The sequence below is a fragment of the Chelonia mydas genome, chromosome 4 (genome assembly GCF_015237465.2).
Source record: "Chelonia mydas isolate rCheMyd1 chromosome 4, rCheMyd1.pri.v2, whole genome shotgun sequence".
In the NCBI taxonomy this organism is placed as follows: domain Eukaryota; kingdom Metazoa; phylum Chordata; order Testudines; family Cheloniidae; genus Chelonia; species Chelonia mydas.
This window is the reverse complement of record NC_057852.1, coordinates 127,963,484-128,034,754: the sequence shown is the minus strand read 5'-3', so window position 1 is coordinate 128,034,754 and position 71,271 is coordinate 127,963,484. Positions and strand designations below refer to the sequence as shown.

Genomic DNA, 71,271 nt, shown 5'->3' with positions numbered 1-71,271 from the left:
GTGTCAGGGCTGAATGAAATTGAAATGGGGATGGACACATCGTAGTTCAAGCAGAGGCGCTGGAAGACTTTTTACAGTGGGGGTGCTGAAAGCCAGGGGTCCCCAAATGTTTTACTTCACACCCACCTCTACCCCTGTCTGTGCCCCCTCTCCCCAGAGCTGGGGCCAAGACCAGGCCATGGCTCCGGGGGGTGGGGAGGATGTGGACAGGGGTAAAGGGGCTGAGGCTGGGACCACAGCTGGGATGGGAGCAGAACTCTGGGCGCGGGTCCTGCAGCCGGGACTCCGGGTGCGGGGCCAGGAACAGAGCCCCAGGCATGGGGCCGGCAGCCAGGACCCCACACAAAACCTGCACCCCTAGTTCCCACGCCTATGAGTGCAAGACTAGAGCAGGCTTTAACCATGGTTTCAGAAATCTGTCCTAGTCTGCACTTGAAGTTCGACTGATTCACTAGGATTTGTACCTGTCACAATTTAAAACACTATCTGTCAGATCCTGGTGTTTGTACATGGCCCTTTCTCAGGCAGAAAAGGCTTGGGCCATTGGCTTCATTTGGCCCAGCTCTGCTGTCTCACTGGGATCTGCTCATTGGGTAATGAAGCCAAATCTCCCAGGGAGTGGCACACGCATGCAAGGTCCCTGAGTGCAGGATGTTGTAAATGGATCTCAAATTGACTGAGAGGCTCGTTAAAACTCCTGCGGCCTGGCAAAGCCCTGGTGACTCAAAATCCACATTTTGTCCTCCACCCACGCGCAGAAGTGGGTGGGAGTTTGGTGTCAGAATCAGAAGCCGGGCCTGGTCAAACACCATAGGTCCTGGAATACTAGTCTTTCCAGCAAGAGTGAGTGATAAATTACACCCAGGAGACAGCCTGTTTCTGATAACAATCTACCAACAACACATGCAGGCAGGGCTGCAACCTCTTGCTTCAGAGTCCGTTTGCAGGATCCTCTCTCACAAAGGAGACAGCCATGCATAAATGTTAGCAGCATTTCTTATCTACCAAGCACTCTTGGTGTTCTCACCCCTGCTCAGTGCAACATGGCCCCTGCCCAGAGGGGCTCATTACTTGAATTACGCAGAGGGCCAGATGCCCTGAAGCTGGCTGGAGGAGGTGAAATGGGTCCTGGTTATGAGTGGGTGGGATCGAACCTGAGACCTCTGAAGCTAAATCCATGAGCCTCTACTGCGTGAGCTAAAAACCATGCAGCTCTTAGCTAAGGCTGTAGAGCAGACTCATTAATCTCTCTGTAAGTGGTCTCGGTCCCACGAGATGGGACAGAACACAAACAAAGGCACCCGTGAGAAAAGCAGGTTCTCTGGCTATTGTTTTGTGCAGGTTTGTGTGTGTGAGAGAAACAGAAGAAAGACCAGAGAAGCTGAGAGAGAAGGCAGCAAGGAAGCAACAGACAAAGCCTGAACAAGAACTGGGAGCAAGGCCTTGAGAAAAGCCGAGAGAGACCGAGCTTTTGGGGCTGAGAGCTGGCTGAAAGAGGCTTGGAGCTGTGAGAAAAACAGCTGGTTCCCGTGATTTGATTCGTCCTGTGTTCAGGGAAACAGGACTTTGTACATAAATAGGACTGCGTCAAAGATACCTGCCCCCATCATCAATTTCCTCTTGTAACTGGAACAGCCTGCAAGAGTCCAGGTTTTTAACTAACTGCTTGGGTCAAAAGGGCTAACACAAAGTTTACCCCAGCAGATGCTAACTGGATTAATATAGCCCAGACAATGCCGCTCAGACACACGCTGTGATAAATCAGCTGAACAAAGAAAGGTCTTGTCGCAGACAGTGAAGAGTTATGGATTTCTTTAGCAGGTCATCCCTGAAAGGCTTAATGGAAGCTGTGAGGTTTAAGGAGGGGTTCAGATGAAGCGAATTTGGTCAGTAGGGCTGGTTGGAAAATGGGGTTGTTTTCTGTGGAAATGTGTGACTTTTCATTGAAAAATTGAAAATTTTTGGCTGAAAATCACAAAATTGGGGGTTTTGGTTTTTTGATTTTCGGACAAAAAAAATTAGAGGGAAGCAAAAACTTACTGCAGAAATGTACATTGAGTCAACCCTTCAATTTTCCATAGAGAAAAGTTTTGATAGAAAATTTTTCCTAGCCCTAATGGTCATCTAGTAAACAAGGAGACTCTTCTCAGCGTAAGGAGCAACAGGGGTGAGAATGGAAGATGGAAAAAGCAGAGAGTAATTAGGCTGGTGGCTTAGGGAGAATGACAGAAATCCTCAGGGGCCATAGGAAGGGATGAGATCAGAGATGGAGTAAGGAGCAGAGCTGGGCAGAGCTCTAAGGGTGACAAATGGAAGCCTGGACTTGATGCACAAACCAGGCAGAGACCAGCCGAGGGAGGATGATTCCAAGCAGCGAGGAGGATTTTCACAGCAGCATTTTGGATGGACGGATCATGCAACAGTTCAGCATGGAGGTTGCTGCTCATCTCACAAATTATGCAGCTTTTTAGAGAGACTAATATGCAGGTCTGGCAGTGGAAGGGGGCAGGGGGCAGGGAGAGAAGGGGGAGTCTACAGATGGCTCGTTGCTGTTTCTTTCCCCTTGCATTTATGGTAGCACATGGCATTATCACCTCCGCTGCCATCACTGATTTAGTGGCAACTAGCTCTTTTGTTCATAAGCTCAGCCTGGATATGGAGACAAAGGCCAGTGATCAAGCTTGGATCTGAAACAAAGTTTTTCCAAGTTTGGATCTGGGGTGTTGGTTCAGACTCATCTGTATCTTCGTTGACCTATTGGAGGATGGTCACGGCTTTTTAATGCTATTGTGAGATCCAGGGATAACCCTGGATTGCAACACAGGTTGCAGTTACACTGCTGCTGCCAAACATTACAACCGGGTGTGTAGCTGTTGGACCATAGCCATTGCTCTTTGTGCCAATATGTTGGGAAGAAGAAATGAAAATCCCAGCGTCTCACACAGCACCACATTCAGGTGTCAAAATATCTTCCCAGCTGCCCTACTCTCTCTAACGTCTTTCCAGAGCTCTAGTCCAGGGGTTCTCAAACTTCATTGCACTGCGAACCCCTTCTGGCAACAAAAATTACTGCATGACCCCAGAGGGGACTGGAGCCTGAGCCCACCCGAGCCCTGCCGCCCCGGGTGGGGGGGGCCAAAGCCAAAGCCTGAACCCCACCACCCTGGGTGGGAGGGGCCAAAGCTGAAGCCAAAGGGCTTCAGCCCCAGGTCGGGGGCCTGTAGCCTGAGACTCGCTGCTCAGGGCCGAAGCCAAAGCCAGAGCCCTGCCACCCAGGGCTGAAGCCCTTGGGTTTCGGCCCCGGGCAGTGGGACTCAGGCTTCAGCTTTGGTTCCGGGCGGTGGGGCTCGGGCTTTGGCCCCAGGCCCCAGCAAGTCTAAAGCCAGCCCTGGTGACCCCATTAAAATGGGCTCATGACCCACTTTAGGGTCCTGATCTGCAGTTTGAGAACCACTGCTCTAGCTGGTTTGAATCATTTGGTTTTTTTCTCTGACAATCAGCAGGCAAGATCTCTCTGCACTTTTTTTCATTTCTTTGGTTTTACAGATGCTGCTTTGTATTTTGTTACATCTGTAATTCTGTGTCTTTATCAAAAATAACCTACCCCCACTTTATCAAAAATAACCTACCCCCACCTAAACCTAGGTCAGCAGCTGAGGGCAGTTTATCACTGACCATTGCTCAGTCATATGTTAATGTTTGAGCAAGGCCATAAAAGAATTACATCATATTACCTCTGACCAACTTTCAAGGCAATGAATCTTTATAAAGCCCAAGTGCTGGTTATTGACAAGCTACATTCTCTCCTGACAGGGCCACAGAGAACATCTCCATCATGAGCTTCAATGGAAAGTTTGAACTCCAGTCCCATGAAAATTTTGAGCCTTTCATGAAAGCCCTTGGTAAGTATCAGATAAATGTAACTATGTTTAGTGTGTGTTGCCTCTGTCTGTATGTAGTGTCCAACATTGGTTAAAATTAGTCTATTGCTTGCAGGCATTCAGGATTTAGATGAAAATAATTTTAATGTCTAATATTGAATGTTACTGTCCTTAATTTTTATACATTAATATGTTTTAAAAATACATAATAGTGTACATGTGATCTTGTGCATTCATGAAAAGAACACATAATAGAATGAGTCTCTCTCTATGATTGATATGTAGGAAACACTGCATAAAATTCTCTGCCCTGTATTATGCAGGAGATCAGTCTAAAATACCATAATGGTCCCTTCTGCCCTAAGAGTCTGCGGGCCAGATCCTCCTCTACAGCAGACCGGTGTGAATTTCCCCCTAAGTCAGTGGAGGTATGCCAATTTACACTGGCTGAGGAGCTGGTCCTAGGAATCTATTAAATGAATCTCTGTTGATTTTGCCTTGACTCTGCTAATCTGTCACTGTGTTCGTTTTGTATGGAAGCTCTGATTCAATTGCTTGCCAAGAACTAGGTAAAATGGGCCACTTATTTAGGTGCCTGAAGGTAGATTTAGGTGCCTACTTTTAGACACTAAAGTTTGAAAAATTTTGGCTTACATTTTCAATCACTTTCTAACAAGGGATAGTATTTTCTCCAGTCTCATTAGGTATTCATCAGTGATTTGCTGTATCATTTCTTCCATGTATTGTGATATTCTTTTTACCTTTCATATGTACAATTGGCTTCAGGATTTTGAGGGATCCCAACCAGGATATTCTTGGGGTCCCTATTCATCCCACATCTCCCACAAAAATTCCTGTCTTCTCCTCTCCTCCATCCACTTTCTTCTGCGTGATCTTTTCTTTCCCCTTAGATTTTCAAGGTGGGGGCGGGGATGGCATTTCTTCCTCTTTCTAACCAGCCATGTAGGACAGGGGACAAAGCCTTGGGTTGGAGACTTTCCCCAGACTCGACTATGAATGACATTGTTCATTGCACTCAAACAGCAGCCAACCGCATGGTCCTATGTTAATGTAGGAAGTGTCCCTCAGAGTGTGTACCAGTCAAGGAGCCCTCTCAGCTGTGGATTTAACAGCCCTGAAAGCTGGCTTTGTTTGTGTGGCTTCCCCATCTGCCCCGGAAATAGCGCTTCTCAGAACGCTCACTAAGCCTAGGCTTTTATTTTTGGCCAGGTCTTTCTGATGAATTGATCGAAAAGGGCAAGGACCTCAAGAGCATCTCAGAAATTGTGCAGAATGGCAAAAAGTTCAAGGTCACCGTGACAACTGGCAGCAAAGTGCTGACCAATGAGTTCACTATTGGAGAGGAGGCCGAGCTGGAGACCCCCACTGGAGAGAAGGTCAAGGTAGGTGCCTGGTCCTCCCTTCGTGTAGGGATGTGGGTTGCTGAGCATCTCCTGTGGGGTGCTGAGCGCCCTGAGAGTGCTCAGTCCCTTGGAAGGGGCCTTCCACACCTTGCAGGATCCTGCCCTGACGCCGCGTCCCAGCTACACTATCCTACAGAAACGGCTGAACTGACATTGCCCCCAGTACACGGCAGTTGATTTCTAGTGGACTTGTAGCACTTTCCTTCCTTTTCATCTAACCCAGACGTGCCCCAGATTTGCTCAACTAATAGCCACACCATCAGCTTGCCCACAGATCCGCAAGATGCATCAAAGCCCATAACTGCTGCTGGGCTACATTCTCTGCTCGTGTAAACGGGGGCAGCTCTTCTAACTTCAGTGGGATTGCACCCATTTACACTGGCAAAGAATTTGGCCCCTTGTGTGTAATAGGGATGAGTGGCCCTCAACGATTAGAGCTCCCAGCATACACATGGATCAAAGTGGAGCACTGCACGCTGGGACCTGTAATTGCTGTGGCTTGAGTCCCAGGTAGTAAAGTTTAGGTTGCCATGGATTGTATTGTGTAACTTCATGGATTGATCTTGGCTCACAGCTTGGCCATGTGTGATTTATTGTAGTGGAGGGGAAGTAAAGTTCCACACGGTAGCCGAGGGAAGCATTGCACAATGGAGAGGACGTCTGGCCACTTGGGGGCCATGCCTTGCTCTGCTTTAGACAGGACGTCAGCAAGTCTCTTACGCAGCCCGTGGCAGTGAGCCTCTGAGCCCAGGTCACCACACTCAGGCTCACTGGGCTCAGTCACGCCAAAGTGCTAAAACCAGCTGTGTAGACGTTGCAGCTCGGGCTGGTGCTCAGGCTCTGAAACCTAGGGATGGGTTGGGCTTTAGAACCCAAACTGCAGCTTAAGGGCGCCATCTACCACGGCTATTTTTAGCTCTGTGGCATGAGCCCGAGTCTGTCGTCCTGGGTGCGGCGCTCACTGCCGCGGGCTGCCATTGGCTGTGTGTCAGCAAAGTTTCAAAAGTGACCTCGAATGTTGGGTGCCTCTGTTTCTAGTGCCCTATTTTAGAGCCCCAGGGCTTAATTCTCAGAGGTGCTAAGCACTTTCCATTGACTTCGGTTGGATGTGTGGCTGCTCACTGTTACTAGATTCCTACTTAAACACATCACTTGGCACCTCTGAGAATCAGGCCTTGGAGTTCTAAAGTTAGATGCCCAAAACTATAGGCCGCCCCTGAAAATGCGGGCGGTAGCCTCTCTTTGCCTCAGTTTCCCCATGTAACATGTTCGAGAGCCACAGATGAACAATTCTGTAAAAGTGCTAAATACTGTTCTTTCAGACTAGCCAGCTGAATCAGGTTTGACTTCATGTGGTCTGTTGCATTACAAAAGAGACATGGAGTTCTGTTTTATTTTTAAAAAAGGGGATGATGAAATGTGGGAGGAGATGTACAGTCATAAAACAAAAACCTTCCCTCTTAAAGAAGGAATATGCACAGGCTCTTTGGCAGCTCTGACTGCTCCTTCCTCTGCCCTTGTTTGCATTTGGTGGGTGATTGTGGAATTGGGGTTCATAGCTCTTAAAACTGGATGGTTCCTGTTCCTGGAAGGAAAGGGACAGATCCAGTGGTTCACTTAAAACCCCAGTATTGGCAAATCCTGCCCCTCACCTTCTTTATCTCATCAGCAGGTAGCTTTCTAGATCTTCTGAAGACTGGAGGAATTTCTCTGTCACCTGAAATAGCACTGCAAGGCTACACACCTAGAGGTCACTGATATCCCACACGTGTTGCACTAGGGATAGCATCATGAACTTCTGGAGCAAACCACAGGCCACCAGCACTTGAGCTAAAGGAGAATTCTCTGCAAGTGTGGCTATAAAAGTTTTACCTTCTATATAACAGCCACTAGGGAGCATGTAGGTCGATACTATTTGTATTATCATACTGCCTAGGAGCCGCGGCCATGGACCAGGACCCCACTGTGCTAGGCACTATACAAACGTGGAACAAAAGGTCATTCCCTGTCCCAAAGAGTACAAATCTAAGGAGGTAGACAGATAAATAATGTTTTCCTATTGAAGGGGTTTACTTGTGTAATTTCAGTTAGCAGTGATGTTAAACCACTTAGGACTTGTCTACACGGGGACACCTGGGAAAGTTAGTCTGAAGGAACTAAAGGTGTGAATTTGAAATGGATTAATTACACCGCATTAAACCCCCATGTGAACACCCTCATTCAAATGATAGTGGCCTTAACTTGATTTAGTTTACTTCCAAAGTGAATTAAACTAAATGGAATTAAGGCCACTTTTAATTCTGAATAACAGCATCCACACAGGGATTTAATGTGATTTAACTAATCCACTTCAAATTCACACCTTTAGTTAATTTGGAGTCTTACACTTGCCTAATGTATCTAGTAATTAGACACGTGAGAGTGCAAATTGGTCTTTATTCCACAGGCAATAATGTTCATGTCTCTCTCTTCCCCCCCCCCACCCCCTCTCTTTCAGGCTGTTGTTCAAATGGAAGGTGACAATAAACTAGTCACGAACTTGAGCAAAATCAAATCTGTCACTGAAATAAAGGGAGACATAATCACCAATGTAAGTACATGAGGTTCTATATAACATTAGAAAAATGTCATCACTTACAGCATGAGACTACGGTGGGAGTTTCTAATGGAGACCAGCAAGGGCAAGTAGCTATCAGCATAGATTACTGACCCAAAGTACTGATTTATACATTGGGCCAGAACCTCCGCAGGTATCAATCGGCATAGTGCTACTGACTTCAGTCGAGCTATGCCGAATCACACCAGCTAAGGATCTGGCCTATTATGTAGTAATCTGTGAGAATTTTAAATATATCATGTACAAGCATGTGCGTAATTTGGCCTTTTGGTAATGACCAACATCTACCCCAGGTGTTTAAGTTTGGCTGGTCAATCAAGTGGCCATTTAAGGCCATTTTCAATGAGAACGTGCAGTACGCTACACGCTGTACACCCTTAATTATCCAATGAAAAGTGTTAATAATTAAGATTTCAGGTAAGTGAAGAATGTTTTCACTCTCATTATAGTAGAAGTTGTGGGGCATGACTCGGGGTCGGAAAAAAGGGAGGGTTAGCTGACTGGTTTCAAATAAGCAAGGTCACACTGGACACACACGTTTTAGAGTATTTATTAATATAGTTAAAGGATTAGCAGTGCAATTTAAATGAGATAAATTTCAATTTAAATGGTTGGACTTGGGCCGCACCCTGAAGTGTGGGTCTCTGGTCTGTGGGATCAGGGCCTTGATATGTGTGATATTTGCAGACTACTTTGAAGGGTTCATGTTTAGTTCATCCACCTGGAAACAGTCAGGGCACACCCTGACTGTTGTGTAGGAGCAATGCACACATTGCTCTATCCAAGGACAAGGACCAGATATGAACCATGGGAAGTCAATTAAAGGACAGTAACCGTGGGAAGCTTCCTTGGCCTGGGCTCAAGGCCTGAGAACTAGGATTGTAGTAGATAGAGGCTGGTAAATAAGAATATTAATCAAAGTCATATATTCCTTTGTTGTGTCTTTTTGCGGGGGAAGTATGTAATGCGCAGGGGGGAGAGATATAATAAAAGGGAAGGTGGAAGGCTGACAGGGGGCAGCCCATCTCAGCTGACCAGCTCGCTTGCTTGCAAAAGGCTGTGTTCCGTCTTGTCATTGAACCGCCACACTACTTCAGTGAAAGACTTAACACTTTGTGCTTTTTGTGTGGTTTTTAGGCAATGACTCTGGGAGACATCAGCTACACGCGAATCAGCAAGAGAATCTAGCTAGCCTGTGCATTTCCTATACTGTGTAAAGTGTGCCCAATAAAGTACAGTTTGTATTAAAGCCCCTTTGTTGTTATTAATTATTATGATTATTAGCATCCTCCTTGTCATTTGGCGGCAATGCTGTGATTCACAGACGCCTGTTGTAAGAGCTGTATTGGCCGTGGTTTCTATCCATTTTCCTAGTGAACAACTGTCCATATCACAAAAGCCACCACCACAATTGGCACAAACTGGCTAGCAAGTTCTACACGGAGGACACAGTATGAATGGGCTATAGAGACTGAATTACCCTCTGTTCCACAGAAGTGGTTCCTCCGGCTCCGCGTTGAGGCCCATTGCTGTGGCCCAGGCAGTATTTGTTCTGTTGCTAAACACAGTCATCACACTGTTGGTTCCTATTCAATTTGTGAGCCCCCAGAACCCCCAGACATGGCAGTACTACCACCTCGCCAGATAGTCCCATTTTGTAGCTGTGCAGCTGACTGATTTCCTTCCGAAGAATGTCTCTTTATTGAATTTTATCTGGTTGATTGCAGACCAATTCTCCCATTCATCTAGGTCATTTTGAATGTTAAGCCTGTCCTCCAAAGTGCTTGCAAAACCGCTCCCAGCTTAGGTGTCATCTACAGATTTTATAAGTGTCCTCCCCACGGCATCAGCCAAGCCATTAAGGAAAATATTGAATAATACCAGACCCAAGACAGACCTCCCTGTAGGACCTTCCTAGAGCCATCCTCCCAGTTTGATAGTGAACCACTGATAACTACTCTTTGACCATGTTTTTTTCAACCAGTTGTGCACCTACCTTAGAGTAATTTCCTCTAGACCTCACGGCCCTAGCTTGCTTATCAGAATGTCATGTGGGACTGTGTCAAAAGCCTTACTAAAATCAAGATATATCATGTCTGCTGTGCCCCCAACCCACTAGGCCAATAACCCTGTCAAAGGCGGCAGTTAGGCTGGTTTGGTATCATTTGATATGGACAAATCCATGTTGGCTATTACTTATCACGCTATTATCCTTTAGGTGCTTACAAACTGGTTGTTGAATAATTTGTTCCAGTATCTTTTCAGGTATCAAATGTCCCATTAAGATGATGTTTCCAAACATTTATACAGCTGAACACAGCTTCAGGAAGATGAAACCAATCACACACACACACCCTTCAACCTCACTGGGTTGTTAAAGGCCTGACCATCTTAATGTACACATCTTCCACAACCCTCTCCCCTCACTAGTCCTTTGCACCCACCAGCGGGGCATGCCCCATACTTCGGGAAACACTATGGTAGATCTTCATAATACAATCTTCCCTCTTCCTGCCTTACATGTGATGGGCGTTCAAACAGTGAACAGTTTTGGGATTTAAAGTGTCTCCTTTGGCCTCTGAGTTTACACCCATTGACATGAATTCAGCCATTCAGAACCATAGTTTCAAACTCTCTGCTGGAGAGTCCGGAATTTATTTTTAAACCTTAATTACCTTGCAGAGGAATTTTCTCCAATTTACTTGCAAGTGTCAGGTTGGGGATTCCCAGGGTTGGGGAAGGGGTCCAAGCCCCATGCACACACGAACCCTCCCTCCTAGGTGCATCAGAGTTAAGCTTCTGGGAAAAGTACCACACTTAATGATAGAACACCACCTTCCCTTATGCCAGGCAAACCCAGTAGCAAACCCAGGGGAAGACCTCTAAGTGGTGTTACAGACTGCTTTGCCCCCAGTATACCATAAAGAAACAGCCCAGGGACAGATCTCTGGCAGAGGTTCCACAGAGTCCCTTGCCCTGGTACACCATACAGCACACTGCCCCCAGACTTAGCTGGCATGCACCATGCACTCAGAACGGTGAGTCCTGCTGCATGGTCTCAGCTGTCCAGGTGGCTGTTTGGTGCCTGCCTGCCCCTTCTTCTGTGCTGCTGGTTCTGCTCCTCCTGGGACAGCTGCTCCTTCTTTCTTCTCCTCCTTCCAAATTTCCCGGGCTTGTGACCCTGCCTGCCCCTGCCCCAATCTCTTATTAGCTCAAACCCTCCCAGACGGCTGCCAGATAGGAGGGGTGACAAATCAGGATAGAGGGTGGGAGGTAATAGGCGCCTACATAAGATAGAGCCTCAAATACGAGGACTGTTCCCATAAAATCAGGACATCTGGTCATCCTAAGCGGCACACCCCCCAGCCAATCAGGTTTGGAGGGAGGGGCTCTACTCAGACAAGATTCATCTCTTCTCTGGTCCATCTTTTTGATTTCTAGTGTCCATTGTCAGCTCCTTTGTCTAACTGATTCATCTACTCCTGGCACTAGCTCACCGCAGCTGTCGCTATGATGACCCCCGCCCACAGAAGTTGGGTTGTTTTTTCCTCTCTTTCTTTTGTTCTATTCCTTCATAGACTACTTAGCGCTTTTAATCCTCAGCATCTTGTACAGATATTACCTGGCCAATCCTCAAGATTCCCTAATCCAGTTGTGAATATCATGTCCCGGGCACAGATAAAGCAGTGGTGAGTGATTTGACCAAGGCAGCAAACTGTGGTAGACCCAGGATTTGAACTCAGGAGTTCCTGGCCCCCAGTTTTGGGATCGGGGTATTAGTTCATGCCTCTAGCTCAAAGCTGTGCCTGATTCATCTTTCATATGTACCTTCAAACAAATGGAGAATCATTTCTTTCACCTCCCTTTTGCCATGGGGAAAAATCATGATGCATGTTTGATGAAATGTGAGTTTTTGCTGATTCTGCTGGTGGGCAGAATTTGTTCCCACAGCCCTAACAACAATACCAGTTGGGTTCAGAGAAATTCTTGTGATCTCCCATGCCAATTGAGACAGGTGCTTGTATCTGTCTGCCCATCAACATAAGAACACAAGAACGGTCATACTGGGTCAAACCAAAGGTCCATCTAGCCCAGTATCCTGTCTTCCAACAGTGGCCAATGCCAGGTGCCCCAGAGGGAATGAACAGAACAGGTAATCATCAAATGATCCATCCCCAGTCGCCCATTCCCAGCTTCTGGCAAACAGAGGCTAGGGACATCATCCTTACTCATCCTAATAGTCTTTGATGGACCTATCCCCCATGAACTTATCTAGCTCTTTTTTGAACCCTGTTATAGTCTTGGCCTTCACAACATCCTCTGGCAAAGAGTTCACAGGTTGACTGTGCATTGTGTGAAGAAATACTTCCTTTTTTTTTGTTTTAAACCTGCTGCTTATTAATTTCATTTGGTGACTTGTGTTATGAGAAGTAGCAAACAACACTTCCTTATTTACTTTCTCCACACCACTCATGATTTTATAGACTTCAATCATATCTCTCCTTCGTCATCTCTTTTCCAAACTGAACAGTCCCAGTCTTATTAATCTTTCCTCATACGGAAGCTGTTCCATACCCCTCACCATTTTTGTTGCCCTTTTCTGAACCTTTTCCAATTCCAACATATCTTTTTTGAGATGTGGCAACCACATCTGCATGCTGTATTCAAGATGTGGGTGTACCATGGAGGCAGAGCAATCTCTAGGGTATTGCAAAATGGGGCGACAGCCCTGGGTCCTGTGCTTTGGAGGGCCCCGCGCTTCGTGAGAAGGCTGGCGGGGAGGTGAGGCGGGGCACCAGCGGGTGAGGGGGTGCCCCTCTACCAACCTCCTCCTCCCCCCAGTGCCTCCTGCCCGCCAGCTGGCCCTGCCAATCAGCGCCTCCCACTCCCTCCCAGTGCTTACCACCGATCAGCTGTGTCGCGGTGTCTGGAGGCACGGGGGGGAGGAGGGAGGAGCCAGGGTGCAGCACGGTCAGGGGAGGGGGCGGAACTGGGCAGGGAAGAGGTAGGGCGGGGGCAGGAAGAGGTGGGGTGGGGGTGGGGCCTTGGGGGAAGGGGTGGGGTAGGGTCAGGGCCTGGACGGAGCCAGGGGGAGCACGCAGGAAACTCAGCGCCTATGTCCTGGGCCCCCTAGGGACGACCCTGCATGGAGGTATATAGAGGCAATATGATATTATTATCTATCCCTTTATCTATCTTATTATCTATCCCTTTCTTAATGATTCCCAACATTCTGTTCATCCAGCTATGTGGGGATAAAGAATGATGTGCAACGAGCAATCAGTGGAGACGTGTGCAGACAGAGACCCAGGTCATCAGCCAATGGCAGGCACTAAAGAAGCAGAAAAAGTTACCACGGTCAGTATAAAACTCGGAAGTAACACTGTCAGCTCGTCCAGTATGCTGAATACCGACTAGGTGTGATATCCAGGCCAGCAGAGGACAGTAGAACACAGGAACACAACCTAAACCATCCCATATGGATGGGCAGCTTTGGGCTAAAAGGAAACACTTAGGCATGCCCATTACAGTTGACCATGTGCTGAACAAGATGGTTTCCAAAGTGGTAAGTTGTCCCTCTACCTCTATCCAGTATTATGGCCCCAATATGAGTGTGGTTCTCAAACTTTTATACTGGTGACCCCTTTCACAGAGCAAGCCTCTGAGCGCGACCACCCCACCCCATATACATTAAAAACACTTTTTTTTATATTTAACACATTATAAATGCCGGAGGTGAAACAGGGTTTAGGATGGAGGCTGACAGCTTCCGACCCCTCATGTAATAACCTCTGTTAGGATATAGATATTCAGGCCTGTCTGTAAAGGCCTGTACTTTAAGAATTTAGGGGTATTCTTATCACTTGGCTAGTTCTAGAGGTATAAAAGAAAGAATCAAAATCACTGTCTGCTGGTGTAAGGGCCTTCTCTTACTGTGACAGTTTGAGGCCCGGTTCTTAGGCTAAGGCCTTTGGCTAAGCAGCAGAGGCAGCCATAAGCCAGGAAGCGACCGGTCACATCCTCACATTCCAAACTAGTCACATTGAAAGAAGGTGCTATTGGGCTGTTAGGAATACAATCCTGTCCTGAATACAATCCTGTCCTGATAATTCCTATCACCTCCAGAGAAAGGGAAGTGCCTAGAAAATGTAAAAGGAAACTTAGTTTGATAGCATCCTGTCTGGCAAGAACTCACTTATCAATAGCTGGGATGTGAAATCCTCACTTCTGTATTGTTTTGTCATTATAGTTCCCACTTTGCTCTTGTTTGTCTGTATAATCTCTGTCTGGTTCTGTGATTGTTTCTGTCTGCTGTATAATTAATTTTGCTGGGTGTAATCTAATTAAGATGGTGGGATATAATTGGTTAGCTAATCATGTTACAATATGTTAGGATTGGTTAGTTAAATTTCAGTAGAATGATTGGTTAAGGTATAGCTAAGAATATTACTATATAAATTAGGGGCAAACAGGAAGTAAGTTGGGATTCGAAAATAAGGAAAAGGAACTTGTATTTAAGCTTGCTGGAAGTTCACCCCAATAAACATCGAATTGTTTGCACCTTCAGACTTCGGGTATTGTTGCTCTCTGTTCATGCGAGAAGGACCAGGAAAGTGGGAGAGTGAAGGAATAAGCTCTCTAACAACCTCGCGACCCCCTGAGGGGTCACGACCTCCCAGTTTGAGAACCCCTGCGGTATAACTATATCTAGGGTGACCAGATGTCCCAATTTTATAGGTGCAGTCCCGACTTTTGGGTCTTTTTCTTATAGAGGCTCCTATTACTCCTCACCCCCGTCCCAATTTTTCACATTTGCTGTCCGGTCACCCAAACTATATCGCTTGGGGTGTGAAAAATCCACACCTAATGGGTGACGTAGTTATACTGACCTAAACCATGCAGAAAGCGCTGTGTTGACAGGAGAGCTTCTCCCACCAACAGAGCTACTGCTTCTTGCGGAGGTGGATTAACTATGCCGACAGGAGAGCTCTCTCCCGTCAGCTTAGAGCATCTTCACTAAAGTGCTACAGCCTCGCAGCTGCGCCAGGGCAGCATTTTAAGTGTAGACTTGCCCTGTGTTTCCCAGACCTGAAGAAGAGCTCTGTGTAACGCTTGAAAGCTTGTCTCTCTCACCAACAGAAGTTGGTCCAATAAAAGATATCACCTCACCCACCTTGTCTCCCTGAATAGTTTTATGACTTTTAATAACATCAGCAGCTGTGGACAATAGCAACAGGTCGGAAATTCTCATGCTTAAAGATGTAAAGTGTTCACTGTAGGGCTCAAGAAAGAATTTCACCCCCTGAATCCTCAGGGATTGGCCAGGCTGGAGTCCAGATTCCACACACACAATGGACTAATGTAAAGTGGGCCCTATGGGACAGATTCTCATCTGCATTACACCCATTTTAATTTAGAGTAACTGCAGCAAAGTCAATGGATAACATGAGATAAGAACCTGACCTTATTTCACTGGCCTATCCGGTCAGGAGTAATGAGAAACTTCTTGAATATGCCATTAATTTTATCTGCTACTCACCACTGAAGATTTGGAGAATTTGATTTCTGAAATACAGACAGACAGAAAACACCTTTTTGTTTAAAAATGCTGTTTCTAATGTATTTCCTTTTTAACATAAAACTGAAAGCCTTAGTGACATAACCTGCTAATGGCACTGTACAGAACCCAAACCAGTCCCAAGGATGATGTTAGCAGCATGGTCACGGTCTAGCATTCATTAACAGTGGATGAGAATTGTTTTGTAGGTGCATCTGTTGTATAGCCTGAGTTACAGGAAGTTTTAAAGAGACACTGTGTTAATACACACTGGGGCAAAGCTGGTTGTCAGATTGCTGTGCATCTTCCACAGCAGTGAAAATCAACAACACTTAACACCCTGCAAACATTATCTAATTGATCTTCCCAGCACTCCTGTGAGATGGGATTGGTATCCAGTTAGACTCCAGGAGTTCAGTCTGTTTAGCTTAATCAAGAGGAGGGTAAGTGGTGACTTGATCACAACCTATGAGTACCTGCATGGGCACTTCAATCTAGCAGACAAAGGTAGAACAAGGTTCACGGGCTGGAAGTTGAAGCTAGACAAATTCAGGCTAGACCAATGAGAGTAATTAACAGTTGGAACAAACAACCAAGGGTTTGGGATGGATTCTCCATAAGTGACAATTTTAAAATTAACACTGAACATTTTTCTAGGAGACATGATCTAATTCAAACAGGAATTAATTCAGGGGAATCCTCTGGCTTGTGCTATACAGGAGGTCAGATTAGATGAGCACAATGGTTCCTTTTGGCCTGGGAATCTATGAACCTACACTTTACAGATGGTGAACGAAAGAACATAAGAATGGCCATATTGGGTCAGTCCAATGTTCCATCTACCACAGTATCCTGTCTTCTGATAGTGGCCAATGCCAGGTGCTTCAGAGGGAATGACCAGAACAGGGCAATCATCAAGTGATTCATCCCCTGTTGCTCATTCCCAGCTTCTAGCACAGACTTAGGGACTCCCAGAGCATGGGGTTGCATTCCTGATTATCTTGGCTAATAGTCATTGATGGACCTATTCTCTATGAACTTATCCTCGTTTGAATCCAGTTATGGTTTTGGCCTGCACAACATCCCCTGGCAATGAGTTCCACAGGTTGACTGTGCGTTGTGTGAAGAATATTTCCTTTTGTTTGTTTTAAACCTGCTGCCTATTAAATGGTGGCACAGAAAGTCAAATACAAAGGTGAATCTAAACCGATGTAATCTACATTTCTTTCCAGCTTCACCAGAGTTCACATTTTTTTAGCTGAAATTTAGACTCAACTCTGAACTTGGCTAGAGAGAGTAACTGACTTTACCAAAGTCAATGACAGAGGCGAGATTGGAACACAGATGATGCTGGCTCCCTTGCCCATTACACTAGACCATATTCCTTACCACCAGATAAGTCCAAGCTGAACTTGACATTTCTTGAATCAAACCAAGTACGCACGAAAGATATTGGCAACGACATCCGTCATTCTCTTCCTAAAGGAATTGTCCTTCTACCCACTCCCCGCCCATCAGGGTTCAGTTCCTATGGCACATGAGCCTTAAAGCCACCACCTGGCTATATACTACATTAGATCCATCTGTGGTACTCACTGCAGGCCCCAGCTACACATGCCTCATAAATTAACTTACACACCAGGCTTAAGCATGGTTTAAATGCTCTTGTATTGAAACAGGGTAAGCACGACACAGTTTGGTCGGCCAGCATGAAGGGGTCCAAAGCACATTAGAACACCGATGTTGCTCCAGCCCAGGTTGGGACTGGGAACTAAAGGAAGTAGGAGCAGTGCGGAGGACAACTCCCCATCCTCCATTAACAGCAGACGGGAGTTCCCACACTGTGGCCGAGGGAAGCAGTGCTTCCCCGCCACACCCTGCCCCATTGGTTTGTGTGATGGAAGCTCCCAATTCTCTTTCAATCTGCTTTGGCCACTGGTTTGGACCAACACCAGAGCCCCATTTCTGATCACTGTCCTAACCTGCTTTAGAGACTAACCAATTTATCTGAGCATAAGCTTTCGTGAGCTACAGCTCAGCATCCGATGAAGTGAGCTGTAGCTCACGAAAGCTTATGCTCAAATAAATTGGTTAGTCTCTAAGGTGCCACAAGTACTCCTTTTCTTTTTGCGAATACAGACTAACACGGCTGTTACTCTGAAACCTAACCTGCTTTGACTTCATTCATGCTGAGATTTGAACCATTGTCTATGCACTTTTTACTTGGCAGGGCAATGTCAGCTGAGCCATTGTCACCCTAGTTTATACGGTCCTAATGGTACCTAAATTCTTCTACCGAAGGTAGGATCTCTAATTAATCTGCATACTGGTCACAGTACTGCCTAAAGTCTGCTCCATTCGGCAGGTTAGTTCCTACACTACAGAATCGTTTTTGAACTATAGAAAAATGACAGGAAAAGTGTCTTTACTTAAAACTTCCTCAGTGCTAAATCCTAATAGCTTTCTTCAGTTTTCACTCAATCCTCACACAGACAAGACTCCCTTTGGCTCAAACACTGTAGTCCATCCTCATTTTTACTGGGGTCTATCCCCATCCTCACTTGGGCAAGCACCTGCTGACTCCAGTGGAAGATTTGCTTGAGAAAGAACTGACTGAAAGTCTAAGTGAGGGACTTCAGGATTTGGCCTTATATGAAGAGAACTAGACCTAAAATGAATTATTGTGGAAGCGAAGCTATAATGACCTTTTTATTATTTGTGGAAACAAGATCTATTTCCTGTGAAATATTTCTTAGCTGGTGCCCTGAGCTCCTGGAAGAATACTTGTCTCAGGAGATATAAGTGTTCTTAATTAGATGGCATGGTGCTTATTACAAATAACCTCTTCAGATTTGGAAGAAAAGGGTGGATGTTCTACCAGATGTGCAGGAATACAGATAACTGGAAGCTTTGGGGTTACTGTTTCGTGTGGAAGAGGCCCGATGAAGCTTCATTGGTGGGCTCAGGCATAACTTGGATCTTCTGGTTTTTCAGGGCTGCTTCTCTCATTTTGTAATACATGAACTCGTTCTGTTGGAACATGCGCAGCTCCATCTCCGACTGGACACGCATGACCTGCAGGGATGAAGGGCAGGCCAAGTGGTGAAAACTCTACAATATCTCTCAAAGTAAAGAAATAAAGTACCTTCTAAGGTAGGATAGTGGCCTCCTGCTCCCCAGTTCTGTTAGATGGCTGAACATCGGTGCCATCTAATGAGTACTCAGTGGCCCATGTGACAAGGGAGGATGACATCAGTCCAGTTACATAACCTGTCCCTCATCCAGGAGGCCAAAGGCTGCCTAGACATAGAGACTCAGCTGCTCTCCCAAAGCCAGTCATGGTCCCTCCTAGACCAGGATGATTAGTGGTGAGGCAGTGTGGGGTAGATTGCACTGCCACTGTCTGCTGTGGTTCTTCTGCAGACAAATACAGGTTCCCATTCCCAAAGTTGTCAACCCAGAGTTCTTCATGAGCACAAATTCACGGCCAGTGCTAGATTACAGGGCTGCCTCTGTGCCTGCACAGGCAGAGAAGGGGTGCTAAGGATTCCCTTTACACCCTTCTGCAGACTAGCTGGCCTTAGATCCAGGCACACAAGGGTAAGTGGGTGCTGTAAGCCCACTGCTCTCCTCCTGGAGAAGCTCGGCAGGGAACAACAGGGAACGGGCAGAGCCTTGACTCCATCCTCCAATACACCAGACAACTGAGCTAAGTCAGTGCAGGCAGGAAGAAAGGAGGGCTGTAATTTGCTGCTTCTGTAGGCCAGCAACAAATTACTATCCCAGGAGCAAAGGGAGAGCATATGTAACCCACACACCTCCTGGGTGTGGGGTTCTGTCCCATTGAGTGGCACCAAGACCACTTAGAGAGAGAGATAAAATAAGCCTGCTCTACGGCCTTAGCTAAGGAGCCTATGGCTTTTAGCTCATGCAGTAGAGGTTCATGCACTAAGCTCCAGAGGTCCCAGGTTCAATCCTGCCCACCGAAGACTGGGGCCCATCAGCATTACAATGGAATGAAGTGGGTCCCTAAAGGACAATTCTTTTCCTGGGAGAGCACAGCAACGCACTGCCCCTTATTATGGGCTGAGGAAATAAAATGCACATTTGGCAGTGGCTTTAGCCGTATACTACTGGGGCAGTTGCATAAAGACCTATGCATGTCTCTCTCTCACACACACACACACACACACATATCCCTGACCTAGGAGTCACAGTGCCACCAGCCAAGTTCAGGTGAGGACAGAGCTGGCAGGAGAACATGTCACTTCTCCAAAGGCACAGCAAAGCTTACGTCCCGCTCTGTGGCTAATACAGAGGTGAGCAAAACAACTTCATTGGAAAAGGTCACATTTTTCAGTTTCTCAACGCTGCATTTGGAAGTGAAACACTTTGTTTTGAATTGACAATTTTTTACTTAAAAATGTCAACTTTTAGTCCAAATGTCTGTTAGATATGAACATTTTCGTTTCAAATCGACATTCCAAAATGAAACACTTCATTTCAAATCAACATCTTGTTTCAACATTTCCAATTTTTTATCGCTTTTCATTCCATGAAGGTTTTCAATACTGTATTTTGACTTATTCTCCCCATTTGGGATGAAAACCAATGTTAAAACGTTGGAATGTCCCAGAGGATAGGAATTCCATTTTCTAACCAGCTCCAGTATAATCTAATGGAAAACATATTAACATCACACTGCACGAAGCAAGCTTTATATGATCAGTTCCCAGCTTTTTAGGCATCTGCTTCTACCGTTTATTTAAATTTAACTTTTCATATACAATGACAACAAACCAGATTACACAGACACATGTCAAAGTAGGAACTGTCCAAGAGACGCTGGCCACCTACCTCCAGGTCTTTGGTGATTGGGTGGGTAGGTCCATGGGTCACCAGAAGAATAGCATAGGCTTTGCAGATCATGCCATGCCCTGCTTCAATGAGACTGGCATGCCAATGGGTCACCCCTGCCCGCATCACTGCCATCCCTAACTGCGCATTGTTGGGATGGTATATTTTCCTGGGAAAACATTGAGAAATTTCATTGTGAGGAGCGTCTAACTTTCCAAATGTAAATATTAGCTCAAAACACTGTTTACTGAGGGCCAGATTCTGTCATGCTTACTCACACTGAGTGGTACCTCAATCCATGAGTAGCCCCACTGAAAGCAGTCGAACTGCTGGAAGTGGGAGCTACTACACGGTGTGGCAGAACCTGGCTGGGCAGGAACAACATGCTGACAGGGTCTGATACAGGCTCCAAAGGTTTGTAACACCACATTCCATCGATATAACCGCAGTCAGGATCCGACGCTATGCCCCTAACATTGCAGTTCCAGCACAGTGAGCAATTGCTTGAAATTACATTTAAACCTAACGCTTAGCTCTTATGTAACATTTTTCATTTGTGGATCACAAAGCACTTTGCAAAGGAAGGAAAGTATCATTGTCCCCATTTTACAGATGGGGACTCTGACTCACAGCAAGGTGAAATGACTTTCCCCATGTCACCTAGCAGATCAGCGGCAGAGCCAGGACTTGAATGCAGGTTCTACTTCCAGGCTTATGACCCTTCCCCTGGACCACGCTGCCTCTCATCAGACAACAGTGGTCAAAGGCATTAAAATGAAACTGGACAAAATGGCAAACAACACACTCCTGGGAACAATTCTTCTTTGAAGGGAGGATGAATTAGGTGATGCAATAGGCCTTTTCCACTTCTAATGTCTATGATTTTAAAACCTGTGATTTCTAAGAATCTGTGCTCACTTTGTCATTTGAGCTACACTTAGCACGAGGGAGGAAAAACAGAAATTGGAGCGCCTTAGCCTGAACAGAATAAAACCCAATCCATAGCTTTCCTGGCTTTGCAGTAGAAACTTGGTTTACCCAGTAAAGAAGTAGCTACAAAGTGTGCAAAGGAAACAGCAATTTCCATCATATATGATTGGGCTGTCCAAAAGGAGATCACATTAAAATTATCACAACATGGGGGAAGCGCCTGGATAAGATGCTGCTGGGCTGCTAAGATGGAAGGAAATTCTAGACGGTTTGAGGCTCTTTCTAGACCAACTGGGTGTTTCTGGCCAATCACCTCTTGATGGCCAACTGTTGGAAGGAAGGCAAGCAGCTTCCAGGTGGAGATGCCCCAGCAAAGCAAGAGACTATTTCACAATAGAAAATGTCAACAGCCAAAACAAAGTTGAATATATATTATTTCCTAAATGCCTGTCCCCTACCCCCATCACTTGAGTCCTTTAAAATGGGACTGGGCCAAGCCAGCTGCAGGGTGTCAGGAGGAGATTCTCCCCCTCCTCCCCCAGTGTATTCTGGGAGGGTTTTTTTTTATCTTCTTCCTCTGAAGCTTCAGGGATGCCACGGGGGACACTGGGCGAGGTGGGCCAGGGCTCTGGGGTAGCATCAAGCATTTGCTCTCTCAGGTGCTTGGCTGACTGGTTCTTGCCGTCACGCACAGAGTCTAACTGATTACCATCTGTGTGGTCAGGAAGGAATTTTCTCCCAGGTTGGATTGGCAGGGACCTTGGGGATATTGTGCCTTCCTCTGCAGCTGGGGATGCAGGTGACTTGCCAGGATTATCTGGGTGTATCTCATTTAATTATTTCCCTGCCATGGTGGGGGCCTCGGGCATGGGTGCACCTCAGTCCCTCCTGTTCTCTGCCTGTCGCACATAATACTCTAGTCTTCCATGGGTTTCATTTACTTTGGTCTGACTTCAGCTGTTGGGTTTAGTGTGCGAGTCCTGGGTGGGTGTTGGTGGTCTGTGCCATACAGGAGGTCACACTGGATAATCTAGTGGTCCCTTCTGGGCTTAAACACTGACTCTGACACTCAGGAATAAACTGCAAGGAACAGTTACTAGCAGGAGCAAGGGCTAGATGTGACCTGAAGTGGTGCAAAGTAAAAGGGCAAGACAAAAATTTGCATTTGGGGACACCTGTGCAATCCACCAGCAGTTTTCTTATCACAGTAGCATCTCTTTACCAGTCAGAGATCACATTACAGGAGCACAGTGTGTTCTTTACATAATGATAGGTTTTCTCCATGTCTAATTTCTCTGACACCATCTAAGCAGCTCTGGGCAGCTTCTCAGACAAAAGAGATGGATTAATTAAACCTGTCCATTTGCCCTCTGAAGTTATATGTAGACAAATTGAAAAATGATCCTGTTTTGAAGCTTTCCATTCACAAAGTGAGCAAAACTCTCTCTCTCTCTCTTTGGTGATAAAAGCAGGGCCTGATTCTGAGCTCAGTTATATAGGTTTTACACCAGTGTTGCTCCACTGATCTTAGTGGACTTACTCCTGTTTTACACCATTGTAAAGTGAGAGCAGAGTCAGGTCCAGATTCTTTGTAGAAATGTCTTAATTAAATTATAGAGTCAAAAAGAGCCACCATGAAAATGGGTGATTTGATCACATACATGTAACCATCAACCATCCTCTTCGCATAGCCTGCTGCTTCCTCGAACATCTGGAGGTAGGAGAGCACTTCCGAAGCGATGCTCAGGATCCTGAGCAGGTAGATGTTAGTGTCTCCCAGCACAGGCTCTTGTTTCTTCAGACACTCACGACAGAGCTTCACAACCTAGGCACCCATGAAAGGCAAATGAGTTCAAGAGAATGTCACAGCACCACCTGCCCTAGAACTGCACATCCGCCATGACAGAGCGCTGTATCTTGTATGTTTCACGTTTATCCTATTTGCTCAATAGCTGCTCTCCAAAGAGAGTCGGTCATAAACAAGCGAGGAAAGTAAGAGTGAAGGGTGCAAATGTAACCCACTGGTGAGTGAGTCACAGGTTTCCCCTTTGTCCCCATCCGCAAAGGACATGAGATTATTGCAGCCTCACCTAGGGAGTCTTGGCTCTTAGTTCATGCTTTTAGTTCTGGAGATCCCTAGTGTGTTGGCAAAGATGGCTGCCATCACACAAACTTCCCCACCTCACTAAAGGGCATCAGCAGAGAGATGGGACCAGATTGACACCAGCTCTGAACCTCTCACATGCTGGTGAAGGGTGGATCCAGTGTCATCCCTGGAGGTTCAGGCTCATCCTCTATGAGATGGATCTGAGGGGAAGGACTGGATCTGATTCCCTTGGACTCTGGGGGAGTTTGGATCCAGCCCAGAACCCTTGTGACTTGGTCCCATCCCTATTTTATTGCCATGGAGAGAGAACAAGAGCACTCCAGCGAGATAGGCAGCCCCGGTGGAAGGATCACCCACTGCCAGGCTGTGGACAGAGAGGTGGAGGAGGCCAAGACGGGCAGAGGAGAATGAATGAGCCAGGGAGGAAGGAAATGAATACTGGTGAATTAATTTCAGTGTATTCATTCGTTGTCTGCCCCATAAACACTGACATCAGCAAACTGACCCGTCAGCTTGAGTGTGCAACTAGTGCCCCTGTCTGCAGGATTGTTTCATTAATACGACAACACAAAGGCTGACTGAGTCTGCCCGGTGGCTTGGTGAGATCAGCTGCCTGCTTCCTTCCCCTGAAGTTCCACAGCAACGAGAGACCAAAGACACCGGGACTTACTTCGTGGTAGACCCCCTCGGATCGGGCCTTGCTGATCTTCTCCAGGGTGTCCTTGGAGAACTGGAGAACTTCCTTCACTACGTCTTGGGAGGGCTGGGGACAGCATTGGAAAGCTATTGAAACGAATTCACTTCTGAAGTTACACCCGTGCTCCCCGGAATAGAACCAGCTGCCACACTGAGGTCCTGAAGCTTGCTACCATTGAACTCAATAGTAAAACTTCCACTGATTTCAACAGGAGCAGGATCAGCCCCTACCTGTACTAATCTACAGTGTCACTCAGTGCTGATACTGAATAGATATGACCTGATTGTGCTCTCACTGGGACGAGGGTGTAGCAGGGTAGGGGGACAGGAAGGGATCTGAGTGGTTTGGGTGGCTTGGTTTGGTTTGTTTGTTCCTGCAAAATGTCAGAAGTTAGTGACTGGCAATTGGGAGACTCTTGCAAACCTCACGGGGGAATGGAAGAGACTGAGCATGGGAGACAGAGAACAGGCCGCCCTCAGTGGGGTTCCATGGAGTCACCAGGTACTGCATGTGCACAGCATATGGCAGGATTGGGGCCATCGACTGAGACTTCCACAGAGTTCTACCAGGGAGGAATTTAACCCTTTATTTCATTTACATACTTGAAAAAATGTCAGCATTTGGGCCAAAACATGACTTCCCACCTGGCCTTAAAAGCTGGCCCCTTCCAGCTCTCCATGCTGGAATGACAGCTGCAAGCATTCCAAAACCACAAGTCAGGCCCCCAAAATATTGAGATTGTCATGAGATTTAAAAACTAATTAATGTTGGATTCTTTTTCTTTGCCTTCTGGTTTTTGAGTTTCTGGGGTTCCCACTTCTTTGCAATAAGAACATAAGAATGGCCATACTGGTCAGACCAAAGGTGCATCTAGCCCAGTATCCTGTCTTCTGACCGTGACCAATGCCAGGTGCCCTAGAGGGGATGAACAGAACAGGGAATCATCAAGTGATCCATTCCCTGTTGCTTATTCCCAGCTTCTAGCAGACAAAGGCTCGGGACACCATCCATGCCCATCCTGGCTAATAGCCATTGATGGACCTATCCTCCATTAACTTATCTAGCTCTTTTTTGAACCCTGTTATAGATTTGGCCTTCACAACATCCTCTGGCAAAGAGTTCCACAGGTTGACTGTGCGTTGTGTGAAGAAATACTTCCTTTTGTTTGTTTTAAACCTGCTACCTATTAGTTTCATTTGGTGACCCCTAGTTCTTGTGTTATTTACTCCTTCTCATAACACTTCCTTATTTACTTTCTCCACACCAGTCATGATTTTATAGACCTCTATCATATCCCCCCTTAGTCGTCTCTTTTCCAAGCTGAAAAGTGCTAGTCTTATTAATTTCTTCTCATATGGAAGCTGTTCCATACCCCTAATCATTTTTGTTGCCCTTTTCTGAACCTTTTCCAATTCCAACATATCTTTTTTGAGATGGGGCGACTACATCTGCACACATTATTCAAGACGTCGGTGTACCATGAATTTATATGGAGGCAATATAATATTTTCTGTCTTATTATTTATCCCTTTATTAAAGATTCCCAATATTCTGTTAGCTTTTTTTACTGCTGTTGCACATAGAGTGGATGTTTTCAGAGAAACTATCCACAATGACTCAAAGATCTCTTTTTTGAGTGGTAAAACAGCTAATTTAGACTCCATCATTTTATATGTACAGTTGGGATTATGTTTTCCAATGTGCATTATTTTGCATTTATCAACATTGAATTTCATCTGCCATTTTGTTGCCCAGTCACCCAGTTTTGAGAGATCCTTTTGTAGCTCTTCGCAGTCTGCCTGGGTCTTAACTATCTTGAGTAGTTTTGTACCATCTGAAAATTTTGCCACCTCACTGTTTACCCCTTTTCCCAGATCATTTATGAATATGTTGAATAGGACTGGGCCCAGTACAGGCCCCCTGGGGGACATGACTATTTACCTCTTTACATTCTGAAAACTGACCATTTATTCCTACCCTTTGTTTCCTATCTTTTAACCAGTTACCAGTCCATGAGAGGACCTTCCCTCTTATCCCATGACAGCTTACTCTGCTTAAGAGCCTTGTCAAAGATGGACCTTGTCAAAGGCTTTCTGAAAATCTAAGTACACTATATCCAATGGATCCCCCTTGTCCACATGCTTGTTGACCCCCTCAAAGAATTCTAGTAGATTGGTGAGGCATGATTTCCCTTTACAAAAACCATGTTGACTCTTCCCCAACAAACTATGTTCATCTATGTCTCTGACAATTTTGTACTTGATGATAGTTTCAACCAGTTTGCCTGGTACTGAAGTCAGGCTTACTGGCCTGTAATTGCTGGGATCACCTCTGGAGCTCGTTTTAAAAATTGGCGTCACATTAGCTATCCTCCAATCATTTGGTACAGAAGCTGATTTAAATGATAGGTTACAGACTACAGTTAGTAGTTCTGCAATTTCACATTTGAGTTCCTTCAGAACTCTTGGGTGAATACCATCTGGTCCTGGTGACTTATTACTGTTTAGTTTATCAATTTGTTCCAAAACCTCTTCTAATGACACCTCAATCTGGGACAGTTCCTCAGATCTGTCACCTAAAAAGAATGGCTCAGGTTTGGGAATCTCCCTCACATCCTCAGCCATGAAGACCGATATAAAGAATTCATTTAGTTTCTCCTCAATGGCCTTATCATCCCTGAGTGCTCCTTTAGCATCTCGTTCATCCACTGGCCCCACTGGTTGTTTAGCAGGCTTCCTGCGTCTGATGTACTTTAAAAAAAATTGCTATTACTTTTTGAGTCTTTAGCTAGCTGTTCTTCAAATTCTTTTTTGCCCTTCCTAATTATATTTTTACACTTCATTTCCCAGAGTTTATGCTCCTTTCTATTTTCCTCACTAGGATTTAACTTCCACTTTTTAAAGGATGCCTTTTTGCCTCTCACTGCTTCTTTTACTTTGTTGTTTAGCCACGGTGGCATTTTTTTGGTTCTCTTACTACGTTTTTTAATTTGGGGTATACATTTAAGTTGAGCCTCTATTATGGTGTCTTTAAAAAGTTTCCATGCACCTTGCAGGGATTTTACTTTTTGCACTGTATATTTTAATTTCTGTTTCACTTACTTCCTCATTTTTGTGTAGTCCCCCTTTCTGAAATTAAATGCTACAGTTTTCCCCACAACCACAAGGGCTAGAAATCTACTTTTTTTTTGTTTCTAAGGAAAGCTGAAGTTGTTTTATAATCACATGGTGCCCTGAGGTGGGGCTTCAAAAAAAACCAACCACCCTTTATTGTGAAATTCATAATAAAATTGACAACACTGTTATATGACCAAGAACTAAAGCAGTAATCCTGAGTTTGGACCTGAGGAATAGATTTTGATCCCTCCTGAAAGAGGAAGGGGTTTGGATTCAGTGCTCTAGGTTTGTCCTGTTGTTTGCTTTTAACATCTGGACTGCGGGAGGCTTGGGGAATCTTTGTGTTAGATTTTGCTAAATTTGTGAAGAAAGCCACCTGAGATCCTAATGACAGCCAGGCTAGAAAGGGCCCTGAAAGTTTACAATACAAGGAACAAGAATGGTCTTTTACTCGGAGCCTATATACAGAGTTATAGCTTAAAAGATTGAAACTACTGAAGGTAACCAGGTTTTAATATTTTAACCAGGGTTTAAGCCTGAATAGTGCTTTTGGGATAGGTCTACACTGCAAGTGAGAGCATGCCTCCCAGCCCAGGTAGACAGGCACATGCTAGCTCTGCTCAAACTCACACTAAAAATAACAGTATGGACATTGTGACACGGGCTAGCCACCAGAGTGTGGTCAGGGGGCCCAGGCTTGGACTCAGCCAGCCAGCTCATGCCACTACCTGTGCCTCAACACCCACACGGCTATTTTTAGCATGCTAATTCAAGCAGAGCTGGCGTATGTCCTTTCTAGCCCAGTTGGGAATCACACCTCCCGGCTGCTGTGTAGACCTATTGGGGTCCTATCCTGTCCTGCAGACTTTGTTCAAAAGGAATTTTGATGTCAATACAAGTTGTTTTGTCTGAGTAAGGGCACTGGCCTATAATGGGCACTTGAAATGTCACTTAAACAGTAGCAGCACATGCTTGCGGGGCGGGGGGAAGAGGGGTTATCCCATTTGCCTACGTGAATTGTCGAATGAAAGCTGTTTCCTGCCTTCACTAAGAGCCTAATCCCGGTCCCACTGAAATCAATGGAAGCTTTGCCACTAATCTGAAGGGGTGAAGGATCAGAGAACGGAATGGCTGTCAAGTATGTAAACTGTCATTCCAGCATATATTCAGAGGGCATTTTCCATGCAGCTGTGAGGGCTGCTACTAACTGGGGACTGAGCCTGAATTCGGAGAATGTAGACAAGCTGGGCAGCAAGCAGGCACTGTCTCCTGTTAAGGTCAATACCAAGATTTATTACCTATGTATGGAGAGTATTTTTAATCCATAAAATCCCAGGCCTTGCATAGGTACAGGGAGATTTTTCCATGAGGGCACTAAAAGATATGGAAAATATTCACCCTGAAAGTGACACACGCTGACTGTGTGTACAGCAGATCCCCACTCATACACACACACAGAGACACACAAGCCCTCGCTGCTCACTAAGGCTCTGTCTACACTACGAGCAGCCGCAGAGGCCATGCTGAGTATAAGCCCACCTGAAAACCAGTGGGTAGGTATTCAGTACAGCTAAACTGCGCCTCCACTCCTGTGTCGGTATTTCCATGACTACAGTGCTATTTATACACATGCTACCTGGATAAGAACTAACAAGAGTATACGTACATGAGCAGGGGAATCGCATCCCCTCACTCCTTGTGTCGATGTAGCCTAAAGGTTTAACAGCAGGTGCTGTAGAAAGATCTTATATTTCTGAAGATATTGCTGGAGGTGGTCCGACGCCACGGTGATAAGTGTGGTACAAGTGGCCACAGATACAGAATAAAGACAGGTAATTTACTAGTACACGATGAATTACTATAGCAAATAATAGAAACTAAGCAACAGTTTAATTTGCAGTGGTCTCCCAGAAGTTAGTAGGAGTTACAGGCTGCATGCAGCCCTTACTCATGTGAGTAGTTCCTGTTTGTACAAGTAGTCCCCTTGACTTCAATTAGGGCCTGATCCTGTAAACCTTTACTTGTGGGAGTAGTCCTAACAAAATCGAGTGCAAGACTCAAGCTTTTACTGATTCCAGGGATACTACTTGCATGAGTGCAAAGTTGCAGGACTAGGTCCTTAACGTAGTTCAGCTGTGATTTGATTTAGAGAGGAGCTGATCATTGTGTGAATAAAGCTAGCTCATAAAGAGAACAGCAATCAAGGGAAAAAATTCCCACTTACATGTAATCAGGAGCTATCAGCACCGTCACAAAGTAAAACAGCCTGTCAAGGAAAACAGCTTAATACCCTACAAGACACCCCACAAACTTGCCATGCTATCATAATCCATTCTTCCAAGAACTCGTGTGAAGCTGAATAATAAACAAATACAAGTCACTATGCTTCTGTGCAAAAGATAAATAGCCTGTCGTGTGAACTCCCCACAGAGAATCGACCCAATGCAGTCACCCACAAAGACCTAGCTAGAGGTTCTCACAACAATTTTTTTGGTGGCCTCAGAGTGCAGCCACCAACTCTTGCTGGTGGTCACTCAGACAATTTTCCCTAAAATACTTAATTAACTTTATGAAAAACAAATAAATATGCACATATACATGTCCAAATCACAGCAACTTATTTATTTACATTCAGAATAAGAAGCAATGGTCTCAAGTTGCAGTGGGGGAGGTCTAGGTTGGATATTAGGAAACACTATTTCACAAGGAGGGTGGTGAAGCACTGGAATGGGTTACCTAAGGAGGTGGTGGAATCTCCATCCTTAGAGGTTTTTAAAGCCCAGTTTGACTGAGCCCTGGCTGGGATGGTTTAGTTGGGGTTGGTCCTGCTTTGAGCAGGGGATTGGACTAGATGACCTCCTGAGGTCTCTTCCAACCCTAATACTCTATGATTCGATGTAGGGGTTTTTTGCAGACTCAATAATAAAAATAATGTAAGTTGTCTCTATTCTTTACTGGACCTAAACAGAATAGAAACACAAATATAGGGGCTTTACATGTTCTTGTCCTTTTTTTAAATTATTGTTTCTTTTGCTTCTTTTGGTTGCATTTTTTTAGACTTACTAGCTAGTAAGTCTGCTTCTGTGAAAAGTGATATTTGTACGTTTGTTAATATCACTTTTCACAGCAGCAGACTTGTTAGCTAGCAGGGAGGCAGTGAAAGTGATATTGACAAATATTCAAATATCACTTTTCACGGCAGACTTACTCAGCCCTGGCAAGCTGGGGCACAAATTAAGCCTTGGATGGGGAGGTGAGTAGGGAGGCAGCAGGGGTGATGAGGGGGGTGATAAGCTTGGGGATAGAGTCTTGCAGCCGGGGGATGGAGCCCGCTGCAGTGCAGCCAAAGCCTGGAGCTCAAAGCCCCACAGTCAGAGCAAGTGGCAGGAGCCCACTGCTGTGGAGCCGGACCCTGCCATCCGCCACCCCAGCGCTGAAGCCAGAAGCGTGAGTCCCACCTCCCCCGGGAAGGTGGGGAACTCACACTGGCTGTCTGCTCCTCCAGTGCTTGTGGCTCCAGGGGAGGCCAGGGCCCATCTCCTCCTTGCAGCCCCAGAGGGGGGACTGCTGCTTTGCCCCTTCCCCCAATCACTATCCAAGAAAAGCCCCTGGCAGCCGAAACACTGACCTAGACCCTGTGTTTGTAACCAGGGAAACTTCCTTTTAACCTGCTTGGGCTAGCTCTGGCCTACCCTGTCTCCTATTGCCTGGGCGGTAGCCCCTCTTGTCTGCTGCAATACAAATAGTAAAGACGAAGCATCGCCCCATGACTGAGAGCAGCTAACAAAGTCAGTGATGTACCTTGTTTTCACCTTCTTTTACAGCGAGCATCAGATCATCTTTGATCCCTTTCTGGCAGTGCTCACACGTGCAGCGAAAATAGTACTGCTTCTGGAGCTGCTGCCTCCGCTCTTCGCTGACGTTGAGGAAATCAACATAGGAGACAGTCAGCTCTTCCCCCGGTGAGATCTTGCCCAGCGCACGCAGCTCGATTCTGGTGTCAGACAAGAAGAGATGTGGAATTAGACAGTGACATCTCAAGTCCAGGACACTGTTTGTAAAACTGAAAGGGACAATTTCCACTAAAGATCCTGCCTCCAGTAGGCAAACCGTTATCTTAAAGGACCACTTGAACCCTTCGAATGCTGAAGAAAATACACGGCTGTGCAGCACTTCAGCTATTCTAACGCCCACTACAAAACGCCTCGTCCAAACCCTTCGCCGCCTCTTGCCCCTCTCTCTGTCCCAACCAGAAGTTCACTTGAAAGTAGTAAATGAACTGTGATATTCAGATCTGGATCTGCTTATATAGTTAGGGGCTGAATCTAAGATACAAACTTTTATTATGTTTAAGGGGAGCTGGATGTGGGTCTTTGGTTCCGGGCCATTGATGTGTCCCAGTTTACTGGGGAATCTCCTCAAATGAAGGCACTTACACTTGATAGTACATGGCTACCACTGAAACTAGCCTTTCTGATCCTGTCTGCCCCATGTGAATATTCACAAAGCATTGACTAAACTGCCTCCCCACCCCACCCCACCCTGGCCAAACTGGACTCACTGTAAAACTTGGGGTGGATCCCTGAAAGGTGGGAGACTCTTTGTTTTTTCCAAAGCCCTGGATCAGGAATCTGAAAGTGACTTCCCCACGTCGCTTCACCCATCTCTACTCAAAGATTTGGCAAACCCTTCAGTGAAGATGGCCATGCTTCAAATGTACAGTGAGGCCAATCCCACATGGGCTTCAGGTTTCCTAACAAAACTGTCCCATGTCTCTAACTGCCAGCGTGTTACTATTGTCTTCACTGACCATTCAGAAAATACCAATTGCTACTACAGTACTGTGGTGAAAGCTGCGGGACGATGCCAGACCACCCCCTTAAAGAGCCAGTACTTTGCATCATCATTTCATCCCCTACCATGTGTTTAAAAGACCCGGGATACTCAAAAGTCCACCATAGTTTGTTTGACTGGAGCAGGCCAAATTCTCCTCTGCTTTACACTGGTACAAACCCCACTGAAGTTAACAGGCTGCATTGGTGTGAGTGAGAGGAGAATTTAGCCCAGCTGTGGGGTTACTATCTAAGGTGGGGAAAGCTCCACCAAGTGACTGTAAATAAGGCCCTTGGAGATGGTTAAAAGTACTAGGTTGTTTATATATATATCTCCTTTATTCTACCCTTTTTGACCCTTCTCCCCATCCACCTATTAGCAACTCTGGCCATCCTTAGCACTAGATCACTACATTTTTGGGAACAGAGCCCCAGTTAGCAGGCAAAATGTATTTGTGCACAGCTAAGCATGCTTACATATCAGCAAGATGGAGCTAGTCCAGTGACCGGATCTACAGTACATTTTACCCTGTTTTAATCTATCGCCATGCTCCCAATCCTGCTCTGACTCAGCTGGTTAGTTGCATGACCCATCAAGGGCTGTGTACCTCTCTACGAGGCCTGGGGATCTGTAGCGAATGAAGTCTATTCTTCAGCAAATCATGTCCAGAGAACCCCCAGCTGTCAGAGCAGGATAAAGCACTATCGGGAGTGTTCACTGCCTTGAGAGCAGCCGTAATTAAATTAGCTTGTAAACGGCAGAGCTAAATGGAGCAGCACACCAAACCTGAGCGGGAGGAAGGTGGGGCCGTGGGAACTGAAACAATTCAAACAGTTATCCTCTTTTAGTAAAGATTTGAGCCTGCTCCTATTGAAGTCAATAGCAAAATTCCCACTGACTTCAGTAGAACAGGATAGGTCATATGAGAACTCCTTGCTTTCATTTAAACAGTGGCACCTAAGGCAAATACAGCCAAAAGCATACCTGGAGAATTTTCAAGGGATGGAGCAAATCTACTTCAGTGATTTTCATTACTGCATTTTTCCAAGAGGATGAAAATTTGCAGAGGATAACTATGTTTGACCATAACTATGCAGGGGTTGCCATCTTGAATCTCTCAGCCATAAAATTCTAGGGCTGCTACCTAAGTTACTCATCCTGTGAGGCTGGCCCTGACCACCTGTTGGCATTAGATTATATCAGCAGGCTCTTTCAGACTAGACTCACCACTGAACATGCCGTCAAAAAGGACAGCTATTAGTTATGTCACAAGAAAGTACTACACATACATAGAGTAAGATGCAACCAGCTGTGAGTCTAAGGAGAAAAATGCATAAGGTACAGTATCCCTGGTGAAGGTTTACATATATGCATATCCCTTTTCAGACTTAGTGGGGCCTTATCTAGGGCCTCTCATAAACTTAGAGAAACAAAATCAAGCTTTTGAACTCTGATGGTGCTTTGGTAGCCCAAGCACAGTAGAGGTTTAGATATTTTTAACCAGCCAGCCGTACCATAGAAGGAACTGGCAACATTTTGGGGGAAAAAAGAAATACAAGGAATTGTTTGGAACTATACAGTTACAGGGACACTGTCTGCTTGATAAGGGCTCAAAACAAGGTTTTTACAAGACTTTAAGATCAACAAAACTGCTCCCATGACCTTCCCTTCTTCCGCCAAAATTCCAATGAACTTGCAGTGTTTATACCTGGAGCATTGCCCCAGTGTGCTGACACAAAACAGCCAGAAAGTGAAGTTGACCAGATATAATGTCTGTAAACAAACATGAAACTCACTAGTCTATTTTAATGGAAATACATTGAGGAAACAAACAACATTAATGGTGAAAATCATTTTAAAATATTTCAGTTCTAATTTATGACAATGCATTGCCTGCTTGTTTTGCATGCAGATCCTATTGAAGCCAATGGAGCTATGCTGGTTTACATATGTTGAGATTCTGGATCCTATATGTTAAGACCAGGGGTTTGGAGCAGAGCCCGCGGAGCAGCTCCAGAGCAGCGGAGCTGCAGGTTTTTGCCTGGAGCTGGAGCGGAGCCGGAGCACAGCTCCAAAGCCCTGGTTAAGACAACAGTGTCCCTTTAAACTAAACAGATTGCAATATATCAAGTGCAATGAGGTAACCAGAGAATTTAAAAAACAAAATACACCTTTAAAAATCCTTTTAAAACACCACACAGAAAAATATTTTGAACAGCTAACAGTGGCATCATAAAAAGGCATAACAAGAACAACTGTAAAGGTAAAAATGGATGACATCTAAATCTCAGTGTGTTGCCACTGTAATCAGTGCATCCAGAGGGAACTCTTTGTTACAAAGAAACACAGAGTATTTAGTTTGTCAGTAATGCAATCACTTCTCATCTCATAATGAACCAGGTTTTATTGCAATTATTTGGGGCTGGGCAAGGTTAGCGAGGCCTTGTTGAACTTTCATGCCCTTGCTGTAGTTGAGAGAACAGGAGTGAAGAGTGCAGAAGGCAAATACAGAAGGAGGGCAGGGGAAGGAAGGAATGAGGAGACAGAGAGGGCATTAACAAGTGGCAGGTCTGAGCATACTGAATAATGTCAGCTTTTATTTTAATCTACTACAAAATGCAGAGGTTACAAAGGGAGGCTTCGGGTTTAGTGGGGCTTTACACATGGGGGTGAAAAAACATTTACATTCCGACAGTGGGGAGAGTGAAACTATTCACAAACCGAGGCAACTTCAAGCCTCATCATTGTCACTTGTGGCTTTTAGTTAACACAGGGTCAGAGGGGAAGGTCAAAGGGGAAGGATTATGCTTACAACACCAACCCACCTCATCTGTGTGTGGAACATTGATCTTACAGCCTCATGACTGAAAGACAAAACAAACATCTGCAGTTTACACAGGTACACGTACGACACAAGCAAAATGGAATCAGCACATACAGTATATGGCACATTCGTTGCTCACGGTCCGGGGGACATACAGAGGTCCCAGAGACAGACACGTATCCAGTTGCAGGGTGGAGTCTGAAGCGATGTAGCTCTCTGCTGTCACTATACAGCAGCTGTAACCAAATCGGCCATCGGTGGCCCGGGTAGGTTGACCAGACGTCGGGACTGTCCCGATTTTTAGTTCTTTGTCTCGCGTCCTGACTGATGTAAGATCGGGATGCCATTTGTCCCGATATCGCGGCTTTGGCTGCTCCGGACGCTTTTTTTTTTTTTTTTGCTCACCCCATGTGTCTCGATATTTTGTCCATTTCATCTGGTCACGCTAGGCCCGGGGCAATTTCAGCTGGCAGCTGTCCTGGCACTGTGACTTAAGGAGCATTCTGCACAAGAGTGCATGTGAGTGTCAAGGGGAAATCAGCTCTGTTTGCAGTTAGTTTAGCCACCAACAGGTGTTATCTGCAAGGAACTGGGCATATATGGATAACCTTAGTCACTGGATGAGAGAGACTCATGTTTTGCAACATTATGAAAAGAATGGATCTGATTTTTTTTCCATAAATCATGAATCACTCCATTGACACCAATAGATATGCACTAGCTTAAAACCAGCATGAAAGGAAAATCAGCCCCAGTTATTAGAAACACAGAAATGATCATATCTGATCAGCCTCATTAAAAATAATGGCAAAATACCCATTGACTTTCATGGGAGCAGGCCCCATTACCTATTTCGGGTTTCAGAGGAAGACAAGAAACTGCCATAAAGCACCTGGCCAATTGCAAGAGGGGTGGAGAGTGTCCTTCCTGACTCCCGCAAGTGGTCAGCAGATGTCCTGAACATGATATTTGTTCACGTGTTTACCCACTTTGCAAGTCTTGGTAAATTCATTGCGGAGGGAAACTGTGCATAGAGATCTGGAGAATACCAATGTCTGGGACATTTTCTTTAAGAGGGGATTTGGGAGAGCAGTAACTAACCAGCTAATATATCATCTGGAAAGTCATGATTTAAACCATCTTAAATGTATGACTTTTCATGGAGAAAAACCCTCCACATTTTCCAGGGAAGTTAATTCTGAAACTCAGCTGAAGCTGCCAGCTGTAGTGCCCCTTGGTTTGCCATATGAACACTGGTTTCCTAAGCATTGAACTGAGACCTCCAACTCACTCCACACAGGGCCCTGGAAATTTAGAACTAAAATAGTAATAGGCCTCAGGACACATGAGAAACAGCAATGTTCAAAGCAAAGGAGCAGATTCTAAGCTCAGACATGTGGTGGGCGTTGATGTGTGTGTCCATGTAATGGATTGCCAGTGTGCTCGCACATTTTGGAGCAACTCCTTCCTCAGCACAGCCCAGAGTATGGGAGCCCAGGAGACCTTGTCTGTGGCAGAACCTCACTTATGCCACAGTACAGAGTGGCAGGCTCTGGTGAGCCCATGGGGCAAGTGCACTTCCCCTGTGCCTTGCAGAGGCCAGCTCCAGAAGGAGTTTTTTCCCATGGCTGCACAGTCAGCATTTTGGATCAGGGTGAGGGGATCAGTTGTCACATGGATTCTTGGGCCATCCCTCCAAATGGAGAGGGATGTATGGAAGCTGGTCCTACTGCTCTGGCTGGAGTAGCAAGCGTAGAGAATCTCCACTGCCATCCTGGGGGCAGAGAGGAAAAGTTCCTGCAGCCCAGGCCCTAGGTAGATCTGCAGCGTGCAGCCCAGGTCTCTGCAGCCGTGTCATGTGGCAATGGCATATAATCACAGAAGGAGTCACTTTCTTGAACAAGGACATTTATTAGGAGCAGGGAAACAGTGTTGTCCTGAAATCTACTCTTTCTTTGTTTCCCTGGAGAGTGTCTGCCTCAGAACATCCCCAGCCCTCTTCCTGCCACAGATTAAAGAAACAATGCATGTACCCTCATTCACGGGGGAGTATGTGGGGTGTATGCACAGTAGTGGAGTCCTAAAGAAATAAGCCAGTGTTTGCCACACATCTGAGATGAGAATGCAGCTCAAAATGGTCTCCATCTTTTGAAGGCAAACACTTGACATGACAGATAGCACTGCAAGTAACCCAGGCCTGGTGTGCAGTGCCTATTGAAAGTGAACTGAAATGCCTTTTTAAAAAAATAACCAAATGGTTTAAATTCAGTAACAGAATGTGTCTACGGGCATACAAACTTAAAATAAACATACTGCCAAATAAACAAAACTATCAATAACTCCCCTACATAGCTGCCAAAGAGCCAAGATCAGATGTGAGAGTTGTTGACCTCACTACTTCTCTATCTATCTAGGTTCTTATAAGGTCCCATCGCCATGACATAGGTCTGATCCAAAGCCCACTGAAATCAATTAAAAGACTCCCATTGACATGAGAGTCTTTGGATCAGGCCCTATCTCCCCAAATCTAACAGTTACAAAGCAGTTTCCTGCTCTTTTCTCATTCCCCACTGGTGGGCGTAGAAGCTTGAATGGTCGGTAGATGCTGCGAGGGTTTCAATCCGATTCCTGGCACCCCTAAAGCTCCCTGTTTTGGTGCACGAGGAAGATAATTAAGAGGACACTGTTGGGTTGATTTAGGCCCAACATTTAGTTTTTGTGAGAACAAGATGTGACAAACCCTATGAACGATACAGATGTTCTGAGGTTTTCTTATTTTAATTAAAGTGACAGCAGTTTTTGCTCAGATTTATACACTGTGTGCCAGATCCCCAGCTAATGTAACTTAGCATAAGTCAGTATAAGTCAGTGGAGCAATGCCCATTCACACCAGCTGAGGATCTGGCCTTCCTTGTATGTTAAAATCTGCGGGCATGATCCCAAGAGGTGCTGAACACACACACACACCCCTCATTGACTTGGCTGGACAAATGTTCTGGCAGCTGGCAACCTACCAGCCCTGTCCAACTGGTCTGCTGGTGCTGTGTTTTCCACTGTAACTTGCACAATCCCTTTCAGCCTCAGCTGTTATCTTTAAGTAACCTCAGGAGGAATTGTGGGTGCTCAGCACCATATTTGCATGAGGGTCTCAGCTCACATACGTCAATCACAATTTATATTAAGGTTCCATTTATAAATGATTTATTAAGGGTTAATAAATGATTACTAGATATTATAAGCATGCCAGCCACATGAGTATGTTGTGTTATAGATGGTTATAAACTCATCAAGGTATTATATGTGGTTACAAGCCACAGTTCTAAGCAACCTATTGACTCTTATAACAATTGCTTTACCATCATCATCCGTTAACTGTAAATTATTTCTAAGTGGAACCTTAATATAAAGTGTAACCCATATGTCTTGTTACTATTTTACTCTATTTGAGTGTTATGGGCCTGATCCAAAGCCCACTAAAATCAGTTGAAACACTGGCTTCAATGGGTTTGGACCAAGCCTTCTAGGTGTCTTTTGCGTATTTGTTTTGTGCACCAAAAAACAATAAGAACAACAAAAGACAGAAAAAGCAGCAGCTCGCCACTAAGGGGTCTGGCTTTCCTGCGTCTAATATTTTGTTTTCCACAAACAAGCCAGAAAAAGAGGAAACCAAGGGATTTTCCCGAGGCGCACAATGCGAGGCTTGGAACCAACCCTGGGAAATGAGTCAAGCATTGGGGCCGACGTCTCCCCCCTGTCCCTTAGAATGGAAATGTACTCACTTGCCGTTGTTGAATATGACAGTGCAGTTAGGCCAGCAGTCATGGTTCACCAGGCAGAGATTGGGGAAGACGCCCACGCCAACAGCCTGCAGTCCCCTTTGGTCACTCAGGGTGAAGCCATTGCAGTTTATCTAGGCCGCAAAACATAGGCAAAAAAAGTGTCAGTGGAGGAGAATAATGGTGAAATCTTGGCCTTATTGAATTCAATGGGTGTTTTGCCATTGACTTCACTGAGGCCCAGATAGCACCCTAGATTTTAGAATACTTTCCACTGATTCTTCATAAAATGTGTATTTTCTGTGCTCTAGGCATAGGGCCGTGGTCTTCAAATTTTGGGAACAAGGGAGAGATACACACACGGAGTGCTAGAAACAGCATCCTTTAGCCTGGAAAAAGCAAGAGAAAGTTCACAATGCAGAACTCTAGCAGATAGACTGCATGATCTAATGAGCAGAGCAGAGCAAATATTGCAAAACACTGTCTGCTAATATTTATTCCCATTTTTAAATGTTGTTGCTTTGAGCGTGTTCAAGCCCCTTTTGTGTTCACTTTTTGCAAATATTCCAGCAAATGAGTCTCATGGGGAAAGGGACTTTTAAGCAATTTGTGGAGAATAGTCACAAGAAGCAAATTCCAAATTTGTGAGAGTATCTGTGTCAACCTAATTCTACAGGCCACCCTCACCCAATCTGAGAACACAACATTGTCACGTGACCTATACATCCAAATAAAAATAACACCATTTGTAATGGCTTTCGCCTATCGCATCCTGGCAACTCCCAAATGACCAACAAACTGAGAACTATTTGCAGTCATTATTCAGGGACTAATTTCAGTAACAAAAAAACATAGACGTTCTTGTCAACTGCTGGAAATGGCCCATCTTGATTATCACTACAAAAGGTTTTCTTCCCCATGTGTCTCCTCACCTCCCCGCTCTCTTGCTGGTATTAGCTCATCTTAAGTGATCACTCTCCTTACAGTGTGTATGATAACACCCATTGTTTCATGTTCTCTGTGTATATAAATCTCCCCACTGTATTTTTCACTGAATGCATCCGATGAAGTGAGCTGTAGCTCACGAAAGCTTATGCTCAAATAAATTTGTTAGTCTCTAAGGTGCCACAAGTCCCCCTTTTCTTTTTGCGAATACAGACTAACACGGCTGCTACTCTGAAACCAAAAAAAACATAAGGTGTTCTCAGACAATTCAGAGACAGAAAAGGAGCGGAAATCTGTCAAATGAACTGTTCACTAGGAAATAATTCACTCAACTACAATCTGTTTTATTTCCTTTCCTGGCCTCCCTGACCCTATCCTCCAGCCAAGGACTAGCAGAGCATAGTCTAGCATTTAGCAGAGGTGAGAGCGAGTCTGGACTCTGTAATTCCTGGCTCTGCCACTGACCCATTGGACACGTTCCCTCTGCTGGAGCAGCACAGAGGGAGCAGAGACTGGCTGCATCCCCCTAGCTGGGGATTCCCCCAGCAAACTGAGAGTCAGCATAGCCAATACCTATGCAACCCTCCCATCAGCCCCTGGTGCAGGGAGAAGGAATCACTGGAGCACACTCTATGCATCTAGCCTCTGCTGGCGATGGTTCTTTGGGACTGTTGCCCACTGGTGTATGTTACAGCATCCTCATGTCAACTCTCACCAGTACCAGGGCCAGGCAGAGAATCAGAGCCATAACTGGTTCACTGAGGCCCACAGGCACCGACTTTCTCATTTCCTCAGGTCTGCTCAACCCCTGCTCCGCCCCACGTCCTGCCCCCACTCTAACCCTTCCCCCAAGGCCGCACCCCGCCCCGCCTCTTCCTGTCCCTACGCCACCGCCACCCCGCCTCTTCCCGGCCCCGATAGGGCCCCAGCCCACCCTGCCTCTTCGCACCCCCACTCTGCCACCACCCCACCCCCTTCTGCCTCCTCCTTGGAGTGTGCCCCTCCCTTGCTCTGCCCCCTCCCTCCCAGTGCCTCCTGCCCACTGCTGAACAGCTGATCCGCGGCAGGTGGGAGGTGCTGGGAGGGAGGGGGAGGAGCTGATCGACAGGGCCACCAGTGGGTGCTGAGCACCCACTGTTTTTTTTCCTTGGGTGATCCAGCCCCGGAGCACCCACAGTGTCGGCGCCTATGCTGAGGCCTCCCTCTCTGCTACACCAAGCAGAGCACAGTTTACCACTGGGCAAGTCACTTGGACTCTCTGAGCCTCAATTCCCCATTTACGAATGAGGAACTGAGGCAAAGAGAGACTAAATGACTTGCTCCAGGTCACACAGGAATTCTGGTATTGGGGGAAGCTCCTCACTGTTTGTAAAGGGTCTGGAGAGCCTCTGGTGAAAAGAGCAAACTACTTTACTGGGAAATGGTGTTCTGAACACACCTAACAGCTTATGCATATGCATGAGGGTTTCTACCCTCTTTTCTTTATCTATACATCCACACCCTGTGAATACTGGGGTGGCCCATTTCACATAGGTTGTTTCATAGCTCCTCTTATCCTCATAGCAGCTACACATAACATGGACCCTGCAGTCAGGACAGGACATTCCATGATGTTACAATCAGGTGTCTCATGATCTTGGACAACAACTTGCAGTTTATTGCCATCTAGGTTTCCATAATGTTAACTATAGGCACATCTTTTTCAGTAATCTTGTGACCTTACTGACATAGGGTTATTCCAAGGTCATCCACTCATGTCAAGTGTTCTTAAGTCTATGGCCTAGTTTGGCTAAACAAAAATCTTACAGGCCTCAACCTGTAGGCCTTGCATTCCAGCCATGCTTTACTTATGTATCTAATACACACTCATCACTCCTAAATACTTGTCAACCTTATACTTCTATAATCCTACAATTTAAATCTATTTAGCATACACTGATTATATATGCAATAGCATATGCATTGACCAGAACACCACATAGCACAATGATAAATGGATGATAAAATGAACTAATTGGCTACAGGAGTCAATGGCAGAAGGCTCATTTTCAACCTTCTTTGTGAACTCAGCATAGCCCTTGTCCTTGAGCATTATAAATAGCTCTCGCTTTGTTCTGCCGGGAGGCTGACATACCACTCCGAATATATGAGAGATGTACTGCATGCCAAACTGCTGACTCTGTGGGGGCCAGAAGTTGAGGAAACTCTCCACGTCGGCCCTCAGCTCTTTCTTCTCCTCTTCTCCAAAGTTCTCCACGTGGTTCTGCAAGTCGTCGATGGAGACCAAGCAGCCCTCCGTAAGGCCACCTCCCTCTCTCTCTATCCTCCACATGATGCGGGCTGCCAGCCTGGCCAATACAGAAGCATGTTAGGAAACTCCAGTGTGCTAGTGCAATCCACAGACAATCAAACCCAGGCCCAGCAAGGCGGCAGGGACCGAATGGAGGCATCACACTGCACTAGGGCAAAGCAGGGGTAGGATTTGGCCTTGATGATTCTCATCTGGAATTAGTTCAATCAATGGCTCCTGGCTCCCTTTGCAGGTAGCTACCAATATAACTGAACATGGCCTTCAAAGCACCGAAGGAAAACAATGCAGAGTCTTCAAGCAGAACAGTGATGAGACTTTTCTGTTATTCGTGTCCTCTCTCTAGTTGTGTAAAGCATGAAACTTTTAAACCAGGGAGTTCAGTAATTTTTTCATTTTTAAAATATGGTATGAAATGTTTCAACTTGTGACTATAGTTACTGTGCTCACCTGGCCCTCATCACCTGGGTATCTGAGCACCTCACACTGTTTAATGTATACATCCTCCAAGGGTCGGGAGTGGGTGCTACTACCCCCATTTTACAGATGGGGAACTGAAACAAACAGACTAAGTGACTTGTCCAAGATCACAGAGAATGTCCAGGGCAGAGCAGGGAATTGAACCTGCGTCTCCAGCCCTCACTCTAACCATTAGTCAATCCTTCCTCTACAGAGTCATTAAGCTGAGAAATGGCACCTTCTTATTCACCACACCCACTCTCCACTCTGTGTGTACCCTCTGGGACTCCAGCACCACCCCTGGCAGCATGGAAGGCCTGACAGAACTCCCACAGCTAGTGGCTGCCTAGTGGACCCCCCATGAAGGGGGATCCCTCTGTGGAGTGGAGCCATCGAAGGATAATACACCCTAAGCTCCTCAGGCCCCGTGGGTGGACGATGTGCAGAGTGCGACTGTTAACAAGTTAGTTTAAAAGTGGCAATGCAGTCTCCACTCTTCCTCTGCTTGTCCTGCAGGCTGAACACCCACACTGGTGGTTGGCAACACACACTCCAATGCCAGCGCCGTCTGAGTGATTGCTAACCCCTGGAGCTATGTTTGCCACTAGCTAACAATACCTTTCAGTCTCGTGTATCACAAAGGTTTATTTTTATACAGAGGCTATTAATAGCTAGCCTGATAAGTGAAGAAACTCTACAGTGAGGCAAAGACTAAACCCAGGGAAAGCAGGTGGCAATTCCATGTCCTAGCGAAAGCCAACCTGCCTTTTAACTTCATATTTTAAGGGGAGATTAACTTCCTTCATTGTAGAGATGTTTGTTATTTTCTGGATGGCGAGAGCTGTCAACTTTGCTGTTGGAAGGAACAGCTTTTAGACATACCTTCCTTAGGGCTACCAGCAGATTCCCCAATTTATTTGGAGTGAGCAAGTGAAAGGCCAAAGCTATTCCCAGATCCCCTCACCGCTCTAAGCTGTCTGTCCCCCCAGCTCCAAATATTCAGTAGCTTCCCAAGCAATGAATGGATTTTCCTCTCCTCTGCTGTGTTATTTATACAGGGCTGGAAGCATACACAGCACTGTTCAGTAGGTGTTTGGGGTTGGACAAATAACAGTTCCTTGCCCCAAAGAGCATGTATGGGTACAACAATGTGACACAATACAAAACAAACACAGAGTGGCATACGGTCAGGGTCAGATGGTACTACAGGTCCATCTCCCAAGAGGCCCTAGGCCTCAAAGGCCCCCAAAACCCTTCCAAGCAACGGCAGATCACACGCAGAGTCCAGGGCCCAACAGAACTTCAAGCCACAGTTCCATCGCGGGAGGCCCGACTGCTGGAGAAAAGTGAGGACAGGGATTCAGTTGGGGTCAGGCTGGACTCAGCTGCCCAGTGTTCGAATACAGTGTGCTTCTGTGACAGCCACCCTCTTAGCCAACACACCGGGGGCCTCCACAGCTATAAGCACGAGCTGATACAGTTTGAGCTAGAGCCCAGCTCCCAAGCTGGGGGCTGTAACAACTCATATCCTCCTTGAATTAGTGGGTTATACTACAGCACTACGTTACCCAAGGCACTCTGCAAGGCCCAGCATGTTTACGTGCTGAATTCAAACACCCGGGGCAGCAAATGGCAGGTGGGCAGTGCATGGGGCAAGCCAAGAACTGAGAGTCACAGCAGAGGTGTTTCCAACTTCAGCGGGGAAGGGAGAAAAGGGACTCTCCCCATACTATCCCTCTGGGTGATGCAGTACACAGAGCATAACCCCTTCCCAGAGCGCCTTCAGAAACTCCTTCTGTCTCCTTTCCTTGGTGGCCCTCGCCTGCCGGCTGAAACACTGTGTGCGGTCAGTACAGCATGATGCAATGCAAAGCACACTCAGCCATGTGCACCTCTGAGGACTCAACTCCTTCTAGGGACGAGTGAGGAAATGGTCTGAGAGGGGAAGGAGGCTGACTAATTCTTTGTTTTGCATTCTCCTCCACTGTATATTGTAGACGGACCTTTAGCTGCCAATGATCCTCACCATGCTGCATGCCACAGCCATTCAGACCTTCACAGAGACAGCAGGGATGGAGACTGTAAGTCCCTTGGGGCAGGGACGGTCTATGTTTGTACAGTGCCTAGCACAATGGGGTTCTGGTCCAGGATGAGGGCTTCTGGGTGCTAGCACGATACAAATAATAAATAATAATAACTCTGATCTGCCTGCTCCAAAAATCACAGGCCCCTACCACTTGAGCTAAAAGGAAATCTCCTATTGCTCTATCCAGTGTAGAATCTAGGACACACAAGTGAGCAGTTCTGATTCCATACACTAGAGCAGTGGTCACCAACCGGTCGATTGCGATCGACTGGTCAATCCTCGAGACTCCCAGTAGATCGCAATCTCCAGTGGTGCAGCGGGGCTGCCCGCTGCCGCTAAGGCAAGTTCCCTGCCTGCTCTGGCCCTGCGCCCCACAGCCCCAGGGGACAGGGGTCTCCGCGCACTGTCCTGCCTGCAAGCACAGCCCCTGCAGAGAGGGGCAGTGCGTAGAGCCACGTGCCCCCTGCCCGCCCGCCCACCCAGGGACCGCAGGGGTGTGTTGGCCCCTTCCGGGAGCAGTATAGGGCCAAGGCAGGCAGGGAGCCTGCCTTAGCCTTGCTGCACCACCGCCCGGGAGCCGCCCGAGGTAAGTGCCGCCTGGCAGGAGGCCGCACCCCAACCCCCAGCCCTGAGCCCCCTCTCAGAGCCAGCACCCCAAATCCCCTCTTGCACCCCAACCCCCTGCCCCAGCCCTAACCCCCTTCCAGAGCCCACACCCCGAGCCCCCTCCTGCACCCCAACACTCTGCCACAGCCCAGAGCCCCCTCCTGCACCCCAACTCCCTGCCCCAGGCTCTGCCCAGAGCCTCCTCCCACACTGCAAACCCCTCGGCCCCAGCCCAGAGCTCACACCCCCTCCTGAACCCCAACCCTCTGCCCCAGCCCGGTGAAAGTGAGTGAGGGTTGGGGAGAGTGAGAGATGGGGGTGGGGGGTGGAGTGAGCAGGGTGGGGCTTTGGGGAAGGGGCAGGGCCTCAGGGAAGGGGGCAGGGTAGATCCTGGGTTGCCCTTAAATTCAAAAAGTGATCTTGGGCGTAAGAAGGTTGGAGACCACTGCTCTAAAGGGCAGTGGTGCACACACTCACCAATTCACAGCCATATTTTATATACTACATTACGCTATTTCCTCTAGTCTTTGAAACGTTCTTGTGGCTTCCCGTCACCCAGGACTTTCACAAATAAATCACTGACCTTGGGATTTGGCCTCCAGGATTCAGACAGGAATCAAAATCAGTGTGTCCAGTTGGACACAAGTGAAATTTCTGCTTGGATCTCTCTCCACATTTCCTCACCTGACCAAACCATTCAGGCTGGGTTTGGCTTGGTAGGCTCTGCTAAGAGAGATGCTTTGGGAGCAGATGCAGCCTATCCTGCTGACCAATCTTGTCTCATTGTTTCCTTGCGCTCTCCAGTTGGTCTGCCTGTATTTCCCTGTTGTTCCTTGCCTCATACTTCTATTGTAAGCTCTTAGGGGTGGGGTCCTGGTCCGTGACTAAGGATGCTAGGAACCACAGTGATACAAATAATAGCAAGACACAGAAAGGTAGGGACTTGGTAGGCAGAGGATGGAGTGACACCCTGTAAGTCTGTTTTAACCTTTTGTGGGCTTGGCACCAAACATATTTGTGGGCCCCCATGGAGTGGGAAGGGGCTCAGTCCCTTTAGTGAGGCAGGGGCTGGGAGCAAGCACTGTGGGGCAGAAGGAGGGGTCTGTCCCCAGAATGAGGCAGGGGCGGGGACATGCATAGCAGGGCTGGGGGTGGGGGGGAGAGACAGGATCCCCCCGGAGTGGCGCAGAGCCGGTACCCACTTCTCTCCACCAGCGCCGGGTTCTTGGGAGCCAATTCTCTCTCTCCAGCTGAGCTGCAGCTCCTCCAAGCAGCAGCAGCTGCTCTTCCTGCCTTCCTGGCGGGGAGGCTGATTGTGGTTACTCCTGTAACCGAACTTTTAGTGTCCAGTCAGCACTGCTGACTGGACACTACCAGATCTGCTTTTTGACTGGACTTTCCAGTCGAAAACCGGACACCTGGCAACAGTGGCGCTGGAACAGGGGCGTCAGGGGTCACTTTTAAAAGTGGGAAGCAATGCCCTCCCACTTTTTCCCTACCTTAAGGGCAAGCAACAGGTAGGGAGGGGTAGAGAGGAGCGAGCGGCAAGCAGGGCCTCGGGGAAGAGGCAGAATGGGAGTGGGAAGAGACGGAGCAAAGGCAGAGCCTTGGGAAGAGGCTGAATGGGGATGAGGCCTTGGAGCGAAGCGCAGGCAGGGCCTTGGGGGGAAGGGTGGAACCAGTGGGGGGGCAGGGTCACAGTCCAGGCACCGGTGCCCCCCCCCCGCACACACTTCTAGGGAGCTTCCAGCACTCCTGCCTGGCAAACATATGAGTGTGGGCCCAGCACGATGGAGCCATTGTTGCCATTGTAAACCCGGTACTGGTTTTGGCCTAGGGCTATGATCCTTGGGCTCTTCCTAGGTCTTTGTCACCAGCTCTTTGTGTAGGCATCACTCCTGCCTAGATCTGATTTAGGCTCTATCTTGATTTCCAAACCATAGAAGGGAAGGCCCCTCTCAAGCCTACATTCTTCAGGCCTACTCAAGAACCAGACCAAAATCAGCACTCTCGCCCTCTCACCTGATGTTTTCATTGGGCGCTTTCCCATGCGCCTTGATGGCAGAGCACTCATGTTTGTGGTTCAGCCAGGCATCCTTCTGGCAGGTTCGATCACAGTAGTGGGCAAACTTACACTGACCACAGCGGTGGAGCTTCTCCTGCCTTTTAAAGCAGGTGTGGCAGACCAGGTGAGTAAGGCTAAAAAGACAAAAGGAGATGGCAGTCAGCACCCAGGAAAAGTCCATCAGATCCCAATCCAAACTTCCCAGCCGGTCCCTGGCTCCATGGAGATGTTCCCTGGGAGGATAGCCTAGGTCCCAACTGTGACGTTGCAGTCCATATGTTTTATGGAAATATGCTTATCAGTGTGAATATGATGTAACTGGAATATGCTTTATGCAAAAGGGCTCTTTTAAGGTATAATTACAAAGCTTATAACCTACTGAATATATTCATCCTATTTGTATGAATGTATCATTCTTTTATCTGAAACTAGGAATATGAAGTATAACTCTGAGGTCCTATTGTAATTATGCAAAGGGTGGACCATTAATGGTGGTTTAGAATGTTGATGGCTCCCATTGACTAGGACAATTGGTTGTAAATGGTTTATTTACCTGCAAGCCTTCCTGTGTATGTGTGGGCCAGCCCATGGGTAATGAAGAATGAGGTTTTACAGTGACACGTGACCATGTCACATGACACTGGAATCCATCTTAAATCTGGTACTTTTCCATTTAGAAGGAGGGGTGAGGACCGAGAGAGACAAAAGATTCCCGCCTTGTGCCAAAGCTATTAAAGGGGGTGGAGCAGGACAAAGAATCCCAGTCATTAGAAAACCTCTGTTTACCACCTAAGATGTCTGCTGGAACTAACAAGTACTGTACCCGGGGAAAGGATTGGGCCCAGACTAGGAAGGAGTCTAGTCTGTGAAAAAAGCTTATTGGAACATCTCTGAGGGTGAGATATTACCTGAAATCAGTTTCTTAATGTATTAGGCTTAGACTTGCATGTTTTGTTTTATTTTGCTTGGTGACTTACTTTGTTCTGTCTGTTAGTACTTGAAACCACTTAAACCCTACTTTTTATACTTAATAAAATCACTTATGTTTATTAATATACCCAGAGTAATTATATATATATATATATATATATATAACATACAGTGTATAATACCTGAGGAAGCAAAAAACTGTGCATCTCTCTCTATCAGTGTTATAGAGGGCGGACAATTTATGAGTCTACCGTGTATAAGCTTTATACAGAGTAAAACAGATTTATTTGGGTTTTGGATCCCACTGGGAGCTGGGTGTCTGGGTAGCTGGAGGTAGGTAACATGAGGAGCTGATTTTAGTTTAAGTCTGCAGCTTTGGGAGCATGGTCCAGACCCTGAGTCTGTGCTGCAGCAGGTTTGCGTGTCTGGCTCAACAAGGCAGGGCTCTGGAGTCCCAAGCTGGCAGGGAAAATGGGCTCAGAGTAATTTCAGCACATCAGGTGACAGTCCTAAGGGGGTCTCTGTGACCGAACCCATCACACCAGCCCCATGAGGTCATCACACCCAATAAACTGAATAATGCTGAGCAATATATTCCACATGCCTATCGGGAAGGAAGGATAAACATTTCAAGCAAAGTGCAGTTAATATCAATGTCTTTGCCAAGTGCTGTTGCCTCTTTTCTGGGCTATAAGTATGAGAGAGCTTTTTGTTTAAAAGAGGGAACAAATGGATGCATTCCCCAGTCTTCCAATCTTCCTGTCTTCAGCATATGCACTCCTGGTTCGTATCATCATTGCTAAAGGGACACTGTTTTCCCGGTAGGCCCTTGTTAAAACATTAGCTGCCTGTCCACTGAGAATTTCCCTCTAAAAATTCATTTAGTGAGTCTTTAGAGGGGTAGCCATGTTAGTCTGTATCAGCAAAAACAACGAGGAGTCCTTGTGGCACTTTAGAGATTAACAAATTTATTTGGGCATAAGTTTTCATGGACTATAGCCGAAGTGGGTTATAGTCCATGAAAGCTTATGTCCAAATAAATTTGTTAGTCTCTAAGGTGCCACAAGGACTCCTCATTGTTTTAGTGAGTCTGTCACTTAGCAGAACCAGAAAAAAACTGCCACAGTCAGTGCAGAGGACCTGATCCTGACCTCTTTACACTGGTGTAACTCAAGAGTAACTCCTCTGAATTCAACAGATTACACTGAGCTCAAACCTGCATGAGAACCCAGCTGCCAAGCTCTCTGTGGCTCCATGGGGGACATTTCTCACAGGCAAGAGAGAAGCACTAATTTTCACCCCCTCTCGCCCCCATGCAATGGCAGGGGTGGGACAGGCAGGCCTAAATCCCTCAGTGCACTGGGAACAAAGAGGAGTGGGAGGCAGGAGGTGAGAATTCCCCCCCTCACCCTCTCCAACTCTCCCTAGAAGCAGGTAAAGACATTCACACACTCACCAATGTTCCCAAATTTTTTTCCCCCGTGTGTCGAATGAAAAGCTGCCAAGCTGAGGTTTAAAACCTAGGAGTGCTGCCCCAGCCAGTCCCCACCCCCCACTTATTTTCTCTCTCTTATTCCCTTTCCTTCCTCCCTCCCCACTGATTCACCCTCCCTCAGCCATGAATTCATGAAAGTGATTACTATGATTCTACACGTCTCCCATAAAAGGCTGCTGCTAGCAAATCCATCTTGACAGACAGGCGTGCTTGCTCTGTCCACTGGGACATTTCTGCCACCTTCACACACCCCAGTGATACGTATCACGGGGCTCCCTGGCTCCCTCTACACAAGATAGTACCCAAAGGCCCCAGCCAGAGCTGTTCTGTCTCCCACAATAGTTGGGAGGGTCCTGATTTTGGGCACCCCTTTGGGGATACCAGTTTCTAACTCCCATTTTAATTGAGAGGTACGGTGGCCACCTCCAGTGCCTAATTTCTAATGAAAGAGGTACCTGGGCTCAAGCAGTTTTTTTACTTTCATAACTGACATGGGAAGCGCAGAGGAGCCAGGACTATGAGCTGCCAAGCCTAGAGGTGCCAGGGCTCAGCCCTGGCAAGCCCCGGCACAAATTAAGAACTGGTCACCTCTGAGGTACAAAAAAGGGGGACATCTGGGATGATCCTGGGACCATAAAACGGGACAGTGTTTACTGAGCATCCTTACAGATTACTGAGGAAAGCTACCTCCAAAAAGGGGACAATACTGGGAAAAACCTGCATAGGTGGCAACTCTACTGGATGGGCTGAGACAGAGAACTTGCCTAGGGCATAAGCCGTCCGTAACCCACCCGCCACCATAGACACATGGCAACAGCACTGGATAGCAATAAATCACCTGGAGATATTTGTGACCAGATGGCTAGCGTTGATATGCGCCACTGCCTTCTAATGGATGGCTACAGCTCTGCTTCACCGGTTAGGTATGTAAGCTGTCTCACAGAAATCAAAGGGGCCACTCATATGCTTAAAGTTAGCTCATGTACCTTGCTGAATTGGGGCCTGTCCGAGTAAAGTGCACACTCTTAGGACAATCCATGGGAACGGTACAGCTTGTTACCATATGACTGACTACCATTGTTTACAAAGCATTTACCATGTTCTCTCTGCAATTAATCCTTGTCACAATTGTAGCTCCCTCCATCTACCTGGCTAATGTTTACCGCGTCATTTTCCTTTCCTCTAAGAGCCTGTCTAACTCCTGGAAAAACAGGTTTGTGACTGTTAGGGTGCATTGCAGACATGATCCTTTGCATAAAGAAATACTAGGAGCCTGAGAGTTTCCAGCACATAGGTCGGATTGGGAAACAAGGAAAATGTCATAGAAACCTTACCGACTGTTCCACCTGAAGCACAGCATATAACTTATGGTGTAGGAATAAGAAAAACAAATGCACTTTTTTAATCCAGTTCACCCTCGGTCTGGCAGGAACTGAAAATATGAAAGCACTAATTAAAAAAAAGTCTGTAATGTGAAGTGGGTATGGCACCAAATGGGTAAAACAGTAATGGCCTCTCTGCCAGGATGCTGACAATAGGTAGAAATAGACACTGACCACAAGCTTAGGGACAGCTGGAGGAAGCATCCAGTGGTTCAGGTCCTAGCCTGGGACTTTAGAGTCATGGGTTCAGTTCTCTGTCCTGCGTGACCCTGGGTGAATCATCTAGGGTACATCTACGCTGCAGCCAGGTGCGTGATGGGCAATTACCTGCACTAGCTTCCATCTCGCTAGCTTGCTAAAAATAGCAGTGAGCATGCTGCAGCGTGAGCTGCACAAGCGAGCACATGCCTGGAGGAAGAGGAGGAGGGGGAGGGTCAGCAGCTCATACCGCTGTGTCCTCACTACTACTTTCAGTGAGCTACTAGTTTAAAGAAGTGTGGATACCTGTATCCAAGCTGCTATTCACTGCCCTGGCTGCAGTGTAGATGTACCCTAAGAAGAGGTCTACACGATAATCAGAGCACGCATGAACCGACCTGAGCTTGTTTTGATCTAGCTGCCAAACGACAATAGCAGGGAAGCTGCGGGTGTAGTGCCCTGCATCAAAGAGGTGCTGTGAGGACAAATAAAGATATTAAAGGTTGTGAGGCGCTCTCATTCTCCCACCCAGACAAAGAGGACTTTATGATGAAAAGTCACTTACACCAAAAATCACACCACATCAGGTTGCTCCCAGTCCCAAGAGACTGGTTACTTACCCTAGATCAATTGGTACTCCAGATTTTACACCAAAGATCTTACACTGGCAGCCAATTCTACAGTAAACTAACTAAAGGTCTATTAGCTAAGGAATTGAGAGTTATTGAGAGGTTATATTCACAGGTGAGTCATGGTTTGTCATTTCAAATGGTGGCAGCGATGTAATAAACTGCCAGGTTCCCAAATGTCTTTCAGGGTACCCCGATTATCTGTGGGGATTTCCGGTTTGCATCTAGTACATTTCTCTGTAAGAGTCTGAACAGTCCAGAGATCCTGCTTTGAATCCATACTTATAGTGTCTTCTCACAGAAAACAAGCTGACAGTGTCACTACCCACATGGGCTTTTCCTTTGAGGACAGAGAGTGAGGAACTCATTTAGAGTCTTTGACCTCCGATCAGGGCCGGTGCAACCACTAGGTGAACTAGGCGGTCGCCTAGGGTGCCAAGTGGTTGGGGGCGGGCAAAAGCGCGCTCTGGGGAGGCGGTGGAGTAGAGGTGAGCTGGGGCAGGGGGGCGCGGGGAGGGCCACCTGCTGCAAGTAACAGGGGAGGGGGGGGGGGTGGCACACAGGAGAACCGCTCCCCGCCCCAGCTCACCTCTGCTCCGCCTCCTCCCCTGCGCACACCGCCCCGCTCTGCTTCTCTCCTCCCAGGCTTGCGTGCCAAACAGCTGATTGGCGCCGCAAGCCTGGGAGACGGGAGAAGCGATGGCGTGCTCGGGGAGGAGGCGGAGCAGAGGTGAGCTGGGGCGGGAAGTTGCCGCACACGGCTCCCCGGGCCGAGGATGGGGGCGGCAGGGAGCTGCCGCACGGCTCCCCGGGCCGAGGGGAGGGAGGGAGGCAGGGAGGGGGCGCCTCAGGGCGAGGGGGGGCAGGGAGCTGCCGCAGGGCTGGGAGGCGGCGGGCGCAAAGTCGAAGTTTCACCTAGGGCACAAAAGATCCTTGCACCGGCCCTGCCTCTGATCATTACACACAATGACCTCTTGCTTTGAAATTAGCACTTTTCCGTTAAATTTCATCATTTGTATTCCACAAGGCCTCTTCCTGTTTGATGGGTTATTTCGTTATGGGATATGCACAATGTAAACGTTTGCTATTATAGTATAACAGGATACAGATAAGTGAAAACAATGCAACTAACATCCCATTAGTTTTCATTAAGTTTAAACACCAAATGCACTCTTCTACATTTAACAATTACTTTGATCTATACTAACACACAAGTGAATTAACCCAGGGCTTCGGCATGAGCTGGCACCTGGTCCTCCAGCATCACAAGTACTACTCAGGGTAAGGATATGCAGGATCAGGTCCTATATATGTAATGATTGAAATGTTGCCTCACACTGACTTGACTGTGCTCCCAGTGAAATCACTGGAAGTTTGTCCATTGGTTCAATGGCAGCAAAATCAGGCACTAAAAAAGGAGCTCTCTTTGCTTTCTCCTGAATAAAACCATATATACACATAGGAATCTGTTTACCTATCACTGAAGTGGGATCCAATGTGTCAGCTGTCTAGCAGTATACAAGCAACATTAAACCATAGCTGAGGCCAGGAAATAAAGAAAAATTCTGAAAAACTGCAAAATTACTGTCCGCAGGTAGGATTTTAGGTGACAGACTGTAATATTAGCCAAATGCAACCAGGCGACTAGCATTAACAACCATGATAGGATGTTAGTAATGAATCAAGTGCACTTTGGCAAATTGAAAGGTTAGCAATTTAGAACTTGACACTGATGTTTTCATATGCTCATCACCAGCCTACTATTAAACCTAAAAGGTAACGAGTAACCTCTCTAGGTTATGTGCCACACATTTCAAGAGGATTTTATACCCTTGTGTTTGCTCTTTAGAACACCTTCCTCTTTCATGCAGCCTGGCTGGCGATGGCAGGTTTCTCAGAAGAACCAGCTGTCCCCAGAAAGTTCACTTGAAATGCAAGGGACATTTATATCCAGAGGACACAACAGGTGCAGCCAGCTGGCTCTGTAGTTTACTAGCTTACAGTTTACACTTCAAAGGGTGAGATTTAGACTTTCCTCTCCAAGTGCATAAAGGCTTCATTTGTGTCTCTGATAAAACACATGGGAAGTACCAGTAGCACACTATCCTTTCTTTGATTGTGCCCAATGTCAGATGCTTCAGAGGGAGGCAGAAGCCCACCCATAATGCACCTAACTCTGCAACTTTCATCCATATAGCTGCCTCTCCTGGTCACTTGCTTTGTTTGGAAAAAAGGGGAAGCCATTTCTCTCCTCTGCCGTAAGCCCCAGAACCTTCAGGATCCTTCCACCCCAGTCTCTGATACAGTTATACCATGAATGAACTGGAAACTTAGGCTATGTCTGTGTGCACAGGCTAGCCTGCCCGTGCTAGCTTGAACCTGGTTAGCACTGGTAACAAAGGCAATGAATACAGCACAGCCTAGGCTAGCAAACTGAGTACGTACTGACAGGCCATGTCGAGCTTGTGCTGCTCACACTGAAGCTCACACTGAGCCTTCTTCAATGCTGTTGTTACCTGCACCAGCTGGGTTCAGACTAGTTCAGGTAGGCTAGCCTGTGCACAGCTTTTGCTTAGACAGTGGTCAGTGGGTGTAAATAAGTCTAAGAGTGTCTTATTGAGTACAAGAGAATCCAAATAAGCGTAACAAGGTCTAACCTACCAGCCAAAGGCCTCAAGCAATGCATTATTGTGCTAGGTAGGCACAGCGATGCACCTAGAAAGGAGAATCCTTGCTCCAAAGAGCTCACAACCTAAATAGACAGGACAGGCAAAGGAAGCATTATTTATTAGTGCTGCCATGAGTGCAGGGCTCTAGACTAGATGACCTCTCCAGGTCCCTTCCAGTCCTATGATTATCACCTACCTTTTGCAAATGGGAAACCGAGGCTGAGAGAAACTATGCATGGGAGGTTTCAGAGTAACAGCCGTGTTAGTCTGTATTCGCAAAAAGAAAAGGAGTACTTGTGGCACCTTAGAGACTAACCAATTTATCCAATGAAGTGAGCTGTAGCTCACGAAAGCTTATGCTCAAATAAATTGGTTAGTCTCTAAGGTGCCATATGCATGGGAGGTCTGTGCCAGAGCTGAGACTTCAACCCAGAGCTTCAGAGGCCTCGTCCAGTGCCTTACCCACACAGCCATCCTTCCTCGCTACTTAAAAGGGAAAGGCCAGCCCAGCTCTAATTCGTCTAGCATTGCTACCTGCGCTGCTAACGACATACGCCTTGCTCCCTTCACCCAAGGTTTTGCAACACAAAGAGAGCTTTATTAAGCGACAATTACAAACAAGATTATAGGCAGAGTGTAAAGTCCCATGTTAAACAGTGGCTTGTAGGATGACAATGATCAGGCATGCTGGAATGCTAACAATAGGCAGGCTGGCCAGCAGGTTCCATGCTAATAGCAGGAGCAGTGGCCTGCTCTCTTGAGTCAAACGGCAGAACTGGGTGCTGGTCAGAAATGCAAGACTGTGTTCTGTCAGCTGTCAAGTCATGGGGGCAGAAAGGTGCAGCAGAGATTACGCTCCTTGTAAGGCAGCAAAGAGCCACAGGACTGATAAAAACACACAAGTGTACTGTACTGGGAAGCAAGGAGAGAGATAATGCCTGGGAATGGAGGGTTCCTCCCCACTGTCGTTAAGGGGAGCCATCTTGCTGCACACATGTAGACAGCAGCTGAAAAGGGTTTGTAAACAATGTACCCATCAAAGCAAAGGAAGGTTTTCTGGAGGATGTGCTGCAGCAGAACCGCTGACTTATGGCTGTTGGGGGTCCCCCCCTCCCCCCCATGAGAGCAGGAAGAAAGAGGAAGTTACTCACCTTGTGCAGTAACGATGGTTCTTCGAGATGTGTGTCCCTATGGGTGCTCCACTTTAGGTATCTGTGTGCCCCTGCACCTCTAATCGGAGACTTTCGGTAGCAGTGTCCCATTGAGCCCCCGCATGTGCTCTCCCTCCCTCATGGTCTGCCTTGAGTCTATTTAGCACTGCACGGATGAACCCCCCTCACTTCCTTCTCTACCACAGAGCCCTATAGAGAACTCCGAAGTAGAGGGGAGGAGGGTGGGTTGTGGAGCACCGATAGGGACACACATCTCGAAGAACCATCGTTACTGTACAAGGTGAGTAACTTCCTCTTCTTCTTCGAGTAGTGTCCCTATGGGTACTCCACTTTAGGTGACTCCAGAGCAGTACCCACCACTGAAGGCTGGGACTTCGGAGCGGAGTCTTTTACTACAGAGAGTACTGTGGAATCGACGATGGTGTCAGCGGCCAAATCTGCAGTGATCACATAATGTTCTGTGAAAGTATGGACAGAAACCCCAATCATTGCTCTATAGATTGGGGAGATAGGGGTATCCCTATGGAATGTGACTGAGGTAGGAACTGATCTCATGCTGTGCATATGGACGGAAGCAAGCTGTGCCCTTGCTAAGTGATTAATGCAACCAGAGACCCGTTTGGATAGTCTTTGAGGAGATATCAAGAGTTTTTGGATCTTTCTGTGGACGAAAGGAAGAGTTTAGGGGATTTCCTGAAGTCCTTAGTCCTGTCCAAGTAGAATGCTAATGTCCTTCTAATATCTATTATATGCACAATTGTCTCCCAGTTGTCACAATGTGGTTTTGGGAAAAAACAGGGAGATGGATCTGTTGATTCATATGGAAAGTGCAAAAAAGTAGGGAGGAACTTGGGATATGGCCTTAGAGTTGTTATTTTTTATTTTATTTATTTATTTATTTTAAAGACAAAGGCCGTGAATGATGGGTGTGCCATCAGGGCCACTATTTCTCCTATGAGCCTAGCTGAGGTGATGGGCAATTAGAAGTGCTGTCGTCATGGACAGGTGTAAGAGAGAACAAGTTGCCCTGGACTCAAAGGGAGGTCTAGTCCAAGCCTGAGAACTAGATTAAAGTCCCAGGCTGGAGCGGGTGGTGTCACATGGGGGAAAAGAGTCCCAATGCCCTTAAAGAGTCTACGCATTAGTGGCTGAGCAAACTCCAAGTGGGAAGCCATGTTTGCCATGAGATGTACCTTAAGGGAGCTGAGTGAGAGTTTAAAATGTAATGCAAAATCAGAGGGAGGAAAGATGAGGTTGGGTCTGTCCGTTGGGAATGGTACAAACTTGGGAGTCGTTCCCATTTTGTAGATAGGTATGTGGAAGGGTCAACTTGTGGTTGTGTTGCAACATGTGTTTCAGCTTGTCAGAGCATTCTACTTCTAAGCCTTGGAACAAAGAAAGATCCACGCCTGGAGGCAGAGGACCCATGGGTTGGGGTGAAGGATCAGCCCATTGTTTTGAGAGAGCGGGTGAGGAATGGGCTGACGTCAGAAGAACAGGAGGGCATATTGCCATCTGCATCAGGTAAGGGAGCCAGACTTGTCATAGGCAAGAGGGGCAATCACAATAACTCTTGCTTTGTTTCGTTGAATTTTCAACAGAATCTTGGATAGGGTAGGAAACTGGGAAAAGACATACAAGTGGGCCCTGTCCGCTGAGAAGATGAGGGCAACTGCCAGTGAATGTTTCCCCAAAGGGTGGCTATATCTTGAAGCACCTGTGAATTCCGTATACTCTCATTGTCGTGAGAAAATTCCAACTGAGACTGTTTGTTATACCGTTCTGTATCCCTTGAGGACAGACAGCTGAGATGAGCACATTGTGATGGGTGCATCAATTCCAAAGTTTGAATGCTGTCTTGCAGAGGGAGGGAGATCTGGCAGCTCCTTGGCAGTTTATACAAAACATACAGGTCACATTAAGTCCATCATAACCTTTGTGTGTTGTTTTTGACGAAAGGCAGAGTTTGTGCACAGGCACTCCTGACAGCCCCTAACCCCAAAAGAGTGATATGGAAGGTCATTTCTGTGGAAGGCCATTTGTCCTGAACCTTGTTGTTGTGTATGTGAGCTCCCCAGCATATTAGGGAGACGTGTCTCCGGGTGGTGAATGTGAGTAGTGAGAGGAGCGCTCTCGCTTGTACTGCATCAGGTTGGTGCTGATAAAGTCCAGTCACTGTACCGGGGTTAGTATGCCACTACAATAAAGTGAACCTTGGAGACTACCCTGTGTGGACCAGTCTGTACCTATAATGATCCTGCCTCAAAGGTAAGCAGTAGGAAATCTCCTGTACGACGGTTGTATTGAGATATGGAAATAGGCACCCTGTAAGTTCAGGGCTAGAAATCAATCTCTTTGCTCTAGAGCTGGTCCTAACTGCTGTGAAGTAAGGTAAGGTGACTTTTGAGTGGCGTGACAGGTGTATAGATGGCAGCTGATGCTGTAAGATATCATTGTTCAGGCCCCCGACCAGCTCATCAAAGTGCTTATAAGAGGCAGTTTGAGAGGTCATGGTCTGGGGTGCAGACTGTTCTCACTTTTGAGCCCTGGGCCTCTTACACTGTGGCTCATAACAGCACAGAGATGGTGAGTATTGAGAAGATTGTGATCTGTGGTGTGGTTGAGAGGCATATCTTCTCTTCTGTTCCACAGTGTAGATTCCTAAGGAATGTAGTGCAGTCTGAGAATCCTTCAGGATGTGGAGAGAAAAATCTGTCTTCTCCGCAAAGAGTTTGACCCTTCAAATTGGAAGTCTGTAGCTCTTTGGGCAATCTAGAGAGGTATAGGAAACAAAAAAAGACACCACAACCCACCTCAGTACCACTGTCATGGAGACTTGGCGGGCAGCTGTAACAGCTACATCCAGTGGTGTCTCTAGGACCGGTCTGGCTATTAACTGACCTTCTCTAAGAATGGTCTGAATCTGTTCTTTTTGTGTTTCCAGTAATGTTTCAGAAACATCCTGGGTTTCCCAAGATTAACAAAATTGTTTTGGCCATGACAGTTTGGTAATTTATGACTCTAAACAGTAAAGTTGTTGATGAATACGCCATCTTGTGAAGCCTGATCATATGGAGTTGACTTGGCATTATGTTGCTTGCTTCACGCATTAACCACATCCACTATGATGGAGTTGGGTTGCGGATTTTGAAAACAAAGTCTGCCTCTTTGGGTAGAGATGTAGGGTTGTTTTTGTTTACACTCTGCTGCTGGTTGGTGCGATAGAGGCCGGCTCTGCCAGATGATTTTGGTAGGATCTAGAATTAGCTCATTAATTGGGAGGACAGTTCTAGATGAGAAGGTAGTGTGCAGAATTTCCACCAACTTGTGATGTGTATCTGCCATCTCCTGCAAGGGAATCTGCAGCTCGTCTGCCACCTCTTGGTAAGATCCAGAAAGTTCTTAAATCTTCACCTAGTGATGAGGGGTGGGCAGCACAGTCTCATCTGGGAGAGATGAGGAGAAGTGTGCTGAAGAGGTAGCTTCCTCTTCAGGTGTGGTTTTTTTGTTTTTGTTTGTTTGTTTTTCCCCTTCCCCCTTCTTTCCTGTTCTCAAAAAGCTTTCTCCTGCCCTGGCTCACGTGCCAGGCTGTAGCAAACCATCTGGTGGACTCACCCTGAGAGACACCGGAGATTGTCACACCATGTGTGTGTATATACCCGAAGAGTTACAATATGGCCTTGGGAGGGAGAGGCAGGAAGGCAGGCACAGGCGGTTGGCATGATGGAATTGGGGATGACCCTTGTAGTGTGGTGGTGGGCCACCTTGAGGGGCCAGGGAATGATATTCTCTTGGCCAGCGTCAGATTGGTCAGTGGGTAACGGTGCCGCTGACTGGGGTATTAGCAGTATACAGTCCAGTGCTAAGAGCGATTCTGGGTGCTGGGATGTGCTCGATACCGGGGTCCTGGTACCAAGTAATGGGGATTGTGGTTCTTCCCCAATCATCAAGTCTCCAGGGTACCAGCGCTTATGCAGTACCATGGGTTCATTTGGTACCACAGAGGAGGGTCCATGGTACGTTGTCAGTACCAATATTTGGGCAGAGCACTCCCTAAATGAGAGTTTTGCCCAGTACAAAAAGTTTGTTGGTGCCACTTTTTTAGAGACGGTGTGGTAATTGTCTCTCCCGGGGTACTGAGGCCGCAGGTCTCCAGAGTATCAGAGTACCTGTGTTACCATGGGCTCATCCGGAACCCCAGAGGAGTGTCTGTAGTCGGTATCAATGGTTGGGAAGGTGCAGAACACTTCCTAGGTGGGAGTTTTGTTGCATCTGGTACCAAAGGGTTTCTCTATGCCGCTCTTTTAGAGATGGGTTTCAGAGTAACAGCCGTGTTAGTCTGTATTCACAAAAAGAAAAGGAGTACTTGTGGCACCTTAGAGACTAACCAATTTATCTGAGCATAAGCTTTAGTGAGCTACAGCTCACTTCATCGGATGCATCCTGTGGAAAGCACAGAAGATCTTTTTATACACACAAACCATGAAAAAATGGGTGTTTACCACTACAAAAGGTTTTCTCTCCTCCCACCTCACTCTCCCGCTGGTAATAGCTTATCTAAAGTGATCGCTCTCCTTACAATGTGTATGATAATCAAGTTGGGCCATTTCCAGCACAAATCCAGGGTTTAACAAGAACGTCTGAGGAGGGGATGAGAGATGGTACGGTAACTGTCCCCTCTCCTTAGGGGACGGTACCAGTACCGTTGCCTCAGAGCATGACGGTGGAAGCCTCTGGTGTCTCAGTGCAAAGCAGAACTGACAGCAGGGCTTCTCTGTGCCACTCTTTTAGAGATGGTATGGTAACTGTGCCCTCTCGGTACAGTAGTTGCCCAGAGTAGAGCTCAGAGCAGCACAGAGCTCACAGAAGCCCCATGTCGGTGCAGAGAGCAGAGCTCAGAGCAGGGCAGAGTTCATGGCAGGAAGCCCCTTCTCAGGTTTCAGCTTCCAGAGCTTGGGTGCCGAACAAGCTCACAGCAGAAGGTTCCTCTGCTGGTATTGTCCTACTGAGATGGCTGCACTGGGGAACACCCCTCTGGCTGGCCAGTTGCTTGGGGGTCGGTGCCGAGATGGCCGCACTGGGGAACAGCCCTCTGGCTGGCCAGTTGCTCCAGGATCAGTGCCGAGACGGCTGCACTGGGGAACACCCCTCTGGCTGGCCAGTTGCTCTGGATCAGTGCTGAGATGGCTGCACTGGGGAACACCCCTCTGGCTGGCCAGTTGCTTGGGGGTCGGTGCCGAGATGGCCGCACTGGGGAACACCCCTCTGGCTGACCAGTTGCTCAGAGGTCGGGGCCAAGATGGCCGCACTGGGGAACAGCCCTCTGTCTGGCCAGTTACTCCAGGATCAGTGCCGAGATGGCCGCACTGGGGAACACCCCTCTGGCTGGCCAGTTGCTCGGGGGTCGGGGCCGAGATGGCCGCACTGGGGAACACCCCTCTGGCTGGCCAGTTGCTCCAGGATCAGTGCCGAGATGGCCACACTGGGGAACACCCCTCTGGCTGGCCAGTTGCTTGGGGGTCGGGGCCGAGATGGCCGCACTGGGGAACACCCCTCTGGCTGGCCAGTTGCTCAGAGGTCGGGGTCGAGATGGCCGCACTGTGGAACAGCCCTCTGGCTGGCCAGTTGCTCCAGGATCAGTGCTGAGATGGCCGCACTGGGGAACACCCCTCTGGCTGGCCAGTTGCTCAGGGGTCGGGGCCAAGATGGCCACACTGGGGAACACCCCTCTGGCTGGCCAGTTGCTCAGAGGTCGGGGCCAAGATGGCCGCACTGGGGAACAGCACTCTGGCTGGCCAGTTACTCCAGGATCAGTGCCGAGATGGCCGCACTGGGGAACAGCCCTCTGGCTGGCCAGTTGCTCGGGGGTTGCGGCCGAGATGGCCGCACTGGGGAACAGCCCTCTGGCTGGCCAGTTGCTCCAGGATCAGTGCCGAGATGGCCACACTGGGAAACACCCCTCTGGCTGGCCAGTTGCTCGGGGGTCGGGGCCGAGATGGCCGCACTGGGGAACACCCCTCTGGCTGGCCAGTTGCTCCAGGATCAGTGCCGAGATGGCCACACTGGGGAACACCCCTCTGGCTGGCCAGTTGCTTGGGCGTCGGTGCCGAGATGACCGCACTGGGGAACAGCCCTCTGGCTGGCCAGTTGCTCGGAGGAGCCTTTCCAGGGGGAGTCTGCTGGTGGCTTCTTCTTCTTTCTCTCTCTCTCTCTTCTCCTGTTCACCACTCGACCCCTTTTGAAGTGAAGGCTCCGGGGATGGTCTGGGGTCAACACCCACCAGAGTCCCCTGCAGACTGAAGTGTTTTCTCCATAAGGAGGAATTTTTACTTCAGCTCCCAGCTCCTGTGAGGCTGCAGTTTTAGATATGGCAGGTAAAGCACTTCTGTGAGAGTCTCCCAGGCACTGTGAGTGCCTGGCCATTGCAGGGACTGACCCCGGCCGGAGAGGCACCGCTTGGAGCAGAGAGAGCCAGGCAAGCCCCTGGGCAGGGGGTTGTCATCCTTTAGCAGGGAGGAATATGCAGAAGAATATCGTCTTTATGTTATTTTATTTTTTTTAACTGAAAAAGAAATAATTACGAGTCTACTAGATGCCTGGGGACGGGGCGGGGGGGGAAATGCCCCCAGACTGGGAAGGAAAGTGAAGTTCTTTTCCTTTTTCTCTTTTCTTTTTAAACCAAAGGAATAAAATAAAATAAAACAAAACACTAGCCTGAGTACTTTTAGGGAGAACAAAGGTAACAAAACAAAACACTACTTATGCTAATGACACAGATAAGGAAGGGACAACTGCTCCTTTGGTCAGTGCTAAATAGCCTCGAGGCAGACCAGGAGGGAGGGAGGGAGAGCACATGCCCGGGCTCAACAGGACACTGCTACCAAAAATCTCCAATTAAAGGTGCAGGGGCACACAGACACCTAAAGTGGAGCACCCACAGGGACACTACTCGAAGAAGTAGTAAAGGTTTTGTTCTCACATTAATAGTATCTCTGTGCAGAAGGAAAAGGAGTACTAGTGGCACCTTAGAGACTAGGATTCCAAAGCAAAACTGACATGCAACATGTACAGGGAGCATTTCACTCATTGCTGAAAAGCAGCCACCTCTGGGGAGGAGCACAGCAGCCTTTTAAACAATGCACAACAAAACCAGGTTTTGAAGACAGGAAGTGAAGCAGCAGCCCAGGTCTTGTGGAAAGAGTCCAGGAGAGCTGGCTGTATTTTAAAGAATCCTTATTGAGGTTACAGGGACAAACCATCCCGATGTGTAGAAAGAATAGTAAATATGGCAGACGACCAGCTTGGCTTAACAGTGAAATCCTTGCTGATCTTAAACACAAAAAAGAAGCTTACAAGAAGTGGAAGACTGGACAAATGACCAGGGAAGAGTATAAAAATATTGCTCAGGCATGCAGGACTGAAATCAGGAAAACCAAATCAAACTTGGAGTTGCAGCTAGCAAGAGATGTTAAGAGTAACAAAAAGGTTTCTTCAGGTATGTTAGCAACAAGAAGAAAGTCAAGGAAAGTGTGGGCCCCTTACTGAATGAGGGAGGCAACCTAGTGACAGAGGATGTGGAGAAAGCTAATGTACTCAATGCTTTTTTTGTCTCTGTCTTCACGAACAAGGTCAGCTCCCAGACTACTGCACTGGGCAGCACAGCATGGGGAGGAGGTGACCAGCCCTCTGTGGAGAAAGAAGTGGTTCGGGACCATATAGAAAATCTGGACGAGCACAAATCCATGGGGCCGGATGCGCTGCATCCGAGAGTGCTAAAGGAGTGGCGGATGTGATTGCAGAGCCATTGGCCATTATCTCTGAAAACTCATGGCAACCGGGAGAGGTTCCGGACAACTGGAAAAAGGCTAATGTAGTGCCCATCTTTAAAAAAGGGAAGGAGGAGGATCCAGGGAACTACAGGCCAGTCAGCCTCACCTCAGTCCCTGGAAAAATCATGGAGCAGGTCCTCAAGGAAGCAATTTTGAAGCACTTAGAGGAGAGGAAAGTGATCAGAAACAGTCAGCATGGAATCACCAAGGGCAAGTCATGCCTGACTAACCTAATTGCCTTCTATGATGAGATAGCTGGCTCTGTGGATGAGGGGAAAGCAGGGGACGTGTTATTCCTTGACTTTAGCAAAGCTTTTGACACAGTCTCTCGCAGTATTCTTGCCAGCAAGTTAAAGAAGTATGGACTGGATGAATGGACTCTAAGGTGCATAGAAAGCTGGCTAGATTGTCGGGCTCAACAGGTAGTGATCAATGGCTCCATGTCTAGTTGGCAGCCGATATCAAGTGGAGTGCCCCAAGGGTCAGTCCTTGGGGCAGTTTTGTTCAATATCTTCATTAATGATTTGGAGGATGGCGTGGATTGCACCCTCAGTAAGTTTGCAGATGATACTAAACTGTGAGGAGAGGTAGATACACTGGAGGATAGGGATAGGATACAGAGGGACCTAGACAAATTAGAGGATTGGGCCAAAAGAAATCTGATGAGGTTCAACAAGGACAAGTGCAGAATCCTGCACTTCGGACGGAAGAATCCCATGCACTGCTACACACTAGGGACCGAATGGGTAGGCAGCAGTTCTGCAGAAAGGGACCGAGGGGTTACAGTGGACGAGAAGCTGGATATGAGTCAAGAGTGTGCCCTTGTTGCTAAGAAGGCCGATGGCATTTTGGGATGTATAAGTATGGGCATTGCCAGCAGATTGAGGGACGTGATCGTTCCCCGCTATTCGACATTGGTGAGGCCTCATCTGGAGTACTGTGTCCAGTTTTGGGCCCCACACTACAAGAAAGATGTGAAAAATTGGAAAACGTTCAGCGGAGGGCAATAAAAATGATTAGGGGACTGGAACACATGACTTATGAGGAGAGGCTGAAGGAACTGGGATTGTTTAGTCTGCAGAAGAGAAGAATGAGGGGGGATTTGATAGCTGCTTTCAACTACCTGAAAGGGGGTTCCAAAGAGGATGGATCTAGACTGTTCTCAATGGTAGCAGATGACAGAACAAGGAGTAATGGTCTCAAGTTGCAGTGGGGGAGGTTTAGGTTGGATATTAGGAAAAACTTTTTCACTAGGAGGGTGGTGAAGCACTGGAATGGGTTACCTAGGGAAGTGGTGGAATCTCCTTCCTTCGAAGTTTTTAAGGTCAGGCTTGACAAAGCCCTGGCTGGGAAGATTTAGTTGGGGATTGGTCCTGCTTTGAGCAGGGAGCTGGACTAGATGACCTCCTGAGGTCCCTTCCAACCCTGATATTCTATGATTCTATGAAAATGCAAGAGGAATTTTGAACTCTATTATCCTTCACTTATGCAAAGCTAGTCAACTCACTGGGAGCAGTCACATGTATGTAGTTGAGGGCTGAACTTTACCGATATGCTCTAAGGACCCAATGACAGCCACCTGAGCAACAACTACTTTAAGTGAGCCACTTCGACCTCTCATCGGAATTTACACAAATTGCTTAATCCTCTGTGGCTTGGTTCAGCTCCCCTTCTGTAAGATGGGGATAACAACTCTTCCTTTTTCTGCCAGGTCTATTTAGATTGTAAACTCTTTGGAGCAGTGAAGCAGTACCTCTTACTATGCATCTGCCCATTACCTGACAATGGGGCCCTGGGCTCAGCTAGGACCTCTAAGCAGTACTGTAATACAAATAACAAGGGGGTGAACCGCTCACCAGCTGGGATTAGGGGAAAATGTCTTTCTTTGGTATAATATAGCACAGTTTGGTGCATCATACAGAGGCAGAAGGGGATCCTCTTTGCTCTGAAATACTTTTAGAAACAGAGTAGACTAGATGGACTGTTGCTCTGTGGATAGAAGTTCGGGAAGGAAAAGGTCTGTTAGGTTAGGAAATCCATCCCATTGCAAACGTAAAATCTAGTCCCTTGCTACAGGCTGTATAAGCTGTTGCATCCAGATAAAATTTTTGAGGGGAGGAGGCAATGCTGGAATTATTTATAGAACTAATTTTTTTAAACTATTATTTCAAAACCTGCAAGGCTTTGAAACAGCTGCCCCTGGAGTCTGACTATAAATATACTGCTGTATAGCTAGAGATTACTATGTTCTGCTTACACTGAAAACAACTTGGGGTGGGGGGTAGGGTCCCAATAATAACTGAAATTTTCCAAGGATCATTTTTCAAAAAATAAAAAAGGGGTTGCTGGGGGGGGTGGGGTGTTGGGGGGAAGGGAAGAAAATGGAAAGTTTCTTTTGACAGGACTTTCACTGGCAATTCACACCCCCAGTCATGGGCCTTACCTGGAAGATAAACATGGTGGCAAAACAGGTAGCCTGTTTACACTAGAACATAGCCCCCCACAGTCATTAGCACAGGGGGAGCTGAACTGGTAGCAGCAAGGGTAGGAAATGTTAAGAAAAAATCTAGTGTAGACACAAGACTTTTATACAAATGCCTTGCACTAGAGGTGGGCAAACTATGGTCCACGGGCCACGTCCGGCGCGCGGGACCGTCCTGCCCGTTCCCGGAGCTCCTGGCCCGGGAGGCTGTTTCCCTTCCCCCGCAGCCACGCTGCACAATGCTCTGGGCGGCAGGGCTGCAGAGCCTGGCCTGACCCGGTGCTCTGGGCTGCGCGGCGTGGCACAGCTTCCTGTCATGGTGCAGCTGCGCTGCCCCTCCACTGGTGCTCCACAGACAGCGCGGTAAAGGGGCAGGGAGCGGGGGGGTGGGGGGTTGGATAGAGGGCAGGGGAGTTCGGGGGGTGGTCGGGGCATGGATAGGGGTCGGGGTGGTCAGAGGGGAGGAAACGGGGGTTGAATGGGGGCAGGGGTTCCAGGGGGCAGTCAGGAAGGAGAGGAGGGGTTGGATGGGGCGGCGGGGGGTGGTCAGGGGACAGGGATGGTTGATGGGGCAGGGGTCCGGGGGGGGGGGCAGTCAGGAAGGAGGGGGAGTTGAATGGGGTGGTGGGGGGCAGTTGGGAGCAGTTAGGGGCAAGGGGTCCTGGGGAGGTCAGGGAGAAGGGGTGGTTGGATGGGGCAGGGGTCCCAGAAGGGCAGTCAGGAAGGGGGCGGGGGGTTGGATGGGGCGGCAGAGGGCAGTTAGACCGAGAGCAAGGGGGGGGAGGATGGGGCAGGGGAACAAGGGGGGTCATCAAGGGGCAAGAAGCGGGGCAGTCAGATAGGGTGCGGGGGCCGGGCCATGTCTGGCTGTTTGGGGAGGCACAGCCTCCCCTAACCGGCCCTCCATACAATTTCAGAAACCGGATGCGGCCCTCAGGCCAAAAAGTTTGCCCGCCCCCGCCTTACACACTGCTTCCACACATAAGCCTGCAAAGCTCCGTATATTGGTCCCGATCCCCAGCTGGCGTACACAGACATAGGTTATGGCAATTTACACCATGTGGGGATGTGGCTTGCTGTGTTCAGTAGATAGAACAATGTAGAATAAATGGAGCATTGATAGGATAATACCTACCTTGACAAGGCGCTGTGCAAATTAATGAGGGCTTGTGAAGATCTTTGAGATCCTTAGCTGTAAAGAGACCAAGCAGCCTTTTCTTGTCAAAGAAAACAATCTAAGGGCCTGACCTCAGCCGGTGTAAAGTGGAGTAGCTCCGCTGTAGTCAAAGGGGCTCATCATAAAGATAAGGATCTGTATGCAAAGAGCCGACTGAAGAAGGTTCAGGCTTTTAACATGAGCATAACTGGCTCCCAAGAACAGTACTCCAAGAACAGTGTATAATCATAACCATCCATTTCTAGAGGAGTCTGCAAGGCAGCTACAATCTTTAAGACTCGTCTCAATGGGCAGTGTCCATTTACTAGGAACATATTTTAAAAAAAACCCTAACTAAATAAAACCATTTTATTTTAAAGATATGATTAGAACATTCTGTGCAAGCTACTGCTGTCTCTGCCTGAGACAAAACATTCTTCCAGAGATATTTTAATTAGCCTGCTGCTTATTTTTTTAAAAAAAGTTCTTTATAAGGATCCATCAGACCCAGCCTAGTTCAACTTTGGCCAGAATGATTAACTGGCATCAAACAACCATGCTTAGGAACAAATCACTATAAAATCACCTCTTAATCCTATCTTGCTTCCATTTTTCCACTGAGTTCAATAGGCCAGGTTCTGCCACCCCAACTCTTAGTGAGTACTACCAGTTCCACAATTAGATCCATTGATTCCAGTGGGACTAATTGCAGAGTAAGTTACTAATGGGCCTGGCCGAACGCCCACTGAAGTCAGTGGAAAGAGCCCTATTGACTTTGATGGGATCTGGATCAGGGCCAATGTAACGGGGGGCAGAATCTGGCCTAGTCACAGGAGCAGAATTGGGCCCATAGTCTGTCAGTCTAATCTATTTGGGCATTTATATAGCACTACCCACTGTGGTATTTAGGCATAATTCAAGTACAGTTGTGTTTGTGTAACCCACACACCGCCTGGGTGTGGTGTTCTGTCCCATCTACTGGCACCGAGACCACTTAGAGAGAGATTAATGAGTCTGCTCTACAGCCTTAGCTAAGGGCTATGTAGCTTTTAGCTCATGCAGTAGAGGCTCATGCATTTAGCTTCAGAGGTCCCAGGTTTGCTCTCACCCACCGACAGCCGGGATCTGTCGGTGTTACATTTGCAGTTACATTTTAAAACAGCAGCTCTTGCAATGACATGTTAAAATGCAAAATAAAACCTAGGGACTAAATCCACAAAGGGATAAGGTATCGCAATGCTCAGTGTTGCAGCATCTAACTTTGAGACGTCTTGCCACCCAGTGGAATCCACAGTCCTGAGTTAGACTCCCAGACTTTCTATACAATGAATGGGGAGAGATAGGTGCCTAAGAATGAAATCCACAACAACCAGCATGCTGAGCAGAGCAACCAATAGCAGATGCCAAGGAGAGGGTGTGGCCTAAGCCCCGCCTCTCTCAGAGAATTAGCGCCTAAATCCTTTTGTGGATCTGGGCCTCAACCTCTACGTTGTCATTGTGCTAGGTTCATAGACATGTTCTCCCACTGATACTGCAAAGGCAGGGAAAGAAGGAGTGAAAAGATGCAAACACAAACAACTCCACACATTTCTTTTCTACTCTTTCCATTCAATACGTAATTTTCATGTCAGGTGACATGGAGCTGCCAAGCAAATTCACTTCAAGTGAGTGATTTAAAATATCCCAGATGACGAGAGTTAAAAAGCACAGTGAAAAGTTAGATGCTGCCCATGACCTCATTCAAAGAAACCATTTGTTCGTGGAAGGCTTTAATAGGAAAGATCACATCCTACCTTTATTTCATGTGCAGAACCCTCACTGAAATGAATGGCAGTTTTGAGCAAAATTCAATGCCAGAATTCATTTTTGTGCTGCACTTGAGGAAAGTTTAGACTCTTCCTAAGTGCAGAATGAAAAACAGCAGCTGAAGGTTAGTTTCATATTTAAGAACTTTGGGCCAAATGCTGCTCTCAGTTACACCACTACAAATGTGGAGTAATTTCACTGATGTGAAATCCAGAGTAACTCTATTACCTCATATTCATGGGGCCAGAGAAAGAGTGAGAATGACTCTCCTGGCCAGTGTTTAGGGCACTCACCTGGGAGAACCAGCTTCCAGTTCCTGCCCTGCTGAGTATTTAAGGATTTCATACAAAGTGGAACAGCTTCACCAGGAGAGACTGAGAAACCCCCAGGCCAGAATGACCTTTAGCCCAAAGCTTATGGCACTCACATGGGAATTGGAGACATGGGTGCAAGTCCTTGCAAAGGGGATTTGAACCTAAGCCTCCCACATCTCAACTAGCCCCTGGCCCACTGCATCTGATCTGCTGTGCTCTTAGGCGGCATCTGAAAATGCCCATGGACCAGACCCCACAGGCCACATAGGCAGGAGAAATGCCTAGTTTGAGGATCCCACTGGGGCTTAAGCACGAGCTAGACACTTGGTGCCAGGAATCAGGAAGCTTTTTGCATGGCCACTGGTGGGAATGTAGGTGCCTAAGGGACTTTAGCAGCAAAAATTGGCACCTACTGTGGGAGGCGGCATCTGAGCAGTGGTTGTGAGGATCTACATTTTGGACTTAGGTGCCTAACATGGCAGTTAGGTGCCTATATCCCTTTGCAGATCTAGCCCTCAATGTCCACATCCACAAGAGAAGTTGATCAAATATTATTCATGTGAAAATAAGAAGCGCACAACAAGTGACATCACCGGAAAATGCATCTTCATCAGGATTCACTTTCAGGTTTCGTCAATATCGCAGGAAAGTTACAGAAATCTGATCTCTCCTCTCAAAGATGACTGCACCAGCCCAGGCCATTAATTCATCCACTGACGAGTATAACACCATTTTAAAGCAGGCCAAATGCTGCCAAATTCCATGTATTAGGCCATTTGTTTGGGGGCAATGGGTTTTAAAGGGGCACAGGATGAAAGAATCTCAACTTATTACAAACTATCAGTGGCATGAATGTATCTACTGACTTTCAGCATTAGTGCCCTCTCTATGTATATAGTCAAAGGGGTTATATGTGAAAACAAAGCACAATGGCATATTGTACCCGCATCATACAGTATATAGTGGAAGCCTCCTATAACAAAGTCAGTTAGAGGCCCATTGTAACTAGAATCGCAGCTTGCACACTGCAATCCACTTGAATAATTCGCTGGGGACCAATCTTGAGAGGCGCTGAGCTCCCTCCACTCCCTCTGCTCTCAGTGGAAGCTAAAGGCGCTGAGCACCTTCCAAGATCATGTCCCAGAAGCAGGCACACTGTATTTAAAACAGGCAAGCAGACTGACTATCCCATCACAGCAAGAGGACAGCCGCTGTGAGCTGCATCTCCACAGAATGACTCACAGTGGAGCGCTGCTGACTGCGATTCTCAGCCTTTCTTGATGCTATCCAGACTCTAAGGAAGCCTTCACCGACCGCAGCCAGATCAGGCTTCACAAGAAGCACAGATTGGCTTTTTGCTGTGTAATAACTTCTCTCTTACCTGTCAAAAACTACTGCGGCGTAGGCTGGCTCCGCAAAGATGACATCTCCAGCCCAGAATTCCTTGGCTGCCTTCAACCCCCTGCCTTTGCCTTCCGAAGTGAACACTTCCACCATCTCCATCTCCCTGGGCGTCATGTCAGGGAAACTGGGCTTGCAACGCAGGTGTCCCACTGTGAGCCAGGTCCCTTGTCACTCCTGCTTTTTCAGCACCTTTGGGTTGCCACAGGACCAATCCTAGAAATAGATGGTCCCCATCACACCCACCTACATGAGGCTGTACCATTTTCCACTTGTGGGGGGAGCTTTTTACTTAATATAGTTGTAAGCCCGGAAATCAAAGGGGCTGGTCCCGTGTGACCAGCACTGTTTGCTTCATTAGGATACGCCTGTCTGAAAAACACGTTGGAATTATTTCCCCAAGCTGAAAGCATTTGTATATGTTATGACCACAGCGTCTAATTAACCCTCTCCCATTGGAAAGAGCACATATTTTCTTTAGGAGGGTATTTTTAGAAACCACATGCTTCTGTCTGTCAGGAGCCAACAGCTGAGACAGTGGTAAGTGGTGGGCTGGTGTGTATCCCTTGCGCTGTCATCTGGTCTCTTTCAGTAAGGAAACAATGCTGCTCTCTTTTCCCCCCCTCAGTGAGATTTACAGTAGGAGAGAGGAGGCCATAGTCAAATACTTGCCCCGAGTGCTGCTGGAGAAGACAGGCCTGGAAAAGTCGCTTTTCAAA

At 47.1% G+C, this 71,271-nt stretch overlaps 2 protein-coding genes across 3 annotated transcripts; one reads left to right on the top strand and one right to left on the bottom strand.

Moving 5' to 3' along the window:
• Positions 1–3,800: 3,800 nt before the first annotated feature.
• FABP1 (fatty acid binding protein 1) lies at positions 3,801–9,166 on the top strand. Its single transcript, XM_007063717.3, has 4 exons — positions 3,801–3,902; positions 5,112–5,284; positions 7,803–7,895; positions 9,060–9,166. Exons 1-4 carry the CDS (start codon positions 3,836–3,838, stop codon positions 9,108–9,110), a joined length of 384 nt encoding a protein of 127 aa, XP_007063779.1. The 5' UTR covers positions 3,801–3,835; the 3' UTR covers positions 9,111–9,166.
• Positions 9,167–16,422: 7,256 nt separating this feature from the next.
• On the bottom strand, positions 16,423–70,757 carry SMYD1 (SET and MYND domain containing 1). Of its 2 annotated transcripts, XM_007063716.4 has the most exons (10): positions 70,533–70,756; positions 47,047–47,223; positions 41,700–41,913; positions 38,624–38,754; positions 34,846–34,884; positions 30,989–31,181; positions 24,045–24,137; positions 22,929–23,092; positions 20,338–20,506; positions 16,424–18,555 (listed from the first exon to the last, which is right to left on the bottom strand). In XM_007063716.4, the coding sequence occupies exons 1-10, from the start codon at positions 70,667–70,669 to the stop codon at positions 18,397–18,399; spliced, it is 1,476 nt and encodes a 491-aa protein (XP_007063778.1). In that variant the 5' UTR covers positions 70,670–70,756; the 3' UTR covers positions 16,424–18,396. The 2 variants fall into 2 exon arrangements, with proteins under 2 accessions (XP_027681987.1, XP_007063778.1); XM_027826186.3 differs by lacking the exon at positions 34,846–34,884 and having other exon boundaries at positions 16,423–18,555; positions 70,533–70,757.
• Between the last annotated feature and the right edge of the window lie 514 nt (positions 70,758–71,271).

Coding starts and splice junctions, on each gene's coding strand:
- FABP1 (XM_007063717.3), top strand. CDS start 3,836: ATGAGCTTCAATGGAAAGTTTGAACTCCAGTCCCATGAAAATTTTGAG. Junction 5,285..7,802: donor CCACTGGAGAGAAGGTCAAG/GTAGGTGCCTGG, acceptor CCTCTCTTTCAG/GCTGTTGTTCAAATGGAAGG. Junction 7,896..9,059: donor AGGGAGACATAATCACCAAT/GTAAGTACATGA, acceptor TGTGGTTTTTAG/GCAATGACTCTGGGAGACAT.
- SMYD1 (XM_007063716.4), bottom strand. CDS start 70,669: ATGACGCCCAGGGAGATGGAGATGGTGGAAGTGTTCACTTCGGAAGGC. Junction 23,093..24,044: donor CCGAGGGGGTCTACCACGAA/GTAAGTCCCGGT, acceptor ATGGGTGCCTAG/GTTGTGAAGCTCTGTCGTGA. Junction 18,556..20,337: donor CAATCACCAAAGACCTGGAG/GTAGGTGGCCAG, acceptor TCATCCCTGCAG/GTCATGCGTGTCCAGTCGGA.